At 45.2% G+C, this 72,089-nt stretch overlaps 2 protein-coding genes, 1 long non-coding RNA gene and 1 pseudogene across 9 annotated transcripts in view; all 4 read right to left on the bottom strand.

Moving 5' to 3' along the window:
* Positions 1–2,976: 2,976 nt before the first annotated feature.
* Positions 2,977–4,256, bottom strand: LOC115533652 (uncharacterized). Its single transcript, XR_003974223.1, has 4 exons — positions 4,199–4,256; positions 3,877–3,940; positions 3,710–3,790; positions 2,977–3,495 (listed from the first exon to the last, which is right to left on the bottom strand). It is a non-coding gene; the product is annotated as an uncharacterized LOC115533652 (long non-coding RNA).
* An 8,502-nt stretch (positions 4,257–12,758) lies between these two features.
* Positions 12,759–50,839, bottom strand: LOC115533538 (transmembrane protease serine 9). 6 transcript variants are annotated; one of them, XM_030344084.1, is made up of 30 exons: positions 50,699–50,839; positions 48,633–48,653; positions 48,040–48,199; positions 47,644–47,912; positions 47,109–47,242; positions 46,527–46,794; positions 29,025–29,184; positions 28,629–28,897; positions 28,096–28,229; positions 27,514–27,781; positions 26,942–27,101; positions 26,546–26,814; positions 25,062–25,195; positions 24,480–24,747; positions 23,908–24,067; positions 23,512–23,780; positions 22,979–23,112; positions 22,397–22,664; positions 19,891–20,050; positions 19,495–19,763; positions 18,842–18,975; positions 18,260–18,527; positions 17,688–17,847; positions 17,292–17,560; positions 16,759–16,892; positions 16,177–16,444; positions 15,502–15,670; positions 14,804–15,060; positions 14,535–14,632; positions 12,759–13,259 (listed from the first exon to the last, which is right to left on the bottom strand). In XM_030344084.1, exons 1-30 carry the CDS (start codon positions 50,748–50,750, stop codon positions 12,981–12,983), a joined length of 5,862 nt encoding a protein of 1,953 aa, XP_030199944.1. In that variant the 5' UTR covers positions 50,751–50,839; the 3' UTR covers positions 12,759–12,980. The 6 variants fall into 6 exon arrangements, with proteins under 6 accessions (XP_030199944.1, XP_030199958.1, XP_030199964.1 ...); XM_030344092.1 differs by having other exon boundaries at positions 13,114–13,259; positions 14,530–14,632; XM_030344098.1 differs by lacking the exons at positions 22,979–23,112; positions 23,512–23,780; positions 23,908–24,067 and having other exon boundaries at positions 22,397–22,420; positions 24,486–24,747.
* Positions 50,840–54,307: 3,468 nt separating this feature from the next.
* Positions 54,308–67,138, bottom strand: fus (FUS RNA binding protein). The gene is made up of 9 exons (XM_030344234.1): positions 67,040–67,138; positions 66,726–66,939; positions 62,321–62,355; positions 58,468–58,509; positions 58,182–58,291; positions 57,683–57,812; positions 57,170–57,268; positions 56,660–56,840; positions 54,308–56,516 (listed from the first exon to the last, which is right to left on the bottom strand). Exons 3-9 carry the CDS (start codon positions 62,352–62,354, stop codon positions 56,270–56,272), a joined length of 843 nt encoding a protein of 280 aa, XP_030200094.1. The 5' UTR covers position 62,355; positions 66,726–66,939; positions 67,040–67,138; the 3' UTR covers positions 54,308–56,269.
* Positions 67,139–71,924: 4,786 nt separating this feature from the next.
* LOC115533615 (serine protease 33-like) overlaps positions 71,925–72,089 on the bottom strand; it is a 6,013-nt pseudogene continuing 5,848 nt past the window's right edge. Inside the window, exon 6 of the transcript XR_003974212.1 lies at positions 71,925–72,089. This exon is cut by the window's right edge and continues 1,434 nt beyond it. The product of XR_003974212.1 is annotated as a serine protease 33-like (transcript).

Raw genomic sequence — 72,089 nt, 5'->3', positions numbered from 1 at the left:
CTGCTTTACCGAACTCACCGTTGTGTTTCAGGAGCATATGTTGCCGCATAGTACTTTCTTGTAGCTCGATTTCGCTTGGCATATTTTACATTTCACCTTATGATCTCCTATTTCTTTAAAGTATTTCAATTCTTCGCTTTGCTTTGCTTTAACCGCCATCTCTTAACTTTTTGAATTCTGGCGTGCATGCACACGGCACGGAACGCGCCACACAGAAATGGATACATTTCATTTGCTTTGTGCCCACGGCATGCGTTAGTGGCGCAGACAGAAAATGTATCCATTTGCTTCAGAAAACTTTGTTTGTGTGTGTATATGCAAACTCGAGTTTGCCTGTCCCACCAACCGAGTTCATTTGTAACGAGGAGTACTCGAGTAATCGATTCCTCACGCCCATCCCTACACTAGTCCATTGTGGCGCTGGGTAGCGATGCTAGCTGCCTGGCTGAGGGCTTCATCAATCCGCACACGTCCAAACAGTTTCAACTTTAAGTTGGAATTAATGTGGCCATTGAATTATATTCTCCTCCATGTTGATATCGTTGTTAGTCGTTATCTTTGTCAGCCGCGGCAACTGACTAGAAAGAACGAATTTGCTCAGAACATTATTTAAAAAAAATGCTGATTTGTGATTGGTTGCAAGGAGTAGATGAGGCTGGCCTCCCTTCCTATGTTTAACATGGTAGATGATTTACCTCGCAACAGTGAAACTGAATTGTGATTGGTTACTTTTTATTCTCAATGGCGGCAAAAGTGAGTTTTGGCCTCTTTGCCTCCGCTCCCTTCAGTGGCCAACCCTGGACACAACATGCTGAGAGTAACGTCGGCCAGCCTCCGCGCTTGCAAAGGCACTTCGCAGTTGTTTTTTAACTTTTTTAACATTTTAATTTAATTATTTAGTAATAAACACACATTGCACATAGATAACTTTGAAAAATAAATATTTTTTAATAATAATTTATTTTAATTTCTTTACGAAAATCACGAGGAGGCATTGCCTCCTCTAAGGAACCGTTGCCTCCTTTAAGGAACCGCCACTGCTCAACTGTGAAATAAGGGATATCATAAGTACTGGTACAAACCTTTTATTGCTACAAACCTGGTCACTGTAACCCGTAACCAACAGCAAAAATACACACACACCAACAGGTTAACCAGGACGCACACAACTGCGAACTAGAGGGGGTTCAGTCGCGAACTGATTAGTTTGAATGAACGGAACCGAACTGGTTCTTCTCTCAATTTCGTCTCGTTCGTCTCGTTCGTGACTCAGACTCGACTCCTCCCAGACCCACGACTCGCTGACAGTTCGTTCACTCACTGTGTGAGTGGTGAAGAGGGACCGAGACGACTCACGAGAGCCAGACAATCGTATGCAAGGCGGAAGTAAAACGATTTCTTGGGGGAAAAAAGGGGCTTAGTGAGCGTTCTATAATACGATTAATTATCAGTGAAATGGTAAATGCATGTTGTCTTTGTATATTCTTTGGGTTAGGGTTGACACATTGTTCTTTCATCTCGGGTATCTTTTTAATATATAAAATTAACGATATTGACTCACCTTTCAGGATAAAGTCAGCAGCTGATGACAGATCCTTTGAGACTCTGAGTCTGACTGACTCAGAGTCAGCAGAACCGTGCACAAACACATTCCATGAAACATGCTACCGGAAACTCGACTGAACTGGTTCAGTCGAGTTTCCGGTAGCACTGGGTCTGACTGACTCAACTGAGAACCATGCAATGGGTGCATTCCATGATGCGATTCACCGCTACCGGAAACGGAAACTGGACTGACTGAACGAACGATTCGCGAACGACTCCTCTTGGCGAACTGACTGATGCGAACTGGTTCACGCAAACGAATCATTAAATCCACCACCAGAACCCTTCGATACGCATGCCCCCACCCTCCCGTTCTCCCAAGCCCCGCCTCCAGCTGGCCTGGCGATTCGCCCCCCCACACTGATTGACAATGCAACAAATAACACACAAACTCTTTAAATGTCCCAGGGTCGCTAAAATACACAATTCCGGTGTCAATTTTTGTATCCATTTTCCATATTTACCATGTATAGTTTACTGTGGCGAATGTCAAAAGCAGAGACATGATATTCTTTCAGTGACTTTATTGTATCGTTACACCATCGAGTTCCTTACCTTATTGAACCTTATTGAATGGTTCAGCAGGATACTACTGGGTCGTCAACCTCTCTCGAAGGCCACCCGGCTGGTTTAACCAGTTAACAATGGAGTTGTGATTTGATGTCCTGTAGCCAGTTGTGGGGGGCTGATCAGGTATTCTGCCCAGGAATTCCAATATCATCCGACTGCAGACACAAATGGGCGTTCCCGTGTCGTGGGCGTTCTCGTTCACGCAGACTAAAACGCCCCCCCGGCGTTCTCGTTTACGCAGGCTGGAACGCCCCGTTCTTCTTCGTCGATCTAGTAGTATGGGCAGCAAAGAACTGACGTTAGCGCCCCCTTCTTCGATCTCGTAATACGGGTACGTTAGCCAGCTAGGCCTACAGTGTCGGATCTCGGCCAAAACTTTGCATCAAACTTGATGCAACACGATCATTACAGGGAGGCTCCATGATCTCATGTTCATTATCTTCTGGGTTAGTATAGGTAGGGTATTAGGTATAAGTGAGATGTTTGATATAGTTGTTTAAGAATATGCCCAAATTAAATAATGAATAGATTAAAATAACACTTGGGACATTATGCAGTTCAAATCCAGTTACCAGACACTATGAAGGCTAAAACAGTGGGCCATTTGACTCCAAGTGTTCACTTACTTTTCCCACTGAATGTTTTCAATAAAGACCAAATACAGTAATTGCTCTGTAACAATTAACCTTACAACATACATCATAGGCACAAATGTATGTCATACATCATATAGCATTTGTCACAAAAACAAAAAAGAAAGGAGTAATAAAATACCAGCATTTCTGGGCAGATACATTTACTACAGTAGTATGTACATTTACAAATCAAAGGGATTGCAAAAAAAGACGTCCCAAATAAAACGAAAAAGGGGTAATAAAAGAACATTATGCTAGGCAGACATCTTTTATGAAAAACCTGCCATATGCAACGTGCCTCAGTACCAGGGGTGCGCTTGGCCAATTCTTCTTTTTTAAGAAGCCTTTGAGGCGTAGCGCAAGGCCACTGCCACAGCCTGCATTGTTGTAAATCTTTCTAACCGTTATGTATATGAGATTGTCTTTATTAAGCTTAATGTCCCCTGCCAAACTGTCATTTATATATATGGAAGGATGGAGAGGCTTGATTAGTTCTCGGAATGTGTTTGAAACCCTGTTGAACACGCCAAGCATCGCCATGTCCAGTCTCAGCGTCTCTTGTACAATTTGCTGAAGGACTTCGGGTGGTAAGAATGGCCTGTCCTCTGTTGTGCCAGATTGGAGCGTGTGGCTGAGATGGGGAGATGGAGAGGGTGAGCTTGGTGTGCCAGCTAGTCCTGCAGGGCTAGAGAGAGCGAGAGAGCCGAAAAAGAGTGAAGGAGAGCGAGAGAGAGGGAGAGAAACAGGGATTATAATCAACCTTCAATTCAATCACACAAGCCCAGACCAACACTACCCACACCATTAAACCAAAAGGCAATCACTGATCGATCAAAAGTCTGAGAAAGAGCAAGAGAGAATATACGTAAATAGAAAAGTATGGACATAGTATGTAATACCTTTCACTGCTTAGTGATTGGAAGGTGTGACTGAGATGGGGAGATGGAGAGGGTGAGAAGGAGCCAGCTAGTTCTGCAGGGCTAGAGACAGAGAGACAAGTGTATTGGCTACGATCTTCGTGAGCACCAAAAATAAGTAAATAGCAACATGGACACAGTATATAAACCTTTCAAGCATAAAGGTCTCCAACAGCTGTCCAACCACCACCTCCTGATAGAGAGCATTTCCCCCTGAAAAGTAAAGTTATGCTTTAAATGACTTCATAGCCTGATACAAATCCATGTTACAGTACTGTTTAGCAGTGTACTATGGCAGTGTAAATTATTGTGAAGATGTAGCCATCTCCTCCCGTAAGTGCAGTACCTGAAGACAAAATAATGTGTATGACCTATGATGCATGTTAATTGTAGCCTCCAGTAAGGATGACTAAATTATTAAAAGCCTTATATTTCATGCTACACATCTGATTGAGATTTGAAAGAACTCACCTCACTGAAATCATATTGCTTTTGAGGGTAGAATACATTGCGTACTGAAATTAACATACAAATGAGTTAGTTGTTTTGCAAACTAGTCATCAGTCATCATTTCTGAAAATAATGCATCTCACCATCAGCATAAACACCCCACAGCTGTTGCTCTGATACTGGTGAGGTGCGTCCTGTGGTGGTAAAAGGGGAATGTGATTTGTCAATGATTCTTATTAGAATATAATGCCTATAAACTATAAAGTGATATCCACCCTCATTTTGTAGCTACATACAAAAAGTGCACAATGCACTTTCAACAAGCATTTAGCAGCAACCAGGGCCCATCAGCGTCACATAGGAACACTTCATTAAATCATAATAAACAATCTAGAGGCCTGCCTGTCTACCAGTGAATGCTACTCTACTAGATGCAATGAATCGTGCGCCAGCCACACGTTTTACCTCGTCAGCCAAGTGAAGTCCCTTCCATGGTCCATTGGACAAAGCATGTGCCAGGGTACTGAAAAGGTTTGGAAGACGTGTAAGTTGCAATTCATATGCATCATCATCAACACGCATTCAGTACACACTAAGCTTCGATTTCACCCAAGGGTGAATTAAAAGTACATTTTTTCCTAAACGTTGGTCATCAACGAGGTAATAAAGTAGTAACTTCGGGCACACCTGTCATCCGTTTTTCAGAGTGCTAACGATCTTTATTCATTCGTTGCGCCGCGACCGAACTGACAGAATTCTCTGATATGCCATGCATGTAAACATACTAGTTAGTTTAGACGTACAGAGTGGCCGCGATTTCATGCCTCTTACCATGCCAGCTGACACCTTAACATCCTATTTAACAATGTATTTTGGTAATGTTAACCTCACAGTAAAATAATCGGCAAAGCCTTCGCTGCAAACTTTACCCTCTACCTACAAACTGTCTTAAACGTTGCTGATTTCTGAATAGTATATGCAACGTTTATGGACGAGATAGCATAGCATTCGCTGCTACCGAACCATGCTTGTCACAAGTATTTATATCGGATTCGAATTCGGATACAACGATACCACAGCTAAATCAGTGATTTAAATGAGAATACTTCACAGCCAATGTTGTCAAATAAACAATATCATACTTACTGACATAATCTCTCATCATAACCCTTTCGTTTTTCTGGAAAGTTACTACGAGGTAAAACCGCCAAAAAAGGAAGGGTAGCATACCCAGCATGCCTTGCGAAACTCACTCACCTCTTCTTGATTGATCGATGAAACGCTACAGGAACGCCTGATGGGCGTTTTTGTGTCATGACGGGAACGCCCGATGGGCGTTTTTGTGTCATGACGGGAACGCCCAAGCCTGCAGCTGGACCCTTCTCAGGAATTCGCCCAGGTGCACTTTGAGTGTATCAAGGTTATCCTGGGTGTTGACATCTTTCGGTAGTGCGTTCCAAAGCCTAGCTACTTGGACGGCAAACAAGGCATCGTATAGGGTAGCCATAGCCATAGAGCTTGGGTAATCTAGCTCTCCATCCGAGCCTTCCGGTGTTGTAGAACTCCATGTTGATATCATTGGGCACTTTCTCGTGTAGGAGTTTCCAGACGTGGATTATGATGTATCTTTCACGCCGTCTCTGCAGTGACTGAAGTCGCAAGGCTTTCAGCCTTCCCCAGTAATCTGTTTCCTGTAGCCCACATATGTGTCTTGTAAAGAACCGCTGGACATCTTCTAGAGCTTTGATGTCTTCCAGCTTGTGGGGGTTCCATAGTGGGCAACAGTATTGAGTTTGCATCGAATAAGCGACTTCCATATCGTAAGCATGACCAGTATAGAACGGTCTCGAAACACTCCTAGCGCCCATGCAGCTAGTTTTCTAGCCCCAGCGGCCGTCTGGTTTATGTGAACCGACCAGTGGTAGTTGGAAGCCAAGGTTACTCCAAGGTCCCTGATGGAGGCTTTTGGCTTCAGGCTGAAACCTGCTGGGGTTTGGTAGTCAAAGTTGTAGCTGTTGGTGAAGGGCAGTTCCTCTAGTAGTTTGCAGTTACCTGCCCGGTAACATAGGTACTCAAACTTCCCTTCGTGTAACACCATATTGTTCTGCAGTGACCACTCGACAACTCGGTTGATATCTTCTTGAAGTAGATGAATGTCGTCTGTGGTACTGATAGCAGCAGATAACCTTGTGTCATCCGCAAAGCTTTCCGGTGTAGCGTGGTCTACAGTTTCCTCTAGGTCGTTGATATGGAGAAGGAAGAGTAGTGGGCCGAGTACTGTACCTTGTGGTACGCCACTGAGAACGTCTTCTGGTTCTGAGTGGTGTCCGTCCACAGTAACCACCTGTGTTGGACAGGAAGTCCTTGATCCAGTCATAGAGCTTCCCCTTGATACCGTAAAACTTGAGCTTACGTAAGAGAAGACCATGGTCGACCTTGTCGAACGCTTTTGAGAAGTCCAGGTATCTGACATCTGTTTTTAGTCCAGCGTTGAGGTTCTTTACGATACCGTCGTAGTGGGCCAGGAGTTGGGTAAGACAGCTTCTCCCTTTACGAAAACCGTGTTGTTTACTGGAGAACAGGGAGTTCTCCTCCAGGTATCCAACTAAAGAGTGTCGTATAACCCGCTCAAAGATTTTTATGATGTGCGAGATCAGTGAGACAGGGCGGTAGTTCTCTGGTTCTGCCTTGCTATCTTTCTTGTGTATCGGGATGATGTATTGTTTCTTTAGGGACTCCGGTATCATCCCTTTGGCGAAAGAGCGCTGCCACAGCATGTGGATTGGGCCACAGAGGTGCTGCTTACATGCTTTCAGAATGCTTGCAGGTATGCATTCGTGGGAGGTAGACGAGTAGGTACCAATCTCGTTGATTGCTTTGATAATATCGTGCGAAACACCAGGTCCGAGATGCTGCAACTTGGTGGTGTTAGTTGCTCTGTGGTGTCTTTGAGGTTTGGGTTAGAGGGATCGCTGAATACTGAGACGTATTGTCGCTGCAGAATATCAGCCATAACCTTTGGGTTGTTCTCCAGGTCGTTGTTGCTGTTCCTCAGTGGTCCCACGTTGCTCCTCAACTTAGAGTATTTCTTTGCATAGCTGAAAAAGAAACTTGGGTTCGTCTTTACAGTAGCAACAGCTTTGAGCTCTCTTCGATTTTCGAGTACACCAAGACCTTACTCAACGAGCACTTCACATTAACAAACTGTCTTCACTAGGGCTGTAACGATACGCGTATCAAACCGAAAATCGCGATACTCAAAGCCACGAACCTGTCTCGCGGTGTGAGAAGGCAGAAGCGCGATATGCCCATTCTAACTCTTCGGTCAAATTGTCCGATTGAAATTTGCTAATAATTTGTCTAAATAATAGTCTGCTGACAGCGCCCCCTCCTATCGATGCCGTAAATATGTGACGAGATGCCCTCTCTGTGATCACAGCTCTCCGTGGCTACGGAGGATTGCATTTCTCCACAGCCGTCGAAGTCCTCATATGCGATATGAACGACATTTATCCAGAGTGGGCCAAGCGCGAAAAAAAATTGCCTCTGTGATCCTGTCTCTATTGTTTTGTGTGATTTGACTGGCAGTTCGTCTGCTTATAGGTCGGAATGAACCGGCCACCGATTATTGACAGGATGGGTACTTTATTCTACCGGACTCGTTCGCTTCTTCACTAGACACACGCGCTACCGCTCGCTCTCCTCGCTCGTCCACTCACTCGCTGACGTCACTCACACACGCATACGCACACTGCCATTCTCGCGCACACACATATACTACTCGTAACACCATGCCTCGTTATTGCGACGTTCATGTTTTCCTCATCTATTGAAAGTTAGGCTATTAAACATGTTGCATTCTATACGGCCTGATTATGTCATTATTTAAGCTACATAGCCTAATAAGAAGCGCTAATAAGGATATTTGAATAAACCAACCAAACAGTTAAAGGGGCCCTATTATGCCTACCAGCAAAAAGCATCCTCCAACTGCAATCTTTGGTTATTTCTTTATTAATTTAGCTATACTTTAATAGTATTCTTTCGTTTCAAATCTGTTCAGTGTTCCAAATTATTTGTTATTAAATGTTACATTAAGATAATTGGTATTTAAGTGTTGTTTAAATAAAATGCTTTTTAAATTTAAAAGAATCGTGGGATGTATCGAACCGTGGGTCAACAATCGTGATACAAACCGAATCGTGAATTTGTGTATCGTTACAGCCCTAGTCTTCACTAACTCCTCACTTACTGACTTCCTAAAGCAAAGCATGATTGGAACACATCAGCGACCAATAGCAGTGGTATAAACAATACAACAAACATAGCCCCGGAGCTACATTACTTTGAAAACCAATTTGTTTGTGGTTATTACCCAAAGGAAATTAAATGTACCTCGAATTTGTTATTACAGTTCACCTCAATTTGATTATTCCTTCATCCAAAATGTATTTTTCCTTTCATAGCTATAGTGGTTCAGAAGTGCATTATTCAGCTCCCACTGCCATCTATTGGCTTAGACATGTCACAGCATAGTAACTAAGAAAATAAAGGTCACAGAATCGTGGACAGGACAAAAGAAAAATCATGGATAATATAATATTACATAATACTAAATTTACAACAATGTTGTCTATAACTCAGATAAAAAGGTTAAGTCATGAACAAATTATTCCTTCTTTAAGAGCTAGAGACTAGCAAAATGTGTTTAATCCTTTTCTCTTGGATGAAATACTCATTGGTATTATGAGTTTAACTGAGGTTAAACTGTGACAAAAGGTCTGTGCTTTTCTGACTGAATAAACCAGCAGACTGTTTAAAAATATACAATGTGTTGGATTGATGGATAAATATACAGATTTACCCCCCACCAGAATCAATTCAGGATCTCCACCACGTCGCCCTTGAGTGCAGCAGAATGCAGGAAATCAAATCTATGATATTCAAAATCCCCTCCCCCTTTATAAACTTAATTTACCCCTGTGGCTTCCTGGTGGCTGAGCTCCCCCAAAAGTCAGAATCTACAATCGCCCCTGCTAAATATTATATATTTTCCTATTGTTCTGCATATGTATATCTCATCAGCATTGCTGGGCTGCCTCAGTTCTTTGGCTGCAAAAATTAAAAAAAGTCTTTGGCTGCATTCTCAGTTATTTATCTCAGTTTGACTGCACTCTCATTTATCCATCCTCGTCATTTTCACCACCACCACCTCCTGAAGATAAAAACCGTGTTGCCATTATAGATTCCACCCTCTTCATATCCCCGCCTTCATATCCTCCAGAGTAGACTACTGCAATGCCCTTCTCTTCGGTGTCTCAGCAAAGTTACCTAAACGACTACAATACGTACAAAATTCTCACCCGCACTAGGCCCTGGCAACGCATCACTGCCTTCCTCCACCAACTACACTGGCTCCTTGTTACTGTTTTCAATTTAAAATCATTCTCCTTGCTTTCAAAGCACAACATCATCTTGCACCTTCCTATCTTTCTAACCTCCTGGCCCCCGTACCGACCAACCCGCACCTTGCGCTCCACTGAAGCCCACCTCCTCTCCACCCCTGCTGCACAACTCCGCACCATGGGAGACAGGGCGTTGAGCGTTGTCGCTCCAAGGTCCTGGAGCTCCCTCCCACCCTGTCCACTTTCAAACCTCTATTGAAAACCCACCTCTTCACCCTGGCTTTTCCCTCCTACCCCCAACGCCTCCTACCCTGACCGTGACCTGGGCTGACCAATGCACCACCCCCAATGTATTATCTAGTTGTTTTGTTTTGATTTTTATACTGTGTTTAACAAATGTTCAGTGTCTGTTTTATGGTCTCTGTTTGATGTCTAATGTTATTTTATTAACATTTTGTTTTGCCTTTACTGCAGTGTCCTTGGGAGACATGAAAGGCGCTTGAAATAAAATGTATGATTATTATTATTATACAGCATTTGTACTGGATAAATCATACTGATAATAATGGTTAGCTAGCTACTTTTTCAAAATCTGCCCATTTTCATCTTCTTCATGGCCTATTCTCATTTATTTGTTATGGCGTATAGAGTTCAACGTCATCATAGCTGTGTACGTATTTAGCTTTCTGCGATTCAAGGCCCACCACGGTCGTGCCACTTGGGGAGGGGCCACTCATTTACTCCCCCTCTACTAATATCGAGTTGGTTGGAAAAGTTTGTGAGTGCTTGCGTGTGTTTGTATGTGGGAGACAGTGAGAGAGAGAGTAGCGCACAGCTTTGGCTGGCCGGACGGCGTAGCAAGGAACTTATATATGCAATAGTTAGCTCGCAAAATCAGCCCGGCGGTCGGCCCCGGAACATTAACAGCCCACCGGGAATTCTCTCGACTCTCCCGGTTACCACGCCGCTACTGAGCGTCATACTGTCGGTCCTCTTATCCTCAATAATAACACCAAACTCCTCCATCAAGTCCTTGAGCAACATCTTTTCAAATGTCAAAAAGTTGGATCCCCTTTGACGTGCCATATCTTACTTTAACGTGTCGTGCCATATCTAAAAAATTTACAAGCCAAGCTAGCTTGCTACAAGTATCAAGTGCTGTAGTGTCAGCTGTAACAGTTAAGGTAACGGTTACATTTTTTCAAAAAGCAACGAGTTTACGAGAAGGCTTGTATATATCTTGTGGTCCATCTTTATCGAACCTACATCCTGAATTTGTTCACATTTCGCCGGAATCCATCATGGCAGACACTGAACACAAACTAATCCTATTTTAATCCTTGTTTAAACTAGTTTACCTAATCCAGAGTTACAACTCAAATGTGCAACACATCTGTGATTAATTATGAATCAGTTTTAACCTAGATTTACTTACCATAGAACCCTAAACCAGGATTAATCAATCCATGTTGGTGCAACCCAGCCATATTGTTTGTATTACTGCTGAAACAGTGGATTCCCATTGACTGTTCTCCCAACTGTAATGGTATTATTAAGTATTCATATCGGGCATTCACACTTCAAAAACCTCTACAGCGGTATTCATTTGTCATGATCAACTTGTTTAACTGAATTTATTTTTTAAATGAAACTTTGAAATTGACTATTCTGCTTGTTAAGGTCATATGACACACCCCCAGTGTAATTACTAGGGATGTTAAACGACTCGTTTTCTGTGAGTCGACGTGTAGGAGGGATAAATCGAAAAATCGATCGATTTCTTCTCTTTTTTTCGGCCCGAAAAAAAAAAGAAAAAAAAAAGATATTTTCGTTTTTAAATAAATATTTGTGAACGAAAATTCATGTTTTGGTGTATTTTGGCAGAGGTATTTTTGCAGTACTTGAGAAGGTGCACCTGGAGACTGGGCGCACTCCTGTCAGCATGGTGCGGTCACTGATTGAGATTCCGCACAGTAAATAAATATTTTAAATAAATATTTTATATTTTCTAGCAAGTTGCTAGTAGGCAACCGCAGTGTTTTGCGATCTGGGAAGGGTCTGGCTGCACGCGCCTCCAGCCGTTAATTCATCGGCTGTGCGTGCTGAATTACAAAAAGAAACATTTTTGGGACCACAACTGCTGTTTAGAATTAAAATGTTGCACCCAAACCCTAGTGATAATAAAAATGAGAAAATGTCAACGGCGGCTTGCAAGACGTGAGCCATGTTCTCAGCAGTGTGCCTCTCTGTCATTGAGCGGGTCTGGAGGATCGCACTCTGCAGAACCCAGTCGCTGAAAAAGTGAACGGTCACCGTCACGTACGAGTCAGTCGTCAAAGCTGTCCAGGCATCAGTGGTGATGGCAACTTTGTCAGCTGAGGACAGGATCTCGCGGAGGGAGGCTGCTGCTTCGCGGTAAATTTTCTCCAGCCTCACAGTAATCGTTTGGCGACATGGCACTGTGTAGGTTGGCTCGAGAAATGAAATAAGATTGCGTAACCCAGTCCCCTCTACTACGCTCATGGGCAGCATATCTCCGGCTATTATCTTGGCTAGCAACCCGCTGATTCTTTCAGCCCGGCGGCTATCACAGGATCTCACCGTGAAGTTTGCGATGCTGCCTTGCTGGCTGGAAGGCTTAGGATGCCTCCTTGCCAGGTGATTCAACATCACGGTTGTGGACGAATGGTACGCAAACTTCATGAGGCATAATTTACATTTAACTGTTCTGTCTTCAATCTTTGTGAAACTATCCCACACCGGACTTTTAAGTGAAGCCATTGTCATGAAAGGACAAAGGAAGAGATCGCTTTTGGGAGACGTAGCGGTGTAGCAGAACAGAAGTGACCGTTAGAAAAACAACACAGCTACGTCTCCCATTTGAAAAAAAAGAGAAGGATTTATTGTATTTTGATTAATTGGTTATTTTGAAAGCAGAAATGGGTTACAATGTTTTGCAAAGGACATTGAAGCAGTTTGTATGTAAAAAAAAAAAAAAAAAAAGTAAAAAAAAGAGTCTATTTTTAGAGTCGTTTAGAGCACGAGTCGAGAATCGACCGTTGAGTCGACACATTCTTCACATCCCTAGTAATTACATTCCCAACCTTTAGTCTCTCCTAACCATTGCTAGCTAAATGAAAGACAATTCCAACCCCAAACAAAATAAGAAGCACATATCAAAAAGAGATATGTATTTATAACTCTGCACCTTCACATGCAGAGCAAAAAGGTAATACGATCAACACAAACTATATATATCATGTGTAAGATGAGACTCCACCGACTCCAGCAACAAGACGCTGTGTGATCGTTTCTTTACATGATCACATACTTCCCTCCATGAGATCCAAACAACGTGAATATAAACCGGAGTCGAGCCCTTCCAGGCCACACTGCCTCTAGACCAGCGCAGAGAAGAGGTAGATGGAGGAGAGGAGGAGGAGGTAGGACATGGAGAAGCGTGCGTCTGACGCGTGACTGGTGGTGGGTGTGGGGGACGGAAGACTCCCCAGAGTTTCCTTCAGGAAGCTAGCAAATCGCGCTGTGGAGGTGAACACGGACTGGTCGGCGGCTCTCTCTGAGCGCACCATGCTGCTGTTGCCCATGACGTTGGGAAGCCCGGCCACTTGGGTCCAAGAGTTGCCGCTCTTGCACATCAGGGGGCCTCCGGCGTCACCCTGAAACCAAACACACGTTGTCATCCCCACCGGCACCTAGCCACACACAGCCCTCTAAACTAACTCCAGAGCACCAACATGTGTCCACCCCTTGCTTGAAAAGGACTGTAAGATATGAATGTAGCCTACCAATGACAAATCATGCACAATTCTCACATATCGTTAGCATCAGGGCATGATTGCCATATTTAAGTCATATTTTGGCCAAATTGTGATATCTGATTCACTGGGCCTCATTGGCTATATCTTATATCTATATCTTCTAACTTTTTACGCTAAATACACAATGAACTTTAAAATATGACTTAGGCATTATGCCAAGGCAAACGGCTATGATGTAAATCTTGAACATACATTATGGCATGGTGAGCAGTGGCGGCTAGTGATCAAAAATGTCGGTGGGGCACAGTTATAGACAGTGGGTCAGAATTGATTTCCTGTATTCTGGTGCATTTTGGGGATGGCCACTACCTATTTACCTACTTTTCATTCAGATTCATAGCCTACATCCTGACTTGCAGGGCCTGGACAAGCTTACACTGCATATACAGACCTACTTCATGGCCATTCAACCAGCCATTGCTATTTTACCCATTGTTGTTATTCTGATATTGAGACAAATCATGATCACTGTCATATAGCGTCCATTTTTTGTGAAAATCAATGTCTACTTCAAATGCAATTAGAAATATGGGACAGTTGCTTCATTTTGTTTATATGCCGCAATCTATCTCCTCTCTACATGTAGTTGTGTTGTGCGAAATGCTGCTGTGGGAGGTAGCCTATTTGATTGATACGCTGAATTGTCCAATCATGAGGTGATAACAAAAAAGAAAAGCAATACCATTGGCCTGGGGCGCACACTGATGGGACCCGAGGGCAAATTTTTTTTTTTTTCTGGCGCCAATGAAAAGCTGTCTCTGCTTGATAGACAGCAAAAGGTAAGCAAGCTTTCATTGACTTCAACGTAGCCGGCGCCCCTGACTTGGAGGAAGGCTTTATGTCGAAAGACCAATAACTAGCCTAGCCCAAATCACTGACGTTCAGACGCATTTAAATGGTTGCTGGCAGTGACAAGTATATCACACAATTAAACGAGGATAAACGCTATGTATTTTTGTTGATTTGTTACGTATTGATAATAGTTGATGAATAGTTGGCAGATATATTCAAGTGAATACTTCACGGAGGGGCGGCGCCCTAGTGCCCTCTATTGACCCACCGCCACTGATTGTGAGCCATGAACAGGATTCTGAACTGTTGTCCTTTCCTTACCTGTCTCACAGTCAGCGCTTCGGTGCAGATGTAGTCACTGGATGACGTGTTGCTACAACCCACCACCGTGGTGTTGAACTCCTGCAGGGTTTCTTGGGCTGCGGTCAGGTCAGAGAAAGTCACGGTCAACTAAACCGTTTGGACAATATACAAAGCCACGCTTAGTGAGTGAAACAAAGAGCTAGTAGAACTACAATCAATGATCCGATTTTGTAACAAAAAGCCTTGTTGACACTAGAAGGGGGTGCGCTGTGGATGGGGGTCCTCACCGCCTCCCTGGCCCATGCCCCAGCCTGCCATCCAACAGTCAGTGTTGTTCAGGAAGCTGCCCATCCCCTGGTCCAGACAGATGGGCTGGATGTAGTCCGAGAGCCTCGGTGGACTGGACAGCATGAGCACAGCGATGTTGTCTCCGGTGAGATTGCTGAGGGTGATGGATTTCACCCCCAGGGTCATGTTGAAGGAGTTGAGGCTTTTCAGATTCCGGCGGCCCAACTCAACCGTCCAATAGGAGGCATTGGGGTACCTAAGTGAAGGGAGGGAAACCACAAGGGTGAGGGATCGACGGCCATTTGAAACAGGATATCGTCATGTAAAAGAAACCCCGATCCAATTGGATCACGGTGCAGATAGGCTTGTCACTCGACAACAACGGCACACCTATTTTTATATCTCAGGATTGATACGTGCGTTTTTGAACACTGATTCATGCAAATAAGTTGTACACCGCTTGATAAATGTGTGGACGACGAATGACTGTAACCATTGAGTGATAGTAAGGGGTAAGGGATTATTATTGTCAGGTGTGAAATATTCCCCCCTCTTTGTAAAATGTAAAATTCTGTAATAACAACTGTAAAAAAGGATTGATACATGGTTGTGCTCGGAAAAAAACACAAAGAGCAACATACACAGAACACACGTCGTACAGCCTCATCGTCAAGACAGACGCAACAAGCAGACCTACATGGTGAAGCACGAGGCGTCGCCCAGGACGGCATCCGCAGTCACCAGGGTGCCGCCGCACATGTGCGTACCATTGACCTGCAGGCTAGCGATCCAGGGCCACACGCCGGCGGACTGCACCAGCCCCCTGCTGTCACGGGTGTTCATGGGGGCGCTGCCGCACGTCAACGCTGGAACCAGGGACCATCAGGGGTGGGCCAAAGAAGGCAGAAATGGAAGAGGTCAACAAACATTGTAATGCTTACGAAATAGAAACCTTACAGCTTTAGCCGAGCCGCGACCCGATGCTTTAGTCAAGGGAAGTAATCCAGTCAATTCTAGTTGGTTTTCTGTATGTTTTGTTACTTAAATATATGTATTACTGGCTTAGGGGGAATTGATCATTGGTGTGTCAGAATAACAGTCAGAATAATGTCAGAATAACAGTCCATCATAGATGACCAAATGATAGTTTTACCTCCACACTCTAGCATATCACTAGGTTACCACTGCGACGTGTGTCAACAAAGGCCGAGTATCCAACACCCTCATTGTCCACAGATGGAGACAAAAGGATCCAACACCCTCATTGTCCACATATGGAGACAAAAGGATCCAACACCCGCATTGTCCACAGATGGAGACAAAAGGATCCAACACCCTCATTGTCCACAGATGGAGTCAAAAGGCCACTTACGTGCGGGGGCGGTCGGTGAGGCGGTGACTGGGCCGGATGGAGGGTCGCCACAGTTGAAGGTGGCGTCACTGTTGATTCCCGCGGATCGGAAGTCAACGAAGCCGGGCTGGTTGGTGGTGATGATACCGTTGATCCAAGCCTGATATTCGGATACTCTGGCGTATACTCCAGGGAAGTTGGGCAAGGCACATCCTTGACCAAAGCTCACCACTCCCGACTGGACCCACTGCACACCCTGTTTGCCTACAAGAGGACCACCAGAGTCACCCTTTAGGGGAAGAGGATCAAAGCCACGATGGGTTAGCCAAATACCTCAAACTGCATGAAGTCAGAGTCATTGCCAGGTCCTTTATGATTAGTGTTGTGCTTTGGGTGTCTGATGCTGAATTGGTGGGGTACGTTTTTTTTTGCACTAATGACTTTTTCGTGCGCTATATGGCCTAACTCACTATGTCATCCCTCCTGCCTCACCTAATGCATTATTTTTGCATGCTAAACTGCATTTTGTTGTCCAGAACAAAAATAGTTGAATCTAATCTAGTCTAGGGAGCTCCTCTCAAAACATGACTGTTTAACAGTTACCTGACACGAGTCCTTCCCTCCAGCTGACAATCCAGCGCAGATCATGTTGTTGGTGATTCGGCCATAGCTGCAGTCACACTCCCTGTTGCCCACTATTGGCAGGTCCACTTCCTGGAGGATGTCCGCGGCTGAACCTATGAATGGAAGGAATGAAACGGGACTTTGAAAATGCAGCTCATGCTGGGGCCCTGCTGTGTGAAACGACTTGATTTACGGTCGTATCGACCCCCTCAGTGGGTCTGACAGTGCACAATGCAAGTGAAGAGACCCCACTCTAAACTGTGGCACACATGTTAACTAGTTAAATGGTACATGGTCTGCATATATATAACGCATTTCTAACCAGTGGCCACTAAGAGCGCTTCACAATTTGGTCAACCATTCATGCAAACATTCACACACCGTCGGCGGGGTCAACCATGCAAGGCGACAGCCAGCTCGTCAGGACCAGTTAGGGTGAGGTGTCTTGTCTCAGAGACACCTCGACACTCAGGACTAGGTCTAGGGACATACGCCAGAAGAAGAAGACCCACCTCCAAACGAGGTGGTGCCCCAGCCAGTGACCCAGTTGATGATGCCGCTGTTGAAAGTGCTTCCGTCCGCGGCCAGGCAGACGGGCGCAATGTAGTCTGTGAAGGTGACAGCCGAGGAGAGCTCCAGCAGGCAGATGTCGTTGTCGTTGGTGGTCCCACTGTAATCGGGGTGACAGACAATCCTGGAGATGGTCCGGGACAGCTCGTTGGGGTTGCTGCCCGCCTGGTCCTGACGGCCCAGGAAGACCGTGAAACCTGTCGTGTCAGTTCTGATCGGAAAGGAAAAAACGTCACCGTTAGTCTCGTTCGTCTGAAATTAATGTTCATCGAGTTGTTGACGAACCAGAGATGAGGAACATGTTTTGGCTATTGCCGGATGTAGAAGATTGACGTTACGTGGTGAAGCAGTGGGCAGCGGTCAGCACCCACAGATTGTTGATCAGAGACCCCCCACAGAAGTGGCCAAACCTCTGCAAACTGGCCTGCCAGGGCCAGGTGCCCGGAGCAGCATCCACTCCTCCAACGATCTTGGTGTTGAGAGGAGCCCGACCACATACTGAAAAAGGTTCAAGGTATCAGAGAAGGAGCAATGTTCTCTTGAACGCCTGCTGCTGAAATCGAAACCTTGCAGCTTTAGCCGAGCCGCGACCCAATGCTTTAGTCAAGGGAAGTAATCCAGTAAATTCTAGTTGGTTTTTCTGTACATTTTGTCACTTAAATATATGTATTACTGGCTTAGGGGGAATTGATCATTGGTACGTCAGAATAACAGTCAGAATAATGTCGGAATAACAGTCCATCATAGATGACCAAATGATAGTTTTACCTCCACACTCTAGCATATCACTAGGGTACCACTGCGACGTGTGTCAACAAAGACCGAGTATCCAACTCCCTCATGTCCACAGATGGAGACAAAAGGATCCAACACCCTCATTGTCCACATATGGAGACAAAAGGCCACTTACGTGCGGGGGCGGTCGGTGAGGCGGTGACTGGGCCGGATGGAGGGTCGCCACAGTTGAAGGTGGCGTCGCTGTTGATTCCCGCGGATCGGAAGTCAACGAAGCCGGGCTGGTTGGTGGTGATGATACCGTTGATCCAAGCCTGATATTCGGATACTCTGGCGTATACTCCAGGGAAGTTGGGCGAGGCACATCCTCGACCAAAGCTCACCACTCCCGACTGGACCCACTGCACACCCTGTTTGCCTACAAGAGGACCACCAGAGTCACCCTTTAGGGGAAGAGGATCAAAGCCACGATGGGTTAGCCAAATACCTCAAACTGCATGAAGTCAGAGTCATTGCCAGGTCCTTTATGATTAGTGTTGTGCTTTGGGTGTCTGATGCTGAATTGGTGGGGTACGTTTTGTTTTTCACTAATGACTTTTTCGTGCGCTATATGGCCTAACTCACTATGTCATCCCTCCTGCCTCACCTAATGAATTATTTTTGCATGCTAAACTGCATTTTGTTGTCCAGAACAAAAATAGTTGAATCTAATCTAGTCTAGGGAGCTCCTCTCAAAACATGACTGTTTAACAGTTACCTGACACGAGTCCTTCCCTCCAGCCGACAATCCAGCACAGATCATGTTGTTGGTGATTCGGCCATAGCTGCAGTCACACTCCCTGTTGCCCACTATTGGCAGGTCCACTTCCTGGAGGATGTCCGCGGCTGAACCTATGAATGGAAGGAATGAAACGCGACTTTGAAAATGCAGCTCATGCTGGGGCCCTGCTGTGTGAAACGACTTGATTTACGGTCGTATCGACCCCCTCAGTGGGTCTGACAGTGCACAGTGCAAGTGCGGAGACCCCACTCATATAACGTATGTCTAACCAGTGGCCACTGTGGCCGCTTTACAATGTGGCCTAACATTCAACCATTCATGCACACATTGACACACCGACGGCGGTGTCAACCATGCAAGGCGAGCGACAGCCAACTCGTCGGGAGCAGTTAGGGTGAGGTGTCTTGTCTCAGGGACACCTCGACACTCAACTAGGAGGAGCCGGGGATCAAACTTTTAACCTTCCGGGTACCTGGCGCCAACCAGCTATTACTTCTGAGCCGCATGCCCAAAGAACCATCCCCCGAACGGCGAACTTGTTCTTAATGACCTTGACACTAGAATGCCGGACTGGCTCGCCTCAACAGAGCTGAAGGTCTAAGAACATACGCCAGAAGAAGAAGACCCACCTCCAAACGAGGTGGTGCCCCAGCCAGTGACCCAGTTGATGATGCCGCTGTTGAAAGTGCTTCCGTCCGCGGCCAGGCAGACGGGTGCGATGTAGTCTGTGAAGGTGACAGCCGAGGAGAGCTCCAGCAGGCAGATGTCGTTGTCGTTGGTGGACCCACTGTAATCGGGGTGACAGACAATCCTGGAGATGGTCCGGGACAGCTCGTTGGGGTTGCTGCCCGCCTGGTCCTGACGGCCCAGGAAGACCGTGAATCCTGTCGTGTCAGTTCTGATCGGAAAGGAAAAAACGTCACCGTTAGTCTCGTTCGTCTGAAATTAATGTTCATCGAGTTGTTGACGAACCAGAGATGAGGAACATGTTTTGGCTATTGCCGGATGTAGAAGATTGACGTTACGTGGTGAAGCAGTGGGCAGCGGTCAGCACCCACAGATTGTTGATCAGAGACCCCCCACAGAAGTGGCCAAACCTCTGCAAACTGGCCTGCCAGGGCCAGGTGCCCGGAGCAGCATCCACTCCTCCAACGATCTTGGTGTTGAGAGGAGCCCAACCACATACTGAAAAAGGTTCAAGGTATCAGAGAAGGAACAATGTTCTCTTGAACGCCTGCTGCTGAAATCGAAACCTTGCAGCTTTAGCCGAGCCGCGACCCAATGCTTTAGTCAAGGGAAGTAATCCAGTAAATTCTAGTTGGTTTTTCTGTGTATTTTGTTACTTAAATATATGTATTACTGGCTTAGGGGGAATTGATCATTGGTATGTCAGAATAACAGTCAGAATAATGTCAGAATAACAGTCCATCATAGATGACCAAATGATAGTTTTACCTCCACACTCTAGTAGGCCTGTCGCGATATGCAATAAATCAATTAATTGCGCGATAAATTAAAATGAGCGATAATTTTTTGCCGGCCGCAATAATTTCCATTCGCACTCATTTTTTTAAATCATTGCTTTATTGGCCTATTCTGAGGAGAAATATATGCCATAAACAGAAATATTATGGGCCTTTATTACACGGGTCTTCTCAATGCCGTGGAACGCTCCGTTCACTTGCATAGATAGTCCGGTAACTTGTCAACCCCAGCGTCTTCGTTTGCCAAGCAACGTCAACGTCTTTGAAGGACTATTTCTCTGCTGATCAACACTACGAATGCTGCTAACGAATAAATTGTAAAAAGACACACCATGTGAAGTTATTTTTTCGTCTTGGCAAGTAGCCTTGTAATAAGCGGGATGATGTATAGAACGTCGCCGGTCATTATCTAAAATAAGCCCCTTCAGGGTGAAGCAATTCACCTCCGCTGCGCGTCGGTCGCCTGTCCGCCCTGTCGGGGCTTATTTTCCCGATAGTGACCGGCGTTCTATGCATTATATATATTGATATATATTATACATGTTTAGCAGGGTAGACCTAAGTAACAAATGTCGGGTTGAAATCGGGCACCGGCTCATAATTACAGGGCACAACGAGTAAACCCCCTCGTCAAGTGTCAGTAGCCGCGTTGACATGATCACATCTGTTCCGCATAGATTTCTATGCGGAACAGAAAATGGTCATGTATATGCCTCATTCGGAATACAATTATCTGTTCGGCATAGATTCTATGCCGAATAGAAGAGGTGGTGTAGTCCGTTTTAATCGCCATGTATGCACTTATTCCGAATAGATTGGGGTTTAACTTAGAGCAGCCGCAGTAGTTCTAATTGGTCCACTGAGCTCCGTCTGTACTTTCAAGCACACCGAACTTCACCGCTGTCAAGGAAAGTGGATTTATTGCCTGATTCACGTCTTTGTTATCACTCCGTAAAAGTAGTCCGGTAAGCGTGTCCGGTTGCTAAGCGACGGGACATGGGTGTTTAATAATGACGTGTTCGCGTATCGTAGTGTCCGCGCGCGTCCGAGGTAACTGTTAATGAGTAGGCTACTAGTAGTACTTTTGCAGGCAGAACGTTAAAATACTTCTTAACTTAGAGAGACGGCAGCTGATGTAGTTCACAAATGGACCTTCGAGGATTCCTGGTCACTAAATTCCTGTAAGACCACTCTCTCCCACCAGTCTTGGCTGCAGACTTGCATCCAAATTCCTCTTGTTTGCGGCGGAGCTTAAGGTAAATATAAAGATCTGACGAGAAATTGACGTTGCTTCGCTGTCCTCCTTCTTAATTGAAGGAGCAGGGAGAGAAAAGCTCTCTCCTGCTGTGCTTTCATTAAAAACTAATTTAAAATCCCCGATAGTGATAAGACATCCATTATGTCGCCGCCGGTCCAGAGATGTGTCAGGTGTGCGCGAGAGACAGAACGGACACTTTTGTTACTGCCATGTATACAGTACATTCGGAACACATTTTAGGAACAGATCTATGCCGCATAGAAATCTATGCGGATCAGATGTGCCATGTAAACGCGGCTACTAACTTGTTGCATTGTCTGTGTGGGAGGCGGAGTCGTGGCGCAATCGTGTTTACATCCTTTTTATTTAGTGTTTCAATTTTATTTATTGTTTTTGGTGGTGTTTGGTTTTTATTCAAGAGCATTTTTTGTTAATAATAGATTGTTTTTGGTTGTTTTGTTAATTTATTCGGGATATTTTAAATGTCTTCCAGCAGTCCAGTTCCAGTGTTCTTTAAAAATAAAGGTTTATTGATCTTCGAAAGGGTGTACTTTATCATTATATTAGTTGAAAAACGGCAATATTATCGCTTATCGCAATAATTCCTGGGGCACTTAATCGCCCAGAAAAATTTGTTATCGTGACAGGCCTACACTCCAGCATATCACTAGGGTACCACTGCGACGTGTGTCAACAAAGACAGAGTATCCAACACCCTCATGTCCACAGATGGAGACAAAAGGATCCAACACCCTCATTGTCCACAGATGGAGTCAAAAGGCCACTTACGTGCGGGGGCGGTCGGTGAGGCGGTGACTGGGCCGGATGGAGGGTTGCCACAGTTGAAGGTGGCGTCGCTGTTGATTCCCGCGGATCGGAAGTCAACGAAGCCGGGCTGGTTGGTGGTGATGATACCGTTGATCCAAGCCTGATATTCGGATACTCTGGCGTATACTCCAGGGAAGTTGGGCAAGGCACATCCTTGACCAAAGCTCACCACTCCCGACTGGACCCACTGCACACCCTGTTTGCCTACAAGAGGACCACCAGAGTCACCCTTTAGGGGAAGAGGATCAAAGCCACGATGGGTTAGCCAAATACCTCAAACTGCATGAAGTCAGAGTCATTGCCAGGTCCTTTATGATTAGTGTTGTGCTTTGGGTGTCTGATGCTGAATTGGTGGGGTACGTTTTTTTTTGCACTAATGACTTTTTCGTGCGCTATATGGCCTAACTCACTATGTCATCCCTCCTGCCTCACCTAATGCATTATTTTTGCATGCTAAACTGCATTTTGTTGTCCAGAACAAAAATAGTTGAATCTAATCTAGTCTAGGGAGCTCCTCTCAAAACATGACTGTTTAACAGTTACCTGACACGAGTCCTTCCCTCCAGCTGACAATCCAGCGCAGATCATGTTGTTGGTGATTCGGCCATAGCTGCAGTCACACTCCCTGTTGCCCACTATTGGCAGGTCCACTTCCTGGAGGATGTCCGCGGCTGAACCTATGAATGGAAGGAATGAAACGGGACTTTGAAAATGCAGCTCATGCTGGGGCCCTGCTGTGTGAAACGACTTGATTTACGGTCGTATCGACCCCCTCAGTGGGTCTGACAGTGCACAATGCAAGTGAAGAGACCCCACTCTAAACTGTGGCACACATGTTAACTAGTTAAATGGTACATGGTCTGCATATATATAACGCATTTCTAACCAGTGGCCACTAAGAGCGCTTCACAATTTGGTCAACCATTCATGCAAACATTCACACACCGTCGGCGGGGTCAACCATGCAAGGCGACAGCCAGCTCGTCAGGACCAGTTAGGGTGAGGTGTCTTGTCGCAGAGACACCTCGACACTCAGGACTAGGTCTAGGGACATACGCCAGAAGAAGAAGACCCACCTCCAAACGAGGTGGTGCCCCAGCCAGTGACCCAGTTGATGATGCCGCTGTTGAAAGTGCTTCCGTCCGCGGCCAGGCAGACGGGCGCAATGTAGTCTGTGAAGGTGACAGCCGAGGAGAGCTCCAGCAGGCAGATGTCGTTGTCGTTGGTGGTCCCACTGTAATCGGGGTGACAGACAATCCTGGAGATGGTCCGGGACAGCTCGTTGGGGTTGCTGCCCGCCTGGTCCTGACGGCCCAGGAAGACCGTGAAACCTGTCGTGTCAGTTCTGATCGGAAAGGAAAAAACGTCACCGTTAGTCTCGTTCGTCTGAAATTAATGTTCATCGAGTTGTTGACGAACCAGAGATGAGGAACATGTTTTGGCTATTGCCGGATGTAGAAGATTGACGTTACGTGGTGAAGCAGTGGGCAGCGGTCAGCACCCACAGATTGTTGATCAGAGACCCCCCACAGAAGTGGCCAAACCTTTGCAAACTGGCCTGCCAGGGCCAGGTGCCCGGAGCAGCATCCACTCCTCCAACGATCTTGGTGTTGAGAGGAGCCCGACCACATACTGAAAAATGTTCAAGGTATCAGAGAAGGAGCAATGTTCTCTTGAACGCCTGCTGCTGAAATCGAAACCTTGCAGCTTTAGCCGAGCCGCGACCCAATGCTTTAGTCAAGGGAAGTAATCCAGTAAATTCTAGTTGGTTTTTCTGTACATTTTGTTACTTAAATATATGTGTTACTGGCTTAGGGGGAATTGATCATTGGTACGTCAGAATAACAGTCAGAATAATGTCGGAATAACAGTCCATCATAGATGACCAAATGATAGTTTTACCTCCACACTCTAGCATATCACTAGGGTACCACTGCGACGTGTGTCAACAAAGACCGAGTATCCAACACCCTCATGTCCACAGATGGAGACAAAAGGATCCAACACCCTCATTGTCCACATATGGAGACAAAAGGCCACTTACGTGCGGGGGCGGTCGGTGAGGCGGTGACTGGGCCGGACGGAGGGTCGCCACAGTTGAAGGTGGCGTCGCTGTTGATTCCCGCGGATCGGAAGTCAACGAAGCCGGGCTGGTTGGTGGTGATGATACCGTTGATCCAAGCCTGATATTCGGATACTCTGGCGTATACTCCAGGGAAGTTGGGCGAGGCACATCCTCGACCAAAGCTCACCACTCCCGACTGGACCCACTGCACACCCTGTTTGCCTACAAGAGGACCACCAGAGTCACCCTTTAGGGGAAGAGGATCAAAGCCACGATGGGTTAGCCAAATACCTCAAACTGCATGAAGTCAGAGTCATTGCCAGGTCCTTTATGATTAGTGTTGTGCTTTGGGTGTCTGATGCTGAATTGGTGGGGTACGTTTTGTTTTGCACTAATGACTTTTTCGTGCGCTATATGGCCTAACTCACTATGTCATCCCTCCTGCCTCACCTAATGAATTATTTTTGCATGCTAAACTGCATTTTGTTGTCCAGAACAAAAATAGTTGAATCTAATCTAGTCTAGGGAGCTCCTCTCAAAACATGACTGTTTAACAGTTACCTGACACGAGTCCTTCCCTCCAGCCGACAATCCAGCGCAGATCATGTTGTTGGTGATTCGGCCATAGCTGCAGTCACACTCCCTGTTGCCCACTATTGGCAGGTCCACTTCCTGGAGGATGTTTGCGGCTGAACCTATGAATGGAAGGAATGAAACGCGACTCTGAAAATGCAGCTCATGCTGGAGCCCTGCTGTGTGAAACGACTTGATTTACGGTCGTATCGACCCCCTCAGTGGGTCTGACAGTGCACAGTGCAAGTGCGGAGACCCCACTCATATAATGTATGTCTAACCAGTGGCCACTGTGGCCGCTGTACAATGTGGCCTAACATTCAACCATTCATGCACACATTCACACACCGACGGCGGTGTCAACCATGCAAGGCGAGCGACAGCCAACTCGTCGGGAGCAGTTAGGGTGAGGTGTCTTGTCTCAGGTGCCCCTTTCACACCGCCGCAAAATCTGGGCCGGTTCCGGGCCAGTTCGGAGCTAGGGCCAGGGCTTTGGTTTCACACCGCCAAAGAACCGGCTCCGGCGCCTAAAAACCGGTTCAACTCTGGCCCAACTTTAGAGCTGGGCTAGAACTAGAACCGCTTTTACGCCGGGGGCAGGGGGCGGAGTTATCCGTACCTTCATAAACAGGAAGACCAACGAAGACCGGCATTTTTTAAAACACCGAAGTAAACAATGGACGTGAATCCGTGTATGGTTCTTTTTTGTTTTTTCTGATTTTGTTTTAAATCGGAATATTCAAAGAACGAACCATACACGGATTGAATCGAAGACGAAATTGTTGTTGTGTTTGAAACTGGCGCGAGGGTTCTTCTGCGCGCCTATTGTGTGGTGGTTCAACGCGTCAACGCGCCAACGCAGCTAGATGAGTCCATGTCCATGCAAGTGAACGGAGCGTTCCCTCTTCGTCATAACTATCAAACCAAACATCCTTCACATTCACCGAGCGAACATTATGAAAGTAAAATGCACATTTCTCGCTAAAAATGTTTCCATAAACGCATTTGATGGCGTAACTATGTTACTATTTCCACCCAGAATAAAGAAAGATGTCGGCCGTATGCTTCTGTCCAAGCTCACTAGCCGAGACGTTTGCAGTGACGTCATGACGTTGCTCACGCCGGCTCCATGGCTGGCTCTGGCCGGTGTGAAACCAACCGGTTCTTAACTGGGGTAAGGCTGGAACCAGTTTGGAACTGGCCCTAGCACCAGCCCGGAACTGGCTCTCGGTTCTTTTTGGTGTGAAAGCGGCAAGGGACACCTCGACACTCAGCTAGGAGGAGCCGGGGATCAAACTTTTAACCTTCCGGGTACCTGGCGCCAACCAGCTATTACTTTTGAGCCGCATGCCCAAAGAACCATCCCCCGAACGGCGAACTTGTTCTTAATGACCTTGACACTAGAATGCCGGACTGGCTCGCCTCAACAGAGCTGAAGGTCTAAGAACATACGCCAGAAGAAGAAGACCCACCTCCAAACGAGGTGGTGCCCCAGCCAGTGACCCAGTTGATGATGCCGCTGTTGAAATTGCTTCCGTCCGCGGCCAGGCAGACGGGTGCGATGTAGTCTGTGAAGGTGACAGCCGAGGAGAGCTCCAGCAGGCAGATGTCGTTGTCGTTGGTGGACCCACTGTAATCGGGGTGACAGACAATCCTGGAGATGGTCCGGGACAGCTCGTTGGGGTTGCTGCCCGCCTGGTCCTGACGGCCCAGGAAGACCGTGAATCCTGTCGTGTCAGTTCTGATCGGAGAGGAAAAAACGTCACCGTTAGTCTCGTTCGTCTGAAATTAATGTTCATCGAGTTGTTGACGAACCAGAAATGAGGAACATGTTTTGGCTATTGCCGGATGTAGAAGATTGACGTTACGTGGTGAAGCAGTGGGCAGCGGTTAGCACCCACAGATTGTTGATCAGAGACCCCCCACAGAAGTGGCCAAACCTCTGCAAACTGGCCTGCCAGGGCCAGGTGCCCGGAGCAGCATCCACTCCTCCAACGATCTTGGTGTTGAGAGGAGCCCAACCACATACTGAAAAAGGTTCAAGGTATCAGAGAAGGAGCAATGTTCTCTTGAACGTTGCTCCTTCTTTTTTTTGTTTTTGGTTGTTTTGTTAATTTATTCGGGATATTTTAAGTGTCTTCCAGCAGTCCAGTTCCAGTGTTCTTTAAAAATAAAGGTTTATTGATCTTCGAAAGGGTGTACTTTATCATTATATTAGTTGAAAAACGGCAATATTATCGCTTATCGCAATAATTCCTGGGGCAATTAATCGCCCAGAAAAATTTGTTATCGTGACAGGCCTACACTCTAGCATATCACTAGGGTACCACTGCGACGTGTGTCAACAAAGACAGAGTATCCAACACCCTCATGTCCACAGATGGAGACAAAAGGATCCAACACCCTCATTGTCCACAGATGGAGTCAAAAGGCCACTTACGTGCGGGGGCGGTCGGTGAGGCGGTGACTGGGCCGGATGGAGGGTCGCCACAGTTGAAGGTGGCGTCGCTGTTGATTCCCGCGGATCGGAAGTCAACGAAGCCGGGCTGGTTGGTGGTGATGATACCGTTGATCCAAGCCTGATATTCGGATACTCTGGCGTATACTCCAGGGAAGTTGGGCAAGGCACATCCTTGACCAAAGCTCACCACTCCCGACTGGACCCACTGCACACCCTGTTTGCCTACAAGAGGACCACCAGAGTCACCCTTTAGGGGAAGAGGATCAAAGCCACGATGGGTTAGCCAAATACCTCAAACTGCATGAAGTCAGAGTCATTGCCAGGTCCTTTATGATTAGTGTTGTGCTTTGGGTGTCTGATGCTGAATTGGTGGGGTACGTTTTGTTTTGCACTAATGACTTTTTCGTGCGCTATATGGCCTAACTCACTATGTCATCCCTCCTGCCTCACCTAATGCATTATTTTTGCATGCTAAACTGCATTTTGTTGTCCAGAACAAAAATAGTTGAATCTAATCTAGTCTAGGGAGCTCCTCTCAAAACATGACTGTTTAACAGTTACCTGACACGAGTCCTTCCCTCCAGCCGACAATCCAGCGCAGATCATGTTGTTGGTGATTCGGCCATAGCTGCAGTCACACTCCCTGTTGCCCACTATTGGCAGGTCCACTTCCTGGAGGATGTCCGCGGCTGAACCTATGAATGGAAGGAATGAAACGGGACTTTGAAAATGCAGCTCATGCTGGGGCCCTGCTGTGTGAAACGACTTGATTTACGGTCGTATCGACCCCCTCAGTGGGTCTGACAGTGCACAATGCAAGTGAAGAGACCCCACTCTAAACTGTGGCACACATGTTAACTAGTTAAATGGTACATGGTCTGCAAATATATAACGCATTTCTAACCAGTGGCCACTAAGAGCGCTTCACAATATGGTCAACCATTCATGCACACATTCACACACCGTCGGCGGTGTCAACCATGCAAGGCGACAGCCAGCTCGTCAGGACCAGTTAGGGTGAGGTGTCTTGTCTCAGAGACACCTCGACACTCAGGACTAGGTCTAGGGACATACGCCAGAAGAAGAAGACCCACCTCCAAACGAGGTGGTGCCCCAGCCAGTGACCCAGTTGATGATGCCGCTGTTGAAAGTGCTTCCGTCCGCGGCCAGGCAGACGGGCGCAATGTAGTCTGTGAAGGTGACAGCCGAGGAGAGCTCCAGCAGGCAGATGTCGTTGTCGTTGGTGGTCCCACTGTAATCGGGGTGACAGACAATCCTGGAGATGGTCCGGGACTGCTCGTTGGGGTTGCTGCCCGCCTGGTCCTGACGGCCCAGGAAGACCGTGAATCCTGTCGTGTCAGTTCTGATCGGAAAGGAAAAAACGTCACCGTTAGTCTCGTTCGTCTGAAATTAATGTTAATCGAGTTGTTGACGAACCAGAGATGAGGAACATGTTTTGGCTATTGCCGGATGTAGAAGATTGACGTTACGTGGTGAAGCAGTGGGCAGCGGTCAGCACCCACAGATTGTTGATCAGGGACCCCCCACAGAAGTGGCCAAAGCTCTGCAAACTGGCCTGCCAGGGCCAGCTGCCCGGAGCAGCATCCACTCCTCCAACGATCTTGGTGTTGAGAGGAGCCCGACCACATACTGAAAAATGTTCAAGGTATCAGAGAAGGAGCAATGGCCTCTATGAACGCCTGCTGCTGCAGTGCCCCTGACTAAAGACAAAGCCCACATTCTCTGCTGCACTTCATTTTTAATAGTTTACTCAGAATACATTTCATTGATATAGCTCTTTTCAAAATACACTTTGCACAATACCAAAAAGAGTAAAATAAAGTCACGGGTAGTTATCCATGAAAATATACAATGCCTATATATATGCTATACACAAACTGAAATCTTTTTAGTGTGAAATTGATCAATTTTAAATACATTGATTCAAGCAGAATGTATGGGCATCGATAGGGAAATAGGGCAGCCTCTAGGGGAATGTAAATAAATGGTCAAGTTAAATTATAATGAATTAAAACGTAGTGTTTTTATTTAGAATCTCTTACCATCTAGCTGTGAGGACGCCTCTGCAAAAAGAAAAGGGAGAAAATGTATAACAAGTGAACAAATATAATATAATAATAATATAATATAATGATAACTATGATAATAATAATAAAATACAATTTTTTCAAAATAAAGTGCCGATGTTGTAATTCTGTGTCTGTTCCCTGGGTGGTAGTGCAGTCTATTTAACTCAAACGTTTCTGAGTTTACAGCCATGTGAAAGTTGTGTACATCCAGTTACCATTGATTACCATTTGATCGAATAACATATTTTTTATATATATTTATCCTAAGCGACATTATAATAGAATGGTCATTGTATATATTCACTAGGTAAAAAAATGTTAACAGATATGTTGTTCAACAAATGGGCGGAGCTATTTCAGGAAGGACCTATCAGTTGACAGCTCAACGGTCCAATCTCAGGCTCATACTCTGATAGGCGGACCATCGAGTGGCTGCTCACTGCAGAGCCAATAAAACTCTTTGATTGGTCCATGGAATTTCTCCTACTGTGATGGAAATGTACATTTCGTGACGGAAGTAGGAACAACGAAAAAACAAAACAGCTAATAAATCTGCTCCTGTGAGTGTCACTGATCCGTACCGGAAACCAATATATTTTTACCTAACCATAACCATGACCATAACCAACAATTCTACCCCTAACCTCTAAACCTAACCATCACCTTACCTTAACCCCTAAACCCGACCCTAATCCTCAGAGCTGCAAACTTGTCGCTTTTCGGCGACAATCGCCGTTTTCTTGGTCAATTTGGTCATTCACGTGAATCGTGTAGAACCGGAGAGTTTTGTTTTTGGGGGGGGGGGGGGGGGGAATTATTGGATCGTTCTTATAATTGACATTTCTCTGGGCCAATCGGAATCTCAGCACTTGCTTCAGAATCTTTCTTATAATTGACATTTCTCTGGGCCAATCGGAATCTTGAAGCACACAGCGCCAACTGAGCTCGCCATTGGATGAGACGGTCGCCTACCGCTCATGCGCGCCAAACAACGCAAGAGAGCTTGCGAAACCCTCGTCCAGAGGGGTGTTCCACGAACGGAGGTTTAACAAACACTGAGTTAACACTGAACTCTAGGTTGATTTACCCTGTGCCGACTAACCCAGAGTTTTCGGTTCCACAGCAGCGGTTATGCATTAGTTCAATCAACTCGGGGTTGGTTAACACAGGGTTGTGCGCGTCACCGCCAAACCTAAAAAGACGTGATGTGTGGATCATGGAAACCCTGTTCGAAATGGCGAAACGGGCCGCTTATTTCAATGAAATGGAACTTCAGGTTCTCCTGGAGAGCTATGACGAGGAGAAGGACATTATCACAAGGAAAAGGAACGCTAAAGCCTCTGCAACCCGGAGAACCAAAGCCTGGCAGCGGATCGCTGACCGCGTAAATGCGTTAGTTACACCTCAAAAGCATGATCCTTAATATTTGAGCCATGAATATATAAATATCCCAGTTAAGCATTCTTAAAGATCCTACCACATAACCCCTTTCTTCTAAAAAAATATGTACTCCGATGGCTTCCAAGCGGTCAGCGGATCAAGTATAGAAATGAAGTATAAAAAAACATAAAAACTGGTAAGCTTTTGCCACCATCGTATTGGTATAAATTTTAATTAGCAAATCGTGAATGGGCAGACAGTCGGCAGACTGGATCTGGCCCTCAAATTGTCTTGACCCCGGTGGAGGAGCTGTTAATAAACATAAATTCAGGGCGCCCTGGCATGGAGGTGGTACCTGGAGGTACCTACCTCCTCAGAGAGTCAGGGGCCATACCCCACTGGTTGAATGTAGGTTTTTGTGTTTTCTTGTATTTTAGATTTTTTTTGCCTTCAAAGTAACACATGCAAACCATGTGCTTGCCACAGCGCATACTATTCCAAATGTTTCTTTTTTTGGTAACTGGGTAGAAAACCTAAAAGTGACAATTCTTTAACTTCACAGAATAATAATTATTTTTTGTCTCTCCAATAATAAGAGACAAAAAAAATGGTGACAGTTGTAAATAAAATATTTTTTATAAGCCTTAAGGATGTTTTGACATTGATTTTTGATAAAGAGTTTTAAGTCACGCTTAGAGTAGTGTCATTTGTATATTACAATAAAAAAAAAATCCCCCCGTGACACTGTCACCTTTTTTCCTCTGAGGAGTTTGCAGGTCTGAATCCTAACCATAACCCCTAAACCAAACCATAACCCTACCTTAAACCCTAATCATAACCACAATCCCCTTTTAACCCTTAACCTAACCCCTAAACCTAACCATAACCCTACCTTCACCTCGTTGATTGACCAGCATAAAACCCAATCAACAATTTGACTCTGCAGTACGCATCACTTGAGTTAGTCAATTTAAGACCTCTTATCTCACAAGCAGTGGCGCCTCCAGAAGGTTATTCCAGGGGTGGCCAATGAGGGCCACAGCAAATCTTAGGGTGGCATACAGCATAGGGTGGTTGTATCGTGGACCTACGGATTCCAGTGACGGTTTCATTCCGTCTATACGAGCAGGTGTGCGCCTGCAGCCAGAGGGGGCGCCAAAATACCTATTCCCCACACAATGTTATGTCGTACTTCATTGATAACCGCTACGCAGCGCATTGATTGACAGTATTTCTCTTATTTCTTGTGTTGACGAACTTCACCAACTACCTATCACATCTGGGGTGGCCACAGGGGTGGCCAATGAGCTTTCAGGGGTGGCCCAGGCCACCCCCCAGAATCGCCACTGCTCACAAGCACACTTTGTGAAGTTAATTCTTGAAGTTGGTTCTTCTCTGTTTGGCGTATCCTACACAATGGGTGTCTGACACAACCCATTTGGTACTGTATAGTCCCAGTATCTGTGGTCAGATGTTGGCATGTTGTTGGCATTCTGTATCTGACATCTGTATGTCATGCTTCCAGTCCTACAACAGGGAGCACATTAAAAGAGTGACATCATACCAGGAAACTAGAGTGTATCTCAAAATCATGTCCTACAATAACTGATTAACTGGGGTTATTTCTGACACAACAAGGATCCTGAGGTAGGGTTGGACTTGATTCCAGAAACATCAACTGAAGTGCTGACAGCTCCATTCATAATCTGATGCATACAGGTTTTTGTCGGTCTGGTTCATGGGGAATGAGACTAAAGGCATTTTAAATAACATTAAGGGATTCTCCACCAACCCACTATTGTGGTTCTGCTGAGTCCATTATTGACGGAAAATATGTTCACACAAAGTCAGTGGTGAAAGCAATTTACAAGTCAAAGAACCCCACTCAATGGCAGCTGCTCTCTTTAAATAGAGGGCAATGCAGAGTTTCTCTAACACAGGGGACAGAGTCTCTGGTGAGTCTGTACATTCTTATTGAATGATGATCTAGTTTACAATATAGTTACTACTACCTATGATTTGATTCATAATTATTCATCAATTATTCTTGCTACAATTTAATATACATTTCACACTTTCAAAGGATTAAATTGGCAATAATATAGAATACAATATATAATTAGAATTAGAATAATATATAGATCATATCCTAGTAATATTTGTGTGGTATTTTACGCAATCATTTGCTCAACTTTTGGTTGGTGTTACTTGAGTTTCTGGTGGAGATTGTGGTCGTCCTTCAGCCTTCAGCCCCAAAAAAGTGGGGAACCACTCAAGGCAGAACCAGAGGCCTTAAGCTACCGAGTGAAACATGAGCCGCCTGCATGACTTCCTCATCGCATCGGACGATGGCATAAACAGATTACCGGGAGAAAGTGCTATTCACCATAATGTGGAATATCTTGTTTGGTTCAAATCGTCTTTTTATGATGGTTAACGCAAAAACCCTGGTGGACAGCTTTGGACAGTTTTGCTTCTTGTTTGAAGGCGGTTAGTTCAGTTCCCTTATGAAGCATAGAAGCTCAGTCCTTTTGTAGTGTGCATTCTTAATGAATAAAGAATTTAACGAAGGAAACCAAATCCCATTGTGAAAAACTGCTAAGGAAAACCAGATATAAATTAAGGCAGCGATTGCAATACAAAGCTTTGAGCTTTCTTCAGAGTGTAAACCCTCTCACACACACACACACACACACACACACACACACACACACACACACACACACACACACACACACACACACACACACACACACACACATACCCACACAAGTGTGATCTGAGGACAAACAATCCTATCCGTGAACCGGTCTATGTCCAGGTGAGCTGTCCAGGTAGCCCAGGAGGAAGGAGAGGGGTACTTACCATGCACCACCAGTAGTAGCACCGCCACCCATAGCGCCTTGAGTCTAGCCATCCCAACAGTTTCAAGTCCTCAATTCAGTTGAGCCTTTTAAAACCATGTTCTCCTCCCCTTTGCTTGTCACTCGACTACCACAGCACAACACAGGTGGAAGACACGCCCACGGGACAGGTGCGGCTGCTTTGGCCCGTGTAAACTACATCATTACCTCACCTATGTTCAGGGCTGTGTTAGATGGTTGGCCCATCACCCGCCACAAGTACTTACGTAATGCAGGGAATGCATGTTCGCCGGAGGCAGGCGGTCTAGCCTATAGTACATCTATGTCACCATGTTTAGGTAACCCTAACTCTAACCTTAATTGGGTAACAATGCAAAAGAGCGGCAAAACACTTGAATGCCTCAGCTCGCCCCTACTAGGCTTGGTACTTGGTCAGTTTTTTTGGTATTTTGGAATATTGGTTGCTGAAACAGTGTGTTCAAATTAGTTCTTTAAACTATAATTGTAATATTGAGTACTCGTATCGGTACTCCGTATCGGCAAATACCAAAAAGTAGTTACTTATACTTGGTCAGTGATCATGTAGGATGATAGTAAAAACCTCAGCATAGAAAAAAGTTAGTAGTGCGACACTAGCAAAGACATTTCAGCACATCATCAAAACTGCCTATTCCATCTAATGCCAATTGCTGTCCCTTACTATTGTTATTTTTTCTTTATCTTATTGTTGTTTTTTCTTAATGACTTTTGTGTGTCTTTTCCCGGCGTCCCTGAGTGCCAAGAAAGACGCCTTCAAATTAAATGTATAATTTTTATTATTATTATTATTATTATTACCATCATTGAGGACTACAGCTGCAATGCAACAGTCAGGACAGGCCTGATGCGATGGACGTAATGAGTTTAGTTTTAGTTTAGGCTACCTTCCACCACGTCTCCCCAAAGTGATATGATCGCCGAATGGCATTAGAAAACACCCGTTAATGGCAATAACAACAAAAACTGGACTTTAACCCTATTTTGGAGACATTTTATAAATGATACACATATTGTGAGTGATTTATGTGCCCATTAATCAAAACTTCCGGTTACTTCCTAGGCCTTCAACTCCAAAGCGCAAATTCATTCTGACAGGGAAAGCGCAAGCTTCTGTCTCTTTATTTATAACCATTTTTACTTTTAGATATGAATTATTGTTGATACTATTGTACAAAAAAAAGTGCAAAAGAAAAAATATCTTACAATATCAAGGCAAGGCAACTTTATTTATATAGCACTTTTCATACACAAGGCAGACTAAAAGTGCTTCACATATAAACATTGTCATACAATAAAATAAAAGATAAGTAAAAGAAAATATATGCAAAGAAATGGGTAAAATAGAAAGTTAAAAAGGCATTATAGTATTAAAATAGAAAATAAAGGCAAAGTTAAAAAACTTTTTAGAAAGTGCAATGTATTTAAGATTTTAGCAGAAAGCTAAAGCAAACATAAAAGTCTTCAGTCTTGTTTTAAAGGTGCTCAGAGTTGGGGCAAGTCTTAAATCCTCTGGGAGTTTATTCCAGCTATTTGTTGCATAGTAACTAAATCCTGCTTTCCCATGTTTCGTGTTTACTCTGGGAATAATTAACAGATTGGTCTCAGAGGATCTTAGTGGTCTAGATGGCTTATGTAATGGAAGCATATCAGTTAAATATTTTGGGCCTAAACCATGTAGGGCAGTATAGGTTAGCAACATGATTTTAAAATCAATTCTCTGACCTACAGGAAGCCAATGTAACGATTTCAGAACTGGTGTAATCTGTTCAAATATTTTGGTCTTTGTTAGAACTCTAGCAGCAGCATTCTGAACAAGCTGAAGCTTCCTCAGAGTTTGTTTTGGGAGACCTGTAAGGAGACCATTGCAGTAATCAAGCTTACTAGTGATAAAGGCATGTACAAGTTTTTGTAAGTCTTCGGTGGACATGAGCCCTCTAAGTCTTGCTACATTTTTAAGGTGATAGTATGCCGATTTTGTAACTGATTTGACTTTTAGTAGTAGTAGAAATGTTTGATATTCTCTTATCAGGGTGGATGACATAGGTTGGTGGCATCGGAATTGAAAAACAGAAAGTGAATGAAAGGAAGACTGTGTTGTTTAAACCTTGAAGGCATGTGTGCTTTAACTCTATAATCTGGTGTTTCAGTCACGTGACCTTGTGTACACAAAACCTCTTCAAACCTCAACACATCGGCTTATTTACTAATTTGCTTATTTACTTAAACAGGAAGCGTTGAACAATACAATAAGTAAAACCACACCACACTGCTTTGGTTCGAAAAAACATTTAATTGTCAAAACAAACAATAGACATCGCGTTTTAAAGCACAACACAAAAGCCTTGCAAACCAAACGAAAAACGACTTGTGACGCCTTGGGAGACAAAAGACGGGATGCCGCCGTCAGGGTTACAGACGGAGGTTGACTTTCACAACAAACAGCAGAGAGAGAGAGAGAGAGAGAGAGAGAGAGAGAGAGAGAGAGAGAGAGAGAGAGAGAGAGAGAGAGAGAGAGACGGAAGGGGGGAAAGAGAGAGAGAGAGAGAGAGAGAGAGAGAGAGAGAGAGAGAGAGAGAGAGAGAGAGAGAGAGAGAGACAGAAGGGGGGAAAGAGAGAGAGAGAGGGAGAGACAGAGAGAGAGAGAGAGAGAGAGAGAGAGAGAGAGAGAGAGAAAAAGCGAGAGGGAGAGAGAAAGAGAGAGAGAGAGAGAGAGAGAAAGAGAATGCCAGAGAGAGAGGGAGAGCGGGGGAGAGTTGCGTACCACTAAACTAAAACACGACACGTCAAAGTGCTGGTGTCCTTGATGGGGCCTGGGGGGTCACGACAGGGGGGTAAAAAGATGGCCGGTCAGTGCGTTTTGGTTTGCCCCAAAAACCAGCCGTGACCATCGGCCACTTGACTCGTAGGCTCTTCTTCTCATGGCGCTAGCTTAGTATGCTAACTCACCGGACACGCGGTACGTCGCGACTTTTCTCTCGGTGAAAAACTCGATGGAAACTCTGTGTAACTCTTGGCCCATAACCTGCTAGCAGAGATGGTTTGCTCAACGATACAGGCGTGCATATACCCAGTGCTAGGCCGAATATAATAAATGTAGAAATAACACACAGTGGGGCATCAGTGCTGTTTGACTGGAACTGACCATCGTTTATTAAAACGCGCGCTCACTTGACCTCTCCTAGGTCACATGTCAATTCAGGGACATCCTATTGGCTGCCACTGTACACACAACACTGCATCCAGCATATTATGTCTAACAAAGTAAATGCAACAGATTGTGACAATGGAGGGCAGATACTTGTACATGTCAACAGAAATATCCCCTTTATCTTCGGCTACATCCTTTTTTGACTTTGCCTTTAAGTTTTTCCAGCAGGGTTTCAGTTGCGACTTGTCCCTCGTCTCCTTAATCCCAGTTGAGCCACTGAAGCGCTCTGCTTACCTCACCCGGGTCCCCTCCTTCTTGTCCAGCGTAGTCAGGGCCGGAGTGTGACTCACTTTCCGCCCGGGAGTTCCGTGACGCAGCCGAGCCCACCCCAATTAGGGGGAACGGCTGGGGGTTATCTTTCTATGTACGAGCCCCTGAACAATGAAACGCTGCACTGGACAAAGCTGTCGTGCCTCCAAACCACAAAAACAAATAAACAAACCCATTCAATTCCAATATTCTACCAGGTTTTTTTACACAAGCAATTAGAGGATGCTTGCTATATACACTAATGAACAGGCTCAAATGGGATAGTGAGATCGAGCTCAACCTTCCTGCAGGAATCTCTTACCTCTGATTGGTGGGTGGGCGTCTCCTGTTTGACAAAACCGTTAATGCAGCACGAGCGCACCTAACATAGTTTCTGCTGTTTCGTCTGTCAAAGAGGCTAGCTAGTCTTTATCAGAAAATCCACGATTTCCAGCTGTGTTATAACATGACCAGGTAATAATTCATTTTAAAACCTTGACATAATCTGTCAGATGTATATTAAACGACAGTTGACCACGAGGCGATTCTATCTATGCCTCTTCTTGAATTGCCTAATGTTTAAATCGGCAGAGGCTTGTAATGGTGCATAGGATGATAAGCAAAAAATGATAAGGAGCAAGGAGCAGAAAAAGTTGACACGGGTGCTAATGTAACAGGGTCGGTAATACCCTTTGTTTGAATTACTACAAAACAAATGTATATATATAATGAAGATGTGTTGTTTTATTGCCACCTAGCGACTGAATGGTGCAACTGCATCGATTGTCTATTTTCGCGCGCCGTACATACCACCGCAGATAAATCTATCTAGGCTGGAGGTGAGTACACGTGAGCGATGTGGTGTTTAATGGTTTTGGCTCGTTTTGTACCGACCGATGTTGTGTATTTCGAATGTAAGTATTACCTGTATGTAATAGGAAAGTAACAGACATTTATGTGCAGGAATTACTATTATATTTAAAGTAGTACTCCCACCGCGTGTTGAGCTAAAGCTAATTAGCTAGCTGTTGGCTCGCTAGCGGTTTCTCGGTTATGTTTGGTTTTTATTTTGGGTTATAATTGTTACTTTTTGTTAGACAGGTCTGAACATTAATGCAGTTGATGTCGGTTGACGCGGTTTGTGTGTCGCCATTCAAACAGGTGGGCTTTCATAAATATGGGATTCACATGGAGTTATATAAATTAACCACTATACGATCAGGTGTTTTATGTAGAATGTATATTTGAGGCAGATAAATCTATCTAGGCTTGAGGTCTGAACATTAATGCAGTTGATGGTGGTTGACACGGTTTGTGTGTCGCCATTCAAACAGGAGATTAAAGAGGACCAGCGAAGACCAAGTCCTGTGTAGCGGTGTCGTCCTTCCAGCGCTGTTGGTACCCACACAAGTCGGCGGTTAAACACAATCGGTAACACTAATTTTCAGGAAAAAAAAAACGCTTGCAGAATTTTATCAGCTGGAGGCGTTTTCCTTGCCAGAACAACGTGAGCTAATCAACAAGTACAACACCTTCTAGACTCATAGTATTAGTCTAGTACAAGGCGTAGCCTACTTGTTGATTTTCTTATGCATCACAAGTTTTATAAAAATGTATGGGTCCCTGAAAGTGAGGCGACATAGTTTAGTGCTCCCGAAATAGTGGTCTGTATCTCATAGTGTTGGTCTAGTACATGTTGCACTTTTAGATTTTTTTGCAGCACCAGTTTTATAAAAATGTATGTTGATACTGTAATGACCTCAACTGTGAAATAAGGGATATCATAAGTACTGGTACAAACCTTTATTGCTACAAACCTGTCACTGTAACCCGTAACCAACAGCCAAAATACACACCTACCAGCAGGTTCACCAGGATGCACACAACTGCGAACTAGAGGTGGTTCAGTCGCGAACTGATTCGTTCGAATGAACGAATCGTTAAAACGAATGAACCGAACTGGTTCTTCTCTCTCGTTCGTCTCGTTTGTCTCGTTCGTGACTCAGACTCGACTCCTCCCAGACCCACGACTCGCTGACAGTTCGTTCACTCACTATGTGAGTGGTGAAGAGGGATCGAGACGACTCATGAGAACCAGACAATCGTATGCAAGACAGAAATAAACCGATTTCTTGGGGGGAAAAAACTAAGGGGCTTATTAAGCGTACGATAATACGATTTAATATCAGTGAAATGGTAAATGCATGTCTTGTCTTTGTATATTCTTTGGGTTAGGGTTGACACATTGTTCCTTTATCTCGGGTATCTTTTTAATTTATAAAATTAACGATATTGACTCACCTTTCAGGATAAAGTCAGCAGCTGATGACCGACTTAAGTTCCAAGATCCTTTGAGAGTCTGAGTCTGACTGACTCAGAGTCAGCAGAACCGTGCACAAACACATTCCATGATTCGATTCACCATTCGATTCACCGGAAACTCGACGTAACAGGTTCCGTTGAGTTTCCGGTAGCACTGAGTCTGACTGACTCAGCTGAGAACCATGCAAAGGGTGCATTCCTTGATGCGATTCACCGCTACCGGGAACGGAAACTGGACTGACTGAACGAACAAACGAAAGAACGATTCGCGAACGACTCCTCTTGGCGAACTGACTGACGCAAACTGGTTCACGTAAACAAATCATTAAATCCACCACTACTGCGAACCAGAACCCTTCGACACGCATACCCCCACCCTCCTGTTCTCCCAAGCCCCGCCCCCAGCTGGCCGGGCGATTCGCCCCTCACACTGATTGACAATGCAACAAATAACACACAAACTCTTTAAATGTCCCAGGGTCGCTAAAATACGCAATTCCGGTGTCAATAGAATAATAGTTCGACATTTTTTCTATCCATTTTCCATATTTACCATGTACAGTTTACTGTGGCGAATGTCAAAATCAGAGGCGTGATATTCTTTCAGTGACTTTATTGTATCGTTACACCATCGAGTACACCAAGACCTTACTCAACGAGCATTTAACATTAACAAACTGTCTTCACTAACTCCTCACTTACTGACTTCCTCAAGCAAAGCATGATGGGAACACATCAGCGACCAATAGCAGTGGTATAAACAATACAACAAACATAGCCCCGGAGCTCACAGCATAGTAGCATGTCACAGCATAGTAACTAAGAAAATAAAGGTCCCAGAATCTTGGACAGGACAAAAGAAAAATCATGGATAATATAATATTACCTAATACTAAATTTACACCAATGTTGTCTATAACTCAGATAAAAAGGTTAAGTCATGAACAAATTATTCCTTCTTTAAGAGCTAGAGACTAGCCAAAATGTGTTTAATCCTTTTCTCTTGGATGAAATACTCATTGGTATTATGAGTTTAACTGAGGTTAAACTGTGACAAATGGTCTGTGCTTTTCTGACTGAATAAACCAGCAGACTGTTTAAAAATATACAATGTGTTGGATTGATGGATAAATATACAGATTTACCCCCCACCAGAATCAATTCAGGATCTCCACCACGTCGCCCTTGAGTGCAGCAGAATGCAGGAAATCAAATCTACGATATTCAAAATCCCCTCCCCCTTTATAAACCTCATTTACCCCTGTGGCTTCCTGGTGGCTGAGCTCCCCCAAAAGTCAGAATCTACAATCGCCCCTGCTAAATATTATATATTTTCCTATTGTTCTGCATATGTATATCTCATCAGCATTGCTGGGCTGCCTCAGTTCTTTGGCTGCAAAAATTAAAAAAAGTCTTTGGCTGCATTCTCAGTTATTTATCTCAGTTTGACTGCACTCTCATTTATCCATCCTCGTAATTTTCACCACCACCACCTCTGAAGATAAAAACCGTGTTGTCATTATAGATTCCACCCTCTTCATATCCCCGCCTTCATATCCTCCAGAGTAGACTACTGCAATGCCCTTCTCTTCGGTGTCTCAGCAAAGTTACTTAACAGAATACAATACGTACAAAATTCCGCTGCAAGAGTTCTCACCCGCACTAGGCCCTGGCAACGCATCACTGCCATCCTCCACCAACTACACTGGCTCCCTGTTACTGTTTTCAATTTAAAATCATTCTCCTTGCTTTCAAAGCACAACATCATCTTGCACCTTCCTATCTTTCTAACCTCCTGGCCCCCCTACCGACCAACCCGCACCTTGCGCTCCACTGAAGCCCACCTCCCCTCCACCCCCGCTCCACACCTCCGCACCATGGGTGACAGGGCGTTGAGCGTGGCCGCTCCAAGGCCCTGGAGCTCCCTCCCACTTGTACTGCGTCAATGCACTTTCCTGGCCACTTTCAAACCTCTATTGAAAACCCACCTCTTCATCCTGGCTTTTCCCTCCTACCCCCAACACCTCCTCCCCTGACCTCGACCTGGGCTGACCAATGCACCACCCCCTTCCATTTCCTCTTCCCATGTATCTTTTACCGCCGTTTAATGTATTATCTAGTTGTTTTGTTTTGATTTTTATACTGTGTTTAACAAATGTTCAGTGTCTGTTTTATTGTCTCTGTTTGATGTCTAATGTTATTTTATTAACATTTTGTTTTACCTTTACTGCACAGTGTCCTTGGGAGACATGAAAGGCGAATTAAATAAAATGTATGATTATTATTATTATTATACAGCATTTGTACTGATAAATCATACTGTTAATGATGGTTAGCTAGCTACTTTTTCAAAATCTGCCCATTTTCATATTCTTCATGGCCTACTCTCATTTTTTTGTTATGGCGTATAGTGTTCAACGTCGTCATAGCTGTGTACGTATTTAGCTTTCTGCAATTCAAGGTCCACCAGGGTCGTGCCACTTGGGGAGGGGCCACTCATTTACTCCCCCTCTACTAATATCGACTTGGTTGCAACGTAACAGTTTGTGAGTGCTTGCGTGTGTTTGTATGTCGGAGACAGTGAGAGAGAGAGTAGCGCACAGCTTTGGCTGGCCGGACGGCGCAGCAAGGAACTTATATATTATGCAATAGTTAGCTCGAGCAACATCTTTTCAAATGTCAAAAAGTTGGATCCCCTTTGACGTATCATATCTTAATTTAACGTGTCGTGCCATATCTTAAAAAATTTACAAGCCAAGCTAGCTTGCTACAAGTATCAAGTGCTGTAGTGTCAGCTGTAACAGTTAAGGTAACAACGGTTACATTTATTCAAAAGGCAACGAGTTTACAAGAGAGAGCTTGTGAATATATTGGGGTCCATCTTTATCAAACCTACATCGCCGGAATCCATCATGGCAGACACTGAACACAAACTAATCCTATTTTAATCCTTGTTTAAACTAGTTCACCTAATCCAGAGTTACAACTACAATGTGCAACACATCTGTGATTAATTATGAATCAGTTTTAACCTAGATTTACTTACCATAGATTAACCCTAAACCAGGATTAATCAATCCATGTTGGTGCAACCCAGCCATAGTGTTTGTATCCCTGCTGAAACAGTGGGTTCCCATTGACTGTTCTCCCAACTGTAATGGTATTATTAAGTACTCATATCGGGCATTCACACTTCAAAAACCTCTACAGATCATTTGTCATGATCAACTTGTTTAATTGAATTTATTTTTTAAATGAAACTTTGAAATTGACTTTTCAGCTTGTTAAGGTCATGATATGACACACCCCCAGTGTAATTACATTCCCAACCTTTAGTCTCTCCTAACCATTGCTAGCTAAACGAAAGACAATTCCAACCCCAAACAAAATAAGAAGCACATATCAAAAAGTGATATGTATTTTATAACTCTGCACCTTCACATGCAGAGCAAAAAGGATGTTTTCCACGTAATATGATCAACACAAACTATATATCATGTGTAAGCTGAGACTCCACCGACTCCAGCAGTCCATGAAAACCCCAAAAGGAAAAACAAGATGCTGTGTGATCGTTTCTTTACATGATCACATACTTCCCTCCATGAGATACAAAACAACGTGAAAATTAACCGGAGTCGAGCCCTTCCAGGCCACGCTGCCTCTAGACCAGCGCAGAGAAGAGGTAGATGGAGGAGAGGAGGAGGAGGTAGGACATGGAGAAGCGTGCGTCTGACGCGTGACTGGTGGTGGGGGGGGTGGTGGTGGTGACGGTGACGTTGGCGGGGGACGGCAGACTCCCCAGAGTTTCTTTCAGGAAGCTAGAAAATCGCGCTGTGGAGGTGAACGTGGACTGGTCGGCGGCTCTCTCTGAGCGCACCATGCTGCTGTTGCCCATGACGTTGGGAAGCCCGGCCACTTGGGTCCAAGAGTTGCCGCTCTTGCACATCAGGGGGCCTCCGGCATCACCCTGAAACCAAACACACGTTGTCATCCCCACCGGCACCTAGCCTCAAACAGCCCTCCAAACTAACTCCAGAGCACCAACATGTGTCCACACCTAGCTTGAAAATGACTAACATATGAATGTAGCCTACCAATGACAAATCTTGCACAATTCTCACATATCGTTAGCATCAGGGCATGATTGCCATATTTAAGTCATATTTTGGCCAAATTGTGATATCTGATTCACTGGGCCTCATTGGCTATATCTTATATCTATATATTCTAACTTTTTACGCTAAATACATGATGAACTTTAAAATACGACTTAGGCATTATGCTAAGGCCAACGGCTATGATGTAAATCTTGAACATACATTTTGGCATTGTGAGCAGTGGCGGCTAGTGATGTCGGTGGGGCACAGTTATAGACAGTGGGTCAGAATTGATTTCCTGTATTCTGGTGCATTTTGGGGATGGCCACTACCTATTTACCTACTTTTCATTCAGATTCTTAGCCTACATCCTGACTTACAGGGCCTGGACAAGCTTACACTGCATATACAGACCTACTTTATGGCCATTCAACCAGCCATTGCTATTTGACCCATTGTTGTTATTCTGATATTGAGACAAATCATGATCACTGTCCTATCGCGTCGATTTGAGTCTCAATGTCTACTTCAAATGCACTTAGAAATATGGGACAGTTGCTTCGTTTTGTTATATGCCACAGGCCGAAGGACTTAATTAATATGTAACTTAAGTGCTCCTTTTAGGTATAACATTGCTTGGGGAGTCCAATTCCTCCACTGAAAAGGGTTGAAAGTGCTTGCAACTCTCTACTATTTAGCAATCTATCTCTTCTCTACATGTAGTTGTGTTGCGCGAAATGCTGCTGAGGGTGATAGCCTATTTGATTGATTCGCTGAATTGACCAATCATGTGGTGATAACAAAAAAGAAAAGCAATACCATTGGCCTGGGGCGCACACTGATGCGACCCGAGGGCTTTCATTGACTTCAACGTGGCCGGCGCCCCTGACTTGGAGGAAGGCTTTATTTCGAAAGACCAATAACTAGCCTAGCCCAAATCATTGACGTTCATACACATTTAAATGGTTGATGGCAGTGACAAGTATATCACACAATTAAACGAGGATAAACGCTGTTTTATGTATGCAACTATGTATTTTTGTTGATTTAATGCTATGTATTTTTGTTGATTTATTTAGTATTGATAATAGTTGATTAATAGTTGGCAGATATATTCAAGTGAAGACTTCACGGAGGGGCGGCGCCCTAGCGCCCTCTATTTACCCACCGCCACTGATTGTGAGCCATGAATTAAGAGGATTCTGAACTGTTGTCCTTTCCTTACCTGTCTCACAGTCAGCGCTTCGGTGCAGATGTAGTCACTGGATGACGTGTTGCTGCAACCCACCACCGTGGTGTTGAACTCCTGCAGGGTTTCTTGGGCTGCGGTCAGGTCAGAGAAAGTCACGGTCAACCAAACAGTTTGGACAATATACAGAGCCACGCTGAGTGAGTGAAACAAAGAGCTAGTAGAACTACAATCAATGATCCGATTTTGTAACAAAAAGCCTTGTTGACACTAGAAGGGGGTGCGCTGTGGATGGGGGTCCTCACCGCCTCCCTGGCCCATGCCCCAGCCTGCCATCCAACAGTCAGCGTTGTTCAGGAAGCTGCCCATCCCCTGGTCCAGACAGATGGGCTGGATGTAGTCCGAGAGCCTCGGTGCACTGGACAGCATGAGCACGGCGATGTTGTCTCCGGTGAGATTGCTGAGGGTGATGGATTTCACCCCCAGGGTCATGTTGAAGGAGTTGGGGCCGTTCAGATTCCGGCGGCCCAACTCAACCGTCCAGTAGGAGGCATTGGGGTACCTAAGGGAAACCACCAAGGTGAGGGATCGACGGCCATTGGAAACAGGATGTCGTCATGTAAAAGAAACCCTGATCCAATTGGATCACGGTGCAGATAGGCTTGTCTCTCAACAACAACGGCACACCTATTTTTATGTCTCAGGATTGATACATGCGTTTTTGAACACTCTGATTCTTGCAAATAAGTTGTACACCGCTTGATAAATGTGTGGACGACGAATGACTGTAACCATTGAGTGATAGCAAGGGGTAAGGGATTATTATTGTCAGGTGTGAAATATTCCCCCCTTTTTGTAAAATGTAAAATTCTGTAAAAACTGAAAGAAAGGATTGATACATGGTTGTGCTCGGAAAAAAACACAAAGAGCAACATACACAGAACACACGTCGTACAGCCTCATCGTCAAGACAGACGCAACAAGCAGACTTACATGGTGAAGCACGAGGCGTCGCTCAGGACGGCATCCGCAGTCACCAGGGTGCCGCCGCACATGTGCGTGCCGTTGACCTGCAGGCTAGCGATCCAGGGCCACACGCCGGCGGACTGCACCAGCTCCCTGCTGTCACGGGTGTTCATGGGGGCGCTGCCGCACGTCAACGCTGGAACCAGGGACCATCAGGGGTGGGCCAAAGAAGGCAGAAATGGAAGGGTTCGACAAACATTGTAATGCTTATGAAATAGAAACCTTACAGCTTTAGCCGAGCCGCGACCCGATGCTTTAGTCAAGGGAAGTAATCCAGTCAATTCTAGTTGGGTTTTCTGTATATTTTGTTACTTAGATAAATGTATTACTGGCTTAGGGGGAATTGATCATTGGTATGTCAGAATAACGGTCAGAAAAATGTCAGAATAACAGTCCATCATAGATGACCAAATGATAGTTTTACCTTCACATTCTAGCATATCACTAGGTTACCACAGCGACGTGTGTCAACAAAGACCAAGTATCCAACACCCTCATGTCCACAGATGGAGACAAAAGGCCACTTACGTGCGGGGGCGGTCGGTGAGGCGGTGACTGGGCCGGATGGAGGGTCGCCACAGTTGAAGGTGGCGTCGCTGTTGATTCCCGCGGATCGGAAGTCAACGAAGCCGGGCTGGTTGGTGGTGATAATACCGTTGATCCAAGACTGATATTCGGATACTCTGGCGTATACTCCAGGGAAGTTGGGCAAGGCACATCCTCGACCAAAGCTCACCACTCCCGACTGGACCCACTGCACACCCTGTTTGCCTACAAGAGGACCACCAGAGTCACCCTTTAGGGGAAGAGGATCAAAGCCACGATGGGTTAGCAAAATACCTCAAACTGCATGAAGTTAGAGTCATTGCCAGGTACTTTATGATTGGTGTTGTGCTTTGGGTGTCTGATGCTGAATTGGTGGGGTACGTTTTTTTTTGCACTAATGACTTTTTCGTGCGCTATATGGCCTAACTCACTATGTCATCCCTCCTGCCTCACCTAATGCATTATTTTTGCATGCTAAACTGCATTTTGTTGTCCAGAACAAAAATAGTTGAATCTAATCTAGTCTAGGGAGCTCCTCTCAAAACATGACTGTTTAACAGTTACCTGACACGAGTCCTTCCCTCCAGCTGACAATCCAGCACAGATCATGTTGTTGGTGATTTGGCCATAGCTGCAGTTACACTCCCTGTTGCCCACTATGGGCAGGTCCACTTCCTGGAGGATGTTCGCGGCTGAACCTATGAATGGAAGGAATGAAACGGGACTTTGAAAAGGCAGCTCATGCTGGGGCCCTGCTGTGTGAAACGACTTGATTTACGGTCGTATCGACCCCCTCAGTGGGTCTGACAGTGCACAATGCAAGTGCAGAGACCCCACTCTAAACTGTGGCACACATGTTAACTAGTTAAATGGTACATGGTCTGCATATATATAACGCATTTCTAACCAGTGGCCACTAAGAGCGCTTCACAATATGGTCAACCATTCAACCATTCATGCACGCATTCACACACCGTCGGCGGTGTCAACCATGCAAGGCGACAGCCAGCTCGTCAGGACCAGTTAGGGTGAGGTGTCTTGTCTCAGAGACACCTCGACACTCAGGTCTAGGGACATACGCCAGAAGAAGAAGACCCACCTCCAAACGAGGTGGTGCCCCAGCCAGTGACCCAGTTGATGATGCCGCTGTTGAAAGTGCTTCCGTCCGCGGCCAGGCAGACGGGCGCGATGTAGTCTGTGAAGGTGACAGCCGAAGAGAGCTCCAGCAGGCAGATGTCGTTGTCGTTGGTGGACCCACTGTAATCGGGGTGACAGACAATCCTGGAGATGGTCCGGGACTGCTCGTTGGGGTTGCTGCCCGCCTGGTCCTGACGGCCCAGGAAGACCGTGAAACCTGTCGTGTCAGTTCTGATCGGAAAGGAAAAAACGTCACCGTTAGTCTCGTTCGTCTGAAATTAATGTTCATCGAGTTGTTGACGAACCAGAGATGAGGAACATGTTTTGGCTATTGCCGGATGTAGAAGATTGTCGTTACGTGGTGAAGCAGTGGGCAGCGGTCAGCACCCACAGATTGTTGATCAGAGACCCCCCACAGAAGGGGCCAAGCGTGTGCAAACTGGCCTGCCAGGGCCAGGTGCCCGGAGCAGCATCCACTCCTCCAACGATCCTGGTGTTGAGTGGAGCCCGACCACACACTGAAAAAGGTTCAAGGGTGTCAGAGAAGGAGCAATGGCCTCTATGAACGCCTGCTGCTGCAGTGCCCCTGACTAAAGACAAAGCCCACATTCTCTGCCTCACTTCATTTTTAATAGTATACTCAGAATTCATTTAATTGATGTAGCTCTTTTCAAAAAAGTCAGACACTTTGCACAATACCAAAAAGAGTCAAATAAAGTCACGGGTAGATATCCATGAAAATATACAACGCCTATGTATATGCAAAGATAACATGCTATACACAAACTAAAATCTTTTTAGCGTGAAATTGATCAATTTTAAATGCATTGATTCAAGCAGAATGTATGGGCATCGATAAGGAAATAGGGCAGCCTCTCGGGGAATGTAAATAAATGGTCAAGTTAAATTATAATTAATTAAAACGTAGCGTTTTTATTTAGAATTTCTTACCATTTAGCTGTGAGGACACCTCTGCAAAAAGAAAAGGGAGAAAATGTATAACAAGTGAATCAAATATAATATGATAATAACAATATAATATAATGATAACTATAATAATAACAATAAAATACAATTTTGTCAAAATAAAGTCCAGATGTTGTAATTCTGTGTCTGTTCCCTGGGAGGTAGTGCAGTCTGTTTAACTCAAACGTTTCTGAGTTTACAGCCATGTGATAGTTGTGTACATCCAGTTACCATTGATTACCATTTGATCGAATAACATGTTTTTTATATATATTTATCCTAAGCTACATTATAATAGAATAGTCATTGAATATATTCACTAGGTAAATTTTTTTTAACAGATATGTTGTTCAACAAATGGGCGGAGCTATTTCAGGCAGGACCTATCAGTTGACAGCTCAACGGTCCAATCTCAGGCTCGTACTCTGATAGGCGGACCATCGAGTGGCTGCTCACTGCAGAGCCAATAAAACTCTTTGATTGGTCCATGGAATTTCTCCTACTGTGATGGAAATGTACATTTCGTGACGGAAGTAGGAACAACGAAAAAACAAAACAGCTAATAAATCTGCTCCTGTGAGTGTCACTGATCCGTACCGGAAACCAATATATTTTTACCTAACCATAACCATGACCATAACCAACAATTCTACCCCTAACCTCTAAACCTAACCATCACCTTACCTTAACCCCTAAACCCGACCATAACCCTACCTTAAACCCTAATCCTAACCATAACCCCTAAACCAAACCATAACCCTACCTTAAACCCTAATCATAACAACAATCCCCTTTTAACCCTTAACCTAACCCCTAAACCTAACCATAACCCTACCTTCAGCTCGTTGATTGACCAGCATAAAACCCAATCAGCAATTTGACTGCAGTACGCATCACTTGAGTGAGTCAATTTAAGACCTCTTATCTCACAAGCTCACTCTGTGAAGTTACTTCTTGAAGTTGGTTCTTCTCTGTTTGGCGTATCCTACACAATGGGTTTCTGACACAACCCATTTGGTACTGTATAGTCCCAGTATCTGTGGTCAGATGTTGGCATGCTGTTGGCATTCTGTATCTGACATCTGTATGTCATGCTTCCAGTCCTACAACAGGGAGCACTTTAAAAGAGTAACATCATACCAGGAAACTAGAGTGTATCTCAAAATCATGTCCTACAATAACTGATTAACTGGGGTTATTTCTGAAACAACAAGGATCCTCAGGTAGGGTTGGACTTGATTCCAGAAACATCAACTGAAGTGCTGACAGCTCCATTCATAATCTGATGCATACAGGTTTTTGTCGGTCTGGTTCATGGGGAATGAGACTACCTATGATTTGATTCATAATTATTTATAAATTATTCTTGCTACAATTTAATATACATTTCACACTTTCAAAGGATTAAATTGGCAATAATATAGAATACAATATATAATTAGAATTAGAATAATATATAGATCATATCCTAGTAATATTTGTGTGGTATTTTACGCAATCATTTTCTCAACTTTTGGTTGGTGTTACTTGAGTTTGTGGTGGAGATTGTGGTCGTCCTTCAGCCTCAGTCCCAAAAGTGTGGGGAACCACTCAAGGCAGAACCAGAGGCCTTAAGCTACCGAGTGAAACATGAGCCGCCTGTATGACTTCCTCATCGCATCGGACAATGGCATAAACAGATTACCGGGAGAAAGTGCTATTCACCATAATGTGGATTATCTTGTTTGGTTCACATCTTCTTTTTGAGATGGTAAACGCAAAAACCCTGGTAGACAGCTTTGTTATCCCTCGCTCACACTCACTCACTCACTCACTCACTCACTCACTCACTCACTCACTCACTCACACACACACACACACACACACACACACACACACACACACACACACACACACACACACACACACACACACACACACACACACACACACACACACACACACATATACCCACACAAGTGTGATCTGAGGACAAACATTCCTATCCGTGACCCTGTCTATGTCCAGGTGAGCTGTCCAGGTAGCCCAGGAGGAAGGAGAGGGGTACTTACCATGCACCACCAGCAGTAGCACCGCCACCCATAGCGCCTTGAGTCCTGCCATCCCAACAGTTTCAAGTCTTCAATTCAGTTGAGCCTTTTAAAACCATTTTTTCCTCCCCTTTTTTTGTCACTCGACTGCCACAGCACAACACAGGTGGAAGACCCGCCCACGGGACAGGTTCGGCTGCTTTGGCCCGTGTAAACTACATCATTACCTCACCTATGTTCAGGGCTGTGTTAGATGGTTGGCCCATCACCCGCCACAAGTGCTTACATAATACAGGTTATGCATGTTCGCCGGAGGCAGACGGTCTAGCCTATAGTACATCTATGTCACCATGTTTAGGTAACCCTAACTCTAACCTTAATTGGGTAACAATGCAAAAGAGCGGCAAAACACTTGAATGCCTCAGCTCGCTCCTACTAGGCTTGGTATTTGGTATTTTGGTTGATTATATTTTTTCTAACCCCACTCTGTTCTTGGCTCTTTCATCAAGCAGTTTAACAATTCCAATCGTGTGCAGAAGTTAAAAAACATGTTTTGATTCCTTAAAAAAAGAATGCCTAAAAGTATTTACCTAGTAAAGTATACACCCTGCTGGGGCATGAAAGCACACAATGACCTTGGATTGTGAAAATCGTAGCTGGATTAGTGTTTCAGAGAGCAATCAGCCTCTGTGAATTGTACTACAAACTCATGTCTATAGAGGCCAGATTTCAACAAGGCTTCGATTTTGACAGATGTGACGTGACATCAATCACGAAGGTAAAACGGTGTCAAGGAAGGAAAATGAATCACGCGATCTGCTTGACTAATTAGCTAGCGACAAAGTGAGTCCCAGGAACCCGTCGGTCCACATTCCTATCGGATGCTAACGCAGACAGACAGACGGACGCGATGCTATAATAAGCTGGATTGTTTTTCCATTGTTCGGATGTTGCGCTGGTGCAATGGTGTCCTTGGGAAATAGAAAGAAATCATGATATATAAAGATTACGAATGCAGCAATACCGATACCAAAACCCAGAATCGGGCCCGATACTGGGCTTCATGTGCTCGTACTAGTGATGTGTGGTGCATTAACGATTCGTTCAGAAATCACAAAGAAATTGGAGTTTATTTGTGTACTTAAGTAGATCCTTGGACACATCTTTTTATACCTTATATATTTTTGGATATAAGATATAAAAAGATTATTAAAATGAGTGCGTAAAAACATTACGCTATGATACATATTATTTCTATAATATTTATGTTTGTTTCTCATAGTGTATGAATTCCCGCTGAAACAGTGTGTTCAAATTAGTTCTTTAAAATGTAATTGTAATATTAAGTACTTGTATCGGTACTCCGTATCGGCAAATACCAAAAAGTAGTTACTTATACTTGGTCAGAGAAAAATTGGAATCGGTGGATCCTTATAATAATGATCATCATAGGATGATGGTAAAAACCCCAGCATAGAAAAAATGTAGAAGTGCGACACTAGCAAAGACATTTCAGCACATCATCAAAACTGCCTATTCCATCTGATGCCAATTGCTGTCTCTTACTATTGTTATTTTTTCGTTATCTTATTGTTGTTTCTTTTTAATGACTTTTGTGTGTCTTTTTACGGCGTCCCTGAGTGCCGAGAAAGACGCCTTCAAATTAAATGTATTATTTTTATTATTATTATTATTACATTTATTATCATCATTGAGGACTACAGCTGCAATGCAACAGTCAGAACATGCCTGATGCGATGGACGTAATGAGTTTAGTTTTTAGTTTAGGCTACCTTCCACCACGTCTCCCCAAAGTGATATGATCGCCGAATGGCAATAACGACAAAAACTGGACTTTAACCCTATTTTGGAGACATTTTATAAATGATACACATATTGTGAGTGATTTATGTGCCCATTAATCAATACTTCCGGGTACAAGTTCCTAGGCCTTCAACTCCAAAGTGCAAAGTCATTCTGACAGGGAAACTGCAAGCTTCTGTCTCTTTATTTATAACCATTTTTACTTTTAGATATGAATTATTGTTGATACTATTGTACAAATAAAAAATGTAAAAGAAAAAATATCTTACAATATCAAGTAGAAATGTTTGATATTCTCTTATCAGGGTGGATGACATAGGTTGGTGGCACCGGAATTGAAAAACAGAAAGTAAATGAAAGGAAGACTGTTGTTTGAACCTTGAAGGCATGTGTGCTTTAACTCCATAATGTAATAATCTGGTGTTTCAGTCCCTCGTGTCACGTGACCTTGTGTACACAAAACCTCTTCAAACCTCAACACATCGGCTTATTTACTAATTTGCTTATTTACTTAAACAGGAAGCGTTGAACAATACAATAAGAAAAACCACACCACACTGCTTTGGTTCGAAAACACATTTAATTTTCAAAACAAACAATAGACATCGCGTTTTAAAGCACAACTAAAAAACTTGCAAACCAAACGAAAAACGACTTGTGACGCCTTGGGAGACAAAAGACGGGACGCCGCCATGAGGGTTCCAGCAGGAGGTTGACTCTCACAACAAACGGGAGAGAGAGAGAAAGAGAGAGAGAGGGAGAGAGAGAGAGAGAGAGAGAGAGAGAGAGAGAGAGAGAGAGAGAGAGAGAGAGAGAGGGGGGGAGAGAGAGAGAGAGAGAGAGAGAGAGAGAGAGGGAGAGAGAGAGAGAGAGAGAGAGAGGAGAGAGAGAGAGAGGGAGAGAGAGAGAGAGAGAGAGAGAGAGAGAGAGAGGGAGAGAGAGAGAGAGGGGGGGGAGAGAGAGAGAGAGAGAGAGAGAGAGAGAGAGAGAGGGGGGGGAGAGAGAGAGAGAGAGAGAGGGGGGGGGGGGGGAGAGAGAGAGGGGGGGGGGAGAGAGAGAGAGTTGCGTACCACTAAACTAAAACACGACACGTCAAGTCCTTGATGGGGCCTGGGGGGTCATGAAAGGGGGGTAAAAACATGGCCGGTCCATGCGTTGTGGTTGGGGGATTTGGGTGTGTGTGGTGATCAGGCAGGCAGGGACTCTGAGTTGGGTGGCCCCCCCCTCCCCTCCCCCCCCCTCAGTAAGGCCGGTCTCGCCGCTCCTGTCTGTGATCGCCCCTGAGGAATCAGATCAGAAAGACGTTTATTGCAGAGTCGATTTTCACATACAGGGAAATTGGTTTTGGTATCTTATGTGCTTTCCAGACAGTGAACAAGAAAGATTCAACAAAACCCAGAGAGCGTGACAACGTGATAACGAGACAGACAAAAACACAAGTGACAACAAAGTGAAAGAGATATGTAGCCACATGTCTCTCATTAGTGCAGCCGTGACTGTACGATGACAGAGGTGGTGATCAGAGGTGCGAGACATCGCCAGTGTCAGCAGGCATTGTGTGTGACCACGGCTAAAGAGTTGCTCTCACCTTCGGCCGGTACCTCCCGTCTCTTTATCACATCGATCAACACACGATCAAAACAACATCAACACAGACGGCAATCAGCGAGAGCCGGCAGTCACCTGCTGTCCATCTTCCCGGGTCCGAACCCTCCCCGGGATCCCCGGAAGGACCCCCCCCGGTCGCCTCCCCGTCCTCTGAAGCCCCCACCGCGCTCAAAGCCCCCCCGGCCGCCGCCGCCGCCGCCCCCACCGTACCCCCCTGGGGAGGGGAAACAACGGGTGGAACTGTGAGCGGGAGTCGCACGGTCCACACAAACAGACACACACACGCACACAGTCTAAAGCAGGGGTTCTTAAAGTTTTGACAACTAAGGGCCAATTTAGGAACCCAAAATTTGACTATATATTTTTTTTTTGTATGTCATTGCGGGCCGCCAGGAATGATTCCGCGGACCGCCATTGGCCCACGGGCCGCATTTTGAGAACCAATGGTCTAAAGGCTTCGTTATGGTTCAACGTCGATTCAATGCAATGACCACGCAAACGCTTTGACTCGGTCGTGGGAAGTCGTCTCGCTCCTTCTAGGAGTCGATGCGGATGTGGAGCGTGTGGCTGGTTGATGGACGGTTTAAGGAGGCACACTGATTGGACTCTGGCTGGCTGGGCGAGGCCGCATACCCTGTTTTGCGCATGGAGCGATCAATGTGCACAGGTTAGACCATCCATCACCATCATCATCATACACTCAGGGAGATCTTCGACATGGAACACCTGCTCGGTGAATCGTATTTTGCGATTAACTGGTTCAAGGAGTCAAGGCCACCTCCTGTAACACAGACATTGCTACAGCAAGGTGGCTCATGAGTCAGAGCAGAGCTGGGAGTGCTGGAGAGGACCCCTGTCAGCGAGGAGTGGGAGGAGGTGATCACGCAGGCGTCATTCGTTCACAGATTGTGTTTGCCTTTCACAAACATGTGATGAACTGATAATTACATAAAGGCAAAGGTCCCTTGTATGACCACGATGTCTTTGTTAATGGCAGCGCAGGGAAAGGTTTCCCTCAAAAGAGGTATGGCCTATTGTCGCTCTACTGGTGAACAAACAATGTGTGGTTTGCTCAACACTACTCTGGGGGGAAGTCCTGAGGAGTGAGCTATCGGTAACCACATGCAAGGTAAATAATTGGTGGCAGACCAAAGGCTTTGGTGTGGTCCTTTGATGGTCACAACTTTCCAAGGTGTCTCCCCTTAACAATGTATGGCGGCTAAAGAGACATCCAAACCAAGCACTCAAATCATACAATATAGGCCTAGCATTAAATACAGAAGTGACCGATTCTTGTGGTTGAGACACAGAGTTTGGCTGGAGGTCTCAACAGCTTGGCTTGTTATCATTCGTCAGTTTGAATAATTATTAAACTATTGAGATTAATGAAGGTTGGATTGAAGCGCACCTTAGTGTGCTTGAGAGGGATGCCTGTAATATAAACCTACGTTTACATTCAAATATAAATTAATACGTAGTTTAGACCTGTAAAGACACGAGAGGACATTTCCTCTAAAAATGTATAATTGTCTGTGTTCTTCTGTCAGACACGCATCGCCATACCCATAGACACGAGTCGTCATGGGCTTGATTGGTTATAAATAGTTAATTCATGTAATTATTATAGTAGCCTTCAAGTGTTCACTCATCTCTCCTACGAATATGTCTGCAAATTGTGCAACCTATCCTATGTAACTAACTAATGATGTGTTTTCCGGTGTCGGACACACGTCACAAAAGAAGCAGAGTTGGGTTAATGCCCTCATGATCTGTTCTGTCTCGGGCCTAATATGCACTTAACTCGGTCGACCTGATAGGCTACATCGCGTGACTGATAGTTCTGATGCTCACTGATGTGCCGATGTGGCTCGATGAATACATAGATGCTTCTTAGAAATGAAGCCACAGCTTGAGACAAAACTAATATCTATCATTCTACGTCAGCTGCGTGCTCTCAAAACGAAATAAAGAGGAAATAAAATAATAATTAAAAAAAATGACAACACACGGAACCGTGTAGGTTTATTAACAGGCAACTGTTCGATCGCTAGGGATCTTCATCGAAACGTTGCCTGTTAATAAACCTAGTTCTGGAGCATTAAAACAGTGTGCGGACCCTCCTTTCTCTTATATTCAGCACAGTTGTCTAGCACCTGTGGATTACCTTCGGGTGTGCCCACCACCCCCTCTTTTTAACACATCCCTACAACCACATTCTTTCAGTCGTAGTGAAAGTGTGTCGAAAAACAAATGGTCCGTGTCTACGCTGACAGGCGACGCTACGGCCCGTCTGTGTGTTAGAATGTCACCTCTTTCCATGGTGGGCATTCCCCCGGCCCCCTCCGGCTTGGGGGCCTTGCACTGGTTGCACTCGTTGCGCCAGGAGAAGTTCAAGTTGCTGCATTCACTGAGGAACCGTGAAGACAAAGGGGGGGGGGGGGGGGGGGGGGGGGGTCGGGACAGGAAGGGGAGTTGGTTCAGAAACAGTCAATCCGGGGATTGGCGTCCATCAGGCGCCACCGACGGGGGTAAATGAATGCAAAAACTCACGGGTTGCAACATTTCCAATCGCCGGCCCTCTGCTGTCCGCCTCCGTTCCCACCGCTGCCGACTCCTCCCCCGTTGCCCCCTGGGAAACCACCGGGTCCTCCTCCTCCGCCTCCTCCTACGATACCCCCCGGTCCTCCTCCTCCTCCACGCCCCCCTCCGAAGCCCCCTCGACCCGCGGGTCCTGAGCAGAACGCAGCAGCAGTTAGAATGGCGCCCGGTTCGCCGCCGTCGCGTCGGACATCATCCCCGGGGGTGTACGTCGACTGCTCCTCGACGTCGACTGCTTCTCGACATCGTCCAGTTAGCAGTCGACTGCTACTTGACTGCTAAGTGGTCAAGTAGCAGTCAAATACGGCATGAAAGCCCCCCCTCCCTTCAGCCCCAAGCCCGCTGTTATTAAACCATTAAGCGTCTGTTATTGGACGGTATGATGATCTGCCCCGTGAGATCATCCTGATCTGGGAAGGTGGCATTCCGATTCCCCTTGTAGGTCATTGATTGTTGACTCACCTCCACGGCTGCGCCCGCCGCGCATGCCCCCCCGGCCCCCAAAGTCCGCCCGGCGGGTGGCGAAGGACACCTTGATGGGGTTCCCGCTGAACTCCTTCCCTGGGGAGGGAAGGCTGGTCAGACAGGGGGCTGACAGCGGCGGTCTTCATCCGTTTAGAGAAGACTGACTCAACATGCCAGGCGTAAATGGTAAATGGTCTGCATTTATACAGGGCTTTTCTAACCACTGGCCACTAAAAGCACTTTACAATAGTGCCTAACATTCACCCATTAATGCACACATTCACACACAGACTGCGGGGTCAACCATGCAGGGCGACAGCCAGCTCGTCGGGAGCAGTCAAGGTGAGGTGCCTTGCTCAGGGACACCTCGACACTCAGCTAGGAGGAGCCGGGGATCGAACTAGCAACCTGTCAGTTACCAGCCAAGCCGCTCTACCTCCTGAGCCACATGCCTCAGGAGGTAGACATGAGCTTGGAGTTGTGGAGGTCTTCCCTCCCCGAGCCCCTCACCGTCAAACCAGTCGATGGCGGCCTTGGCGGAGGGGGGGTCGTCGAAGGAGACGGTGGCCTCCCCCTTCAGCTTGCCCGTGTCCCGGTCGGTGTAGAGGTTGATCATCGGCATACCCGTCTTCTTGTTGATCTGACGGGAGAAAGAAACGGGCAGCGGATGAATGAGGAACAATTCGATGCGTTGCAGGGTTGGAGCAACATGAAACATAAGATGTTAACCAAACTAGCATGTCTGATATGATAGTAAGACTCGTTCAGTGTCACCTTGGCTATCAAGACTCTTTTCACCCAGGTTTTATTGTAGGATTGTAGACCCTTATCCCGGGTCTACAAGTGTTATGTACCAGGGCACTGATTGTAGGGTAAATTAGGGAAAAAATCTTATCAGGTACCAGGTGGGATACTACTTGTCTATCTGCTACCCATGCAACAATGTGCGACACCTGTTTGTCATACAGTGACGCCTCTGTGAGCCAGCCAACCCGGAATCGGTACGTACCTTGATGATGCCAATCTGCTTAAAGAAGTCAGCGACTGCCTCAACAGTGTAATCATCTCCTAGGCCTTGCACGAAGATGGTATTGTTGTCAGAGTTATCCTGATCTGGTACTGCTGAGGAAAATAAACAAGTCTTTTACTTTCAGCGTGAGAACTCAAACTTCAGATCTGAGGATTCATCTTAGTAATCATCCATTGAAAGGCCACTGTGTCTTTTTCGCAATTGCGTGTTTTAATGTGTCCCAAAAGGAAAAGGACTACGTCTAAAGAGGTAGACAAACGCTTACAGGAGCCAGGTCCCCCATGTCCATGTCCTGGCTCTCTCGGCCCTTCAAGGGGACACAAGAACGTAGTTGAAGGTTATTAGCGTGTGGGAAATGCGACGTGCGACAACATTAACAAACTGCCAACGGACCACTCACTACACACCCCAGCCCTCCCTACACCCCTCATCATATGTTGAGACCCCTTCATGTATGTGACGCAGTCTTCAGTGGACATTCACACCTCAACCATCAATCACTGTCATACTGAATGCAGCCAACTAAAGCCCAGGGGGCGGGGGTGATCTTTAGAATGCAAAACCAGCATTGGTGCTTTAAGAAAAACCTGTTTGACACTGTTTGGCCGCCATTGCTATAAAAAATAAAAAGTGTGCAGTAAAAGGCCAACTTCACAAAGCCTCTTGGCATTGTTGTGAATACAAGTGGAAGCACTGGCTTTCGTCTTCGCATTGTATGTTGTTCTTTGCAACACCGCTGTCTCGAGGTATTGTTGCTGAGGCTGTTGTACATTCAGTCGTTTCAACACATGTGGCGAAGTACCGTAGGAATGTGACGTATTTCACCATCAACAGAAGACATGTCACCCCACCTTCAGAGACATCTCCATTTTTTGTGCATTTCAGAATGCATTCCTGGGCCACAAGGATACGTTCATTATTTAATCGCGAAAATGTGTGCAAAAGATGCTTTTACAGCTGTTTGGATGTTTGAGCAGCAGGCTGTGTTGTCGCGGTACCAATGTCAACACCATTTTTGATGTATTATTATGGGTTATTCGATTTGTCAGATCTAAAGATGTAAGCGACCGGGGAACAGGGGGCGTTCTTGGTACTTGTATTGGCGCCGTACAACACCGCACGTCTACGCCAGACCCCATCTCAAGACGAACCGAGGTTCTATGGGTTTGTTTATGGCTAGATCCTTCGAGTGTTTGGTTTTGCTGTGTTGCACTAGTTTCACTGGTACATGGATGTGCGGGCATTGAAGGTTTCTGTGAAGCCTGTCCCCACTGGTGATAAAGTTCACTGGCACCACTGAGCAAAGTTGCACCGAATCTAGGAGGATGGGTGACATGAAAACACGCTGTTCAACAAGATCAAATATATTCATGTACATTTTCAGAAGGTCAAAAAGGGCACATTGATGTTCATTGAGAACAAGCCATGCTTGTTCTCAATGAAGATCAATGTGCCCTTTACTCGACCTTCTAACTAAGGCCCCTGCAAAGGCTGGGCCCGGGTAGGAACGTAGAAGATTCTCAGCACTTCTCTCCGCTAGGCCCTATAATAAATACGGCATGACAGGGGAATGTCTAACTACTGTTGTTCAGTAGCTCAACATTAACTTCAGCCATAAGCAGGCTGACATTAAACCAATAAGCTTCTGTTGTTGAACGTATGAGGAACAGCCTCCTGATATCATCCTGATCTGGGAAGATGGGATTCCGATTTCCTTTCTAGATCAAGCCAGTGGAAAGCACAACATAATAAATTATGCTGAATGTCTGCCAAATAAAAAAAAATATTGCAAGTAATAAGTAAGGAATGTGAAATTATCTATGACACACAGCTCGAGGCACGAGACTTGAGAATCAAGTACGACTCGATGTACCACTCGATGTACGAGTTCTATTTATCCAACCAAATTAATTAAATTAGGTAGGCTGACTCAATTGCTTGGAATATTTCTGACTTCCTTATTCACATGAAGCCCGAAACACTGGAACAATGCACTGCAGATTTGTAGCGTGACACAAAAAAAAAATTACAGAGCGCAAATATATAGTGCTTAAATGACTCCAGTCTATTTTTTGATGCAAAAATGTGAACACATAATTTCTGGTATTATCCTTCTAATCAGAGCTTTTCGTTTCGATAAAACAGCAAGGATTAGTATGCTAATCATTGTTTTATCACGTCTATTATGGTTATTAATGGTTTATTACTAACTATATCCCTGGCCCTGAGGCAGGTTGGCTTTTTGTCCGCTGGCCATTATCATTCATAATGATTCAGTAGGAATGCTAAGGAATCATCTCAGCCCAAAAGGCTGAGAGTGTTGTTATTCGAGCTGAAACCGGGGGTTCACTAACGCTTCACAAAGTTCACATTTTCACAAATAATTATCCAACAAGAAAATGAACTAATTCCTTCCATTTTGGGGGGGAATCTACGGACTGTATTGCAAATGTATCCATGTCCACTATCATATATCGATGTCAACTTCTACAATATAGACTTGACTTTGACTTGCCACAAAAAACTTGAGACTTGTCTTGGACTTGCACCCAAAGACATAACGGTTGATCTGAAATCAGGGAGATCTCCTTCTGTAGTCATAAGTATTGTGTGTTCATAAAATTGGCCCACTGAAACCTTGAGAAGTTCTTCCGATGGACTGTGGCTCTAACGGTATCTCGGTAGCACTCAGCAGGGTGAGTCACTTCGATCGATGAGGGTTTGCTGATATGGACTACAATGATTTCTTGCCCTGTGACTCCAGGCCCTGTGTTTTACAAACTAGTTCCAGCTTCCAGTTGTACTCCACAACCGAACAACTAGTGCCATTGGAATGCAGCCATTTGCTCCTTGTGATTGTTCCCATTCACCTGTTTGGAGAACTGGTTTCCGCATTCAGTTCCCCCACCCAGTTAGTGTTTAGGACCAAGATGGAACCAAGATGGCTGCCAGGTGATAAGGCCCATTGGTTAGCCATTAGCTCAATCGCACCTTTACGTGTTTGTCAAAGCATTAGCAAACCACTTGCCTTCATTCTATAGAAAGGTGGTTTCAACAGGTACAGTGCCTCCCCCTAGCATGGTCATCAAACCACGTCAGACCGTAAACACCCCTTTCGTTCTGCACACCTCTGTCCGCCACCAACCGTGGATAACTCCACCCCCAAATGTCGCATTTCCACGTGCTTCGTTTGTCGAGAGAGAGAAAAAAACGTCACACACACTGTCTGAGGCGCAACCATTGTTCCAGACCGCCAACTCGTTCAATCGTCCAGCATTTGGACACACTGCTTGTGCTTTTGACCACTAACAACACATGGTTGAACCACATTGGAGCACAAGCAGCCCAAAGACCCCTCGGAACACGTACCACTGTACACATGGATGATGCTTACCTGAGACACTGGCCGCATGAGAAACACGTATGATCACATTCACACCACATTGAGGATGCTACCTAACCTCAGCCAGGCTGCAGAAATAGCATGAAAGATCACCTAGACACTAGACCTTATTAAACCGTCACGCAGGCTGTTTCCTGATATATGAGATACTTTTCCACAACACGTGTTGTGGAAAAGAAACGCGTCGACTCGGTGGTGTTTGGCACTTTGTAACTCGTTCTTTAAACATCAACTTTGTTCCTGTCAAATAATATTGGAAAGTCGGGGTGTTGACGAAATCAGATATTTCTGATCTCCATCGGTCCGTTTAGGAAGAACAACCTCAATTGTCCAATTTATTTGGCAGATTTGTTCACAATATGTTTTTAAAACCGTTCTCATATATCAGGGAACTAAGCGTGATGCTTCCGTTTTTTTACAACTACTTTACAGTAAATGGTAGCAATTCAAAGAATAAGGTCTGTTATATATGAGAAAATCCCAACTTCCTCCTCTACGTTCCCGTGAACAATACATGTTCTAATGTTTAACCCAGGCATATTACACCAGGTGCAAATCAGAACCTGCACACCCCTGCACACATTCTGTTTAACCAGCCTGCATTATCATAGCATTAGCTTGAAACATGGGATCGCTCTAACCCATCCCGCCCTTTAGCTTTAGCCTCGGAACCCCCTAAAACCTCTGGCTCAAATTGTTTTTTTTTGCAACTTACCACCAAACTTATTGAATCCTCCACGGTCGCCCATTCTGATGAAGAGGGAGAGAAAGAGCAACACTCACTGAAGACTGGCGCTCACAGACCAGACGCCCTCAAACGGGGTCGAGTGGTGTTGTCAGTGGGGTCGGTGGGTAACCTTCTGTCTCAACCTTCTGTCTTCTTTAAGACAGAACCCCTTCACAGCCATGGCCCTGGTCAGTCATGGCATCTCTGTTCAGTTCCTCGTTCATAAACCCTTGCCCCAGGACAAGGTACTCAAATGACCTTGCCTCTTTGGTGAAGTGTCAATTTGACGTTTTTTGTGACCAATAAGTCAAATCGTTTTTTAGTCACTTGCACACATCGACGCTAAAAGCTTCTTGGATGGTCCAACCAGTCCACACCTCAGAGCTTTTTAACTTCAGGACGCTCCACTTATCAACCCAATGCTTCACATTAACTTATTTGAGGCGTGACTGTAATGCACATCTTTTTGCATCATATGCATCATCAATGTTTTTTAACCGAGGAAGAGGAGACTGTGACCCTTTTTCTACACGCCCATTTTGAGAAGGCCGCCCTGGTGAGAGAGTACGAGCCTAGGGGAAGATTCAAACATGAATTAAAGCATAGCATCACAGTGGTCACTGTAAGGTTGCATTGAGTTGAGGGGGGAGTTGGGGAGAGGTGACTGGGATCGGTTGAGGGTCAATGACAGGAATCACCCTCCTGTTATGTTATGATGGTAGGGGTGTATATACAATATATATATATATATATATATATATATATATATATATATATATATATATATATATATATTCATATATATGTATATAGGGGGTGAAACGTTCACAGAACTCAAAGTTCGGTACGATGCAGTATGATGGTGTGAGGGTGGTGTGATGGTGGTGTTATGTATCTACACACTAAATGCCTAACATCTTTTCATTTGTGTTTAGATTTTCAATACGAGTTTATAACATAAACAACATGGATAGCTTGCTATCTAGCATTAACAAAACGAAAGGGCCAGTCGTGGCCTATATAACTTTCAATATGAAATAATAATTTAGGCTAACTACCACAAGGAATTCATAGTTCATAGCAGCATATGCCAAAATTAAGTCACCCACAAGTGCCTTACATATCTCTATGTAGCCCATCTGAACTGATTGAAATGAGGAACAGGAAATCAAAGTGTGACTGGACGTGTTTCCTGCCATTCTGCGGGAGGAAGTGGCAGCTTTTAGGTAGGCCTTTAATTGGTTTGCTTTGTCCCATTGACGTGTTCCCTTGAGACACATTTGGATTAAACGGACTTTTTTCACACCAAAAAAGATTTAAGCCCCTTTCACAGGTAGTTCCCGGTAAATTACTGGGATGACATTGCAGGCACCGCTAATTATTAACGCTAATCACACAAGCTGCTATGTTCTGTAACATTTCCATCTTGCGTCCGTTCACACAGGCCATTGACTTTCCGGAATTCGGGGTCAGGTAGAGTCTAGTAGCTGGTGGTAATTGAACACCAGCCTGTGGAGGCCAGCTGTCATAAAATTGGCAGATGGAGAGGAGTATGGAACCTGTCCAGACACCTCTCCAAACCAAGCTGCATTAATATCGTTACCGGAGCCCTTGTGAGCCGGCTCATTGAGGTAAACAGTGAACTTCCATAGCAGGGAAACACTGCTTTAGCTTGGATGGTGTGGGTCACTTGTCAAAGGAGCACGTCTTAGTTAGCTGAACAGATCAGGTTTCCACCGATTTTTTTTCTTCCCAGATCTTAGGGGGTAAAGGGTATTGGTAGGTGTTTAATCCGTTCTTGGTCCCATCAATAGGTCAATGCGACCAAATGTAACAGACTGTAACCTTGTATAACATGACAGATTACTCTTGGTTTGAACATTGATGGAAACAATTTGGATAATGTAAGTACACAAATCAAATACATAACCTAGTATGGGGATTTGTGTGGATATTTAACCCTTGTTCAATTTGGTATAAAAGGCGTTCAGTGCTGACCCTGGTCGCTCTGTAAATATTAACATGGAGGACAGCAGTGATAAGAGATAATCCATGGAGGGACAGGGAAAGTAGTACTTTATAGTTGTACTGTAGTTAAAAGTGTCTCTTGACATCCTGACATTCATATGAAATCTGTTTCAGGGAAGCCTTCTACGTCGCAATCCCTTGGAGACAGTCTTGGCTCAGTCTTCACATCCACACACTTGCACTTTCACAGCAGCGCCCCTAAAAGCCGTTGTTAGCTTTTTGTTTACTGCCGTACGACAGCGTGCTGTCACCTGAGCAATAAATCTGAATTGAAGGCTTGCAGGGTTAACGAAGACAAACGTTGACGAAGCAAAAGTAATTCCAATTTGTTCATAATCCAAACATAATGACCGAGTAAGGAAAGTTTTGCCTTTTTGTTTTATGCCTTTTTAAGGGATCTCATGGTGTGAAGTGTTGCGATACGCGTGTATGAATGGATGCACCGACAAACAATGAAATGGAAAACTCAATTCATTATGGAGGCTTGGGTAAAAATGACAAACCAACAAAAATATACATTGTTATCAAAAGGTGCTCAAATATGAACTTAGGAAATGTGGAGATCAACTTACCTATACCAGATCCTAGGGGTTTCAATTACTGAAAACATTCGTAATAATAAAGTAATAATCCTTTGCCGTGGGGCCTCAGGATTTATCTTCAATTCCAAATATAGCAATTTGAATAATAACGTAATATAATTTGACTATTTATGCGACACAACAATAATAATAATCACGATAATAATAATAACAATGGTTATCCACAGATACACTGTGATTAAATAAGAAGTATTGAGGGACAGCAGCCTTGTACCATCAGACAGTTATCGCCCGAAACCAGGTGTGATTCCCTGCAGAGCTCACGCTCTCAACGTTGACCCGTTGACCAGAGGAATGACAGCAGCTGCTTGAATGATTGATTGATCTATCACCTCACCACCCATATCTGAACGCTCCTGCTAATCCCTTGAGTCAGTCTCCTCTGAAGTTCAGAGCCGGCGGACCAACCCTTTACATTGTTGTCAAAGTCAAGCAATCTTGGCCTTGGCTCTACAAGGCTAACGTATCACTCACGTTATTTCCCCGAAGCGCAACAAGGAAATGAAAATTTATATTCTTGTACATGTTCTTTGTTGTATTCTTGTACAACAAAGCGCACTCTTACCCTGACCTTCAGCGGTTCCGAGGAGGTTGCGTCAAAATGGACAGACACGTTGTTATCTTTTTTAAAGATATTTACGTCGGCCGTTCTGGTTTCTAGTAGTTTCTGCGTTGCTTCGGGTTACATTGAAGTGTTCAAGTGTCAATCAGTTGAAGGTTAACACAAGCAAGGGGGAAAAACTGAATAGCCCAGTGGAAATCATTATTCACTTCCAATATATTGATCTAAATAATTAAACAATAACCCTTTATCTAGGCTGCAATATGGGGCAAGGCATATTCAAATTGTATTCATAGTTTTTTGAAGATAATATTTCCTATTCAAATGAGCGCATGCCCATTGAGCTGCATAAAATTCCCTTTCTATTGTGTGGGCTTAAAAAATAAAGAATCAGAAACACAATGGCTTGTCTTTCTTGTCTGGTTCCCCCTTTACTTCTTGACCATTCCTGAAGAATCCTTTAATTTGACTAATTTGGGAATCCACAACCTTACAAAACAATATATTTTTGTCTTAGTGTCTTTGTCTAAAGAATGTGATCCATCATGTGTTTTATAATATCCGGACTGATCTTCTCCTCACCCTGCCAGACCAGTTGGTCTAGTTCCCCATAAACCACTCTTTGTTCAGGACAACAGCCTTTATGACAATCCTTGCCAGCAAGGCTTTCAGTAAATATATTAAATATTAAATAAATATTAATATTTATTTAATATAATATATATATATATAATATATATATATAATAATAATTAATACGCAGTAAATGCGTATTGTGAGTGCTTTGAATTATCCAAATGCATTGGCTTCCTCAATGGAGTTCAGCATTGTCCCCTTTTTTTTTTTTCAGTCATAATTATTATTGATTGTTTATAAACATAAAATAGTGAGGGGAAAAATCCTTCGAATCCAATAACTAATATCTGGCACCTCGCTTGGCCTTTCTGAACCTTGTCTCGGACAAATCTAGGGTGAACCCAGTTCTGTACTTTTACTTTGAAAAACCAAATATTGCAGTTTGCGGCTCTATAAACTCTATAATAGACAGGGACTCTTGGTAAATATACGACGTGACCACACGTCGACCACATCCTTAAGCCTGACTCAGGTGTTCTCCGATGGGAGGGGAGTGAGCGAAACAAACAACAACAACGACAACATCAACAACAACGACAACAACGAAAGGGTTCCCCCCACTTACCCTATTCCCCCTCGGCCCCGGGGCCCCCCGCGGCCCCCGCGGTCGAAGCCCCGCTCAAAGCCGCCGCCGCCGCGACCCCCGAACCCGCCGCCGTAGCCCCCGCCGCGGGGCCCGCGGCCGGAGGGGCCCTCCGGACCCCCGTAGCCGCTGTCCTGGCTGCTGTAGCTGCCGCCGCCCCCCCCTCCGCTGATTGGGGGGCTGTCCTGCCCGTAGCCTGAGGGGAAGAGGGGTGGGGGGGGGGTCAGAGGTCAGAATCTGGACTCTCCTCCTCCGTTCTCAAGTTCGGTTCAAACTGGTCGGAACCGGCGCCGTACCTCCACCGGGGGCGTACTGCCCCTGCTGGCCGTAGCTCTGGGCGGCCGGGGAGCTGTAGCCCGAGGGCTGGTTGTAGGGGACGCCGCCGCCGCCGCCGCCGCCGCCACCGCCACCGCCACCGCCGCCGCCGCCGTGCTGGGGGGGCGGCTGGCTGGCCCCGTAGCCCCCGCCCGGAGCGCCGCCACTCCCGCCGCCGTAGGCCCCCCCGCCCTGCCCCCCGTAGCCGGGCCCCGTGCTGGGCGGCTGGCCGTACGCCGCCGACGGCGTCGCGCTCCCGCCGTAGCTGGGGGGGGGATGGATGAACGGGTGAATTCTCAGAGTGAACGGATGACAGTTGGGCTGCAGAATCTATTGGGCAGGGCGAAGGGGTCCCCCCCCCCCGAGGAAGCTAGGAAAGCTAATGTGTGGGGGGCCCGTTGTTCATGGAAAGGTAGTGGTACAGACAATGGTCTAGACCGTTACATTAGAGAACATCTATGAGTGCGTTTTTCATTCACTCATCACTCGTGATGATTGAGTCGATGCATGCAAAGAGCGCACCAAAACATAGGTAACATTAGATACACATTCAACCATACACACAACATCCCAGTAGTCCAAGAGAAAGAGGTTCGATATTAGATATAGGTTTAGTAGGAAATTATGTTTAGTTGTCTTTTACGGTGCTTTACAATGTGGCCTAACATTCGCCCATTCATGCACACACCGACGGCGGAGTCAGCCATGTGAGGTGACAGCCAGTCAGGGTGAGGTGTCTGGCTCAGGGACACCTCGACACTCGGCTAGGAGGAACCGGGGATCGAACTAGCCAGCCAACCCCCTCTACCTCCGGAGCTACATGCCGCCCCGACAAAGTGTGTGACGGACCTGCGACCTCGTCACCACGGGCTGCCTTTGACCTCACCGAGGCATGGGTGATAGGGATTTTACAGGATGGGATTCTGTCTACTTCCCTGCACGATAAAACGAATAAATGTCTATGCAATACCAAAAAAAGTATGGTAAATAAACAGAGAGTGGACAACTTGAAAACATATATTGACAATAAATTCTACCCCCGTCCTGCACCTTTACATTGAGGGCATTAATCAGACGGTTTAATCCAAAGCGATTTACAATCAGTACATTTGTCAGAAGAAGCAAAAACCATGGATGGCTGTCGGTACAGTAAGGATGTTCATAGAAGCAAGGGCCAAGCACTAAAAATCACCAGGTTTCCCCATTCCCCGTACACAACAAAGATAGCTCGGCAAAAAGGGTTTGCCTGTTTATTTTTGGAGTGTTCACGTGTAGTATATACTAAAACAATCAGGCTCCGTGAATAGTGGGGAATAGCCCCAACACTAGGGCTATTCCCCACTATTCACTTCGCCTTCGGCAAATAATTGTTAAGTACAATGAGTGTGTACATTAAGGGCCATGACGCACAACATACAGTGCGTAGGAGGACTGGGAGGGAGGCTATGCAGAGTCTAGGTGAACTCTGAACAGGGGAGTTTTGAGTCTTTTGTGGAAGCTCACTCAGACAAAGGGTCTGACTTCACCCAGTGAAGATATTCATTCAGTGATAGATATTTTACAGGCTGGGATTTTGCCTGCTTGACTGTACAACAAAAAAAAGAAATGTTTCTGCAATACTCAAAAGAGTATGGGAAATAAATAGAAAGTGGAAAACTCAAACAAAATAAAAATATTTGAAAGAAATTCTACCCCCATCCTTTACATTTACATTATGGCATTTAGCAGACTTACAATAAGTACATTTGTCAAAGTTAAGAGAAACAACATATCGCTGCCGGCAGAGTAAGGACGTTCATAGAACCGAGTGCCAGGCACTACCAATTGTGAGGTTAACCCCTTCCCCGTACGCAACAAAGCTACCGACCTATCTATAGCGTTGTTGGAAAACATGAGCGGGTGTGTGGCCTGAGGGGGCGTTTGCCTGGGGTTCAAGCTGGGGGGGGTCTGTACGTACCCTGCAGGGGGGGAGGAGGGGGGCTGCTGCTGCTGCTGTGAAGCAGGGGGCTGCTGGCCGTAGGCTGAGTAGGACGACTGCTGGCCGTACCCCCCAGAGGACGGCTGTCCGCCCCCACTGCCGCCGCCGCCGCCGCTGTAGCCCCCGGAGCTATAGGACTGGCCCGGGTAGCTGCCGCCCCCCCCCTGGCTGGGAGGAGAGGAACCGTACCCTCCTAGGATGGAGGGAGCACAGAAAACGCTCACGGACCGATCGAAAGGATTACATTGTCGTTCACGCTTTTATCCAAAGCGACTTAAAATAAGAACATTGGCAGAAGAAGCTCTAACGATCGTTAGGTTAACCCATTCCCCGTATACAACAACGATAGCTTAAGGACGCTACATGAACCTAAAACAACAACAACGTCCTGAATGATTTAAACAAAGATGTAATTCAGTTTTTGGACGACCTCACCCACAATCTTAGCTTGATGCCACCACCAGAAACGCTGTGCTGGTGAACCACATGTACCACATGTGGATCGTGACTCTGAGTCCCTCACCATCTTCCAGTCCCGCCTCAAGACTCATCTCTTCTCCTCTGCCTACCCCTAGATCACCCACCAACCCTAGCCCCATTAACTCTATATTTTTTCTTGTTTATCTATTGTTGTGCCCCTATGTAAAGCGCTTTGAGTGTGAGAAAAGCGCTATATAAATTGAATCTATTATTATTATTATACCACAAAGACATTCTCTGGAATTCCCTTAACATAACAGATCTCATGCAATACACCATAATCATACTGTAATGGCCCGTATAGCGATAATAGGCATGCACGTCAAAGCGTGGGAAAAGTGGACCAACTTGAAACTGTACCCGACTGTGGCTGGCCATAGCTGCCGTAGCCTCCCTGGTTGTAGGAGGCAGAGCCACTCTCTGGGCTCTGACTGTACCCTCCCCCTCCTCCGTACCCCCCCTGCTGGCTGTAGCCCTGGCCGGAGGGTTGCCCGTAGCTCTGGCTGGCCGCGCCACCGTAGGAGCCGTAGCTGAGGAGGAATACGCAAGACAAACAGTCTGGTTTCGCTCTCGGACGCGATAACCCGTTTGACTAGACGAGGTAGGAATTGAAGGCAGAGGTCAGGTATCTGGATGTGTAGGCACGATATATGAAGGCCTTTGTTGTTGACATCACATTTTCGAACCAGAAACTAATATGATAATAATACACATGATAATAATTATATAATTATAATCATAACAAAAAAAACTGAAAATTATATAAAATCACTCACCCCTGCGGAGCTGACTGGGAATATTCTGAAGGGAAATACAAGACCTGTCAATTCACTCACAACAATTCACATGCAAACACGAGCTCTGTTACTAACATATCGACAGATATAAAGACGATTTAATGATCCATACAGCAACGGGAGACCGCTTAGTCAAGAGAAAGCACTATATGTGCAGATAGTGTGTCAGCGGTAGATGCCCAACGAGAGCATCATTAAGGGTATTCTAACCGGAGCGCATCATCACCATGCCTGGCTTGCTTTTACGCACTAGCGTAAACTGGGTCAATAGCACAGACCGGCTCATATGAATAACATTGCTCAATGGTAAATGTATGAATTGCAATAGTTAACATCCTGCAGCATACTACGTCTTGAGTTTTTGAATCAGGTCGAATAAGCCAATTTTGCCCATTTTAACCGTGCACTGATGTGGACATAACGTCGTTTAGCTCAGCGCTGGGTTAACGGTGCGCAACCCCCTGTGATGCCATGCTCACGACAACACGGCCCCCATGATATAGCATTACGTTGACATTATAGTATTCTTAATACCACTAAACACGCGTCTTACCGTTAGATGCCATTTCGGCTTCTGGAAATGGGTTTAATGGCCAAAACAATAACGCTAGCCGAGCTCTCCACGGGCGCCGAACACAGACTGACTGGTGCAGGAGCGCCCCTTGGTGGCCAGATCACGCACTGCCATGCCGCTGATACAGAGACTGTCAGTTGGAGGACAGCCCCCTGGTGGCAGGATTACCGCACTGCCACGCATGTCCTGAGGAGAGAATTACGTGTATGAAGTATGTGGGGCATGTGCAGTAACAGCAGTGGTTGCTTTGCGTACGTTTTGCTGCCTATGGGATGAGGAGTCATTTAAACTGGGAACCCAGGGGACATGACCCAAACACTATTTTTAAAATACCTATTTTGTCCCCATCACTTTTTAAGCCTAAGCATAATTTGTTTACAGATTTCTGAAAACTTATTTAATCTTATTCAGGGTATCACTTCAGTTGTTTACTTGGTCAAATTTGAGGGCAGTGCTTTGCCCATTTGATGCGCCATTGTGCGTTTTGTTTCCCTCGCCGTTATTATCTACTCTGACCTCACACCGATCCCCCAGTTCATTGCCAATAATCCCGTATATTGATGACAGTTTAAAATATGTTACATCTAAGCCATTATATGGCCCCACAACTTTTTGCTAGTTTTCTTTCCATTTAATTTTCTTACCAATTCAAATGTATATTTTTCTAGGGAAGCATATCTGCATGACCAGCAGCTCATACACTAAAAAAAACGTATTTTCCTTGTAGTTTCCTTTCATTCAGTGTGAATACATCCTTAAATATTTGTAAGTGCAGATTAGTTGCAAAATCTCCATAGAGTTCATGGAGTGCGTCGACTCATGGGAGAGCACGGTGACTGAGATCCTTTATGCTCCACTTTGCTCCCATACAGTTTGTGGACGTGGACTACAGCACAAACATGGCCACGCAGCACCCTATATTATGGTATGGTGTTTAAATATGCATTTATCCCTTAATATCCCTTTTAAGATTATTTAATCGTCATGCTTATCATACGTCTAAACCACAGGAACACAGAGAAACAATACTGACAGAACATGTTTAATATTGTTTATTAAAAAGGCACCTGCATGGCACAAAGGGATATAAATGAAATAAAAAGTATTTCTATATCATTGTCCATTCATCTGGCAAGTGGACAGTCCTCCCTGGATGGCAGTCTTGTTACTCAAAACTCAGTTGTCGCCAAAATCTATTTTTT

This window comes from Gadus morhua, chromosome 2, assembly GCF_902167405.1.
Source record: "Gadus morhua chromosome 2, gadMor3.0, whole genome shotgun sequence".
Taxonomy (NCBI): Eukaryota; Metazoa; Chordata; class Actinopteri; order Gadiformes; family Gadidae; genus Gadus; species Gadus morhua.
This window is presented reverse-complemented; position numbering and strand designations above follow the sequence as displayed.

Coding starts and splice junctions, on each gene's coding strand:
- LOC115533538 (XM_030344084.1), bottom strand. CDS start 50,750: ATGGCAGGACTCAAGGCGCTATGGGTGGCGGTGCTACTGCTGGTGGTG. Junction 24,748..25,061: donor GAGGGAAGGACTCGTGTCAG/GTAACTGTTAAA, acceptor CTTCCCCTAAAG/GGTGACTCTGGTGGTCCTCT. Junction 23,113..23,511: donor GGGCACCACCTCGTTTGGAG/GTGGGTCTTCTT, acceptor TTCCATTCATAG/GTTCAGCCGCGGACATCCTC.
- fus (XM_030344234.1), bottom strand. CDS start 62,354: ATGGGCGACCGTGGAGGATTCAATAAGTTTGGTG. Junction 57,813..58,181: donor AGCAGATTGGCATCATCAAG/GTACGTACCGAT, acceptor TTCTCCCGTCAG/ATCAACAAGAAGACGGGTAT. Junction 56,517..56,659: donor GATTGGAAATGTTGCAACCC/GTGAGTTTTTGC, acceptor ACGGTTCCTCAG/TGAATGCAGCAACTTGAACT.